This window comes from Moschus berezovskii, chromosome 4, assembly GCF_049115385.1.
Source record: "Moschus berezovskii isolate FMDL1 chromosome 4, NW_MosBer_1.0, whole genome shotgun sequence".
Lineage (NCBI taxonomy): Eukaryota > Metazoa > Chordata > Mammalia > Artiodactyla > Moschidae > Moschus > Moschus berezovskii.
In genome coordinates this window covers 111,662,003-111,715,274 of record NC_142463.1, presented here as the reverse complement: position 1 = coordinate 111,715,274, position 53,272 = coordinate 111,662,003, and the positions used below count along the sequence as shown (strand labels likewise).

At 42.0% G+C, this 53,272-nt stretch overlaps 1 protein-coding gene across 1 annotated transcript; it reads left to right on the top strand.

The window, feature by feature from the left end:
- The first annotated feature begins 31,852 nt into the window (after positions 1-31,852).
- On the top strand, positions 31,853-52,486 carry LOC148778209 (SLAM family member 9-like). The gene is made up of 4 exons (XM_088835905.1): positions 31,853-32,290; positions 37,475-37,855; positions 50,389-50,685; positions 52,323-52,486. The coding sequence occupies exons 1-4, from the start codon at positions 32,218-32,220 to the stop codon at positions 52,436-52,438; spliced, it is 867 nt and encodes a 288-aa protein (XP_088692031.1). The 5' UTR covers positions 31,853-32,217; the 3' UTR covers positions 52,439-52,486.
- Positions 52,487-53,272: the final 786 nt, after the last annotated feature.

The following is a 53,272-nucleotide window of genomic DNA, read 5'->3' as shown; positions in this document are numbered from 1 at the left end:
GAAACCTGTATGCAGGTCAGGAAGCAACAGTTAGAACTGGACATGAAACAACAGACTGGTTCCAAATAGGAAAAGGAGTACGTCAGGGTTGTATATTGTCACCCTGCTTATTTAACTTCTATGTAGAGTACATCATGAGAAACGCTGGGCTGGAAGAAGCACAAGCTGGAATCCAGATTGCTGGGAGAAATATCAATAACCTCAGATATGCAGATGACACCACCTTTATGGCAGAAAGTGGAGAGGAACTCAAAGGCCTCTTGATGAAAGTGAAAGGGGAGAGTAAAAAGGTTGGCTTGAAGCTCAACATTCAGAAAACGAAGATCATGGCATCTGGTCCCATCACTTCATGGGAAATAGATGGGGAAACAGTGGAAACAGTGTCAGACTTTATTTTGGGGGGCTCCAAAATCACTGCGGATGTTGATTGCAACAATGAAATTAAAAGACGCTTACTCCTTGGAAGGAAAGTTATGACCAGCCTAGAGAGTATATTAAAAAGCAGAGACATTACTTTGCCAACCAAGGTCCATCTAGTCAAGGCTATGGTTTTTCCAGTGGTCATGTATGGATGTGAGAGTTGGACTGTGAAGAAAGCTGAGCGCCGAAGAATTGATGCTTTTGAACTGTGGTGCTGGAGTAGACTCTTGGGAGTCCCTTGGACTGCAAGGAGATCCAGAGAGTCCATCCTAATGGAGATCAGTCCTGGGTGTTCATTGAAAGGACTGATGCTAAAGCTGAAACTCCAATACTTTGGCCACCTCATGCGACGAGTTGACTCACTGGAAAAGACTCTGATGCTAGGAGGGATTGGGGGTAGGAGGAGACGGGGACGACAGAGAATGAGATGGCTGGATGGCATCACCGACTCGATGGACATGAGTTTGAGTGAACTCCGGGAGTTGGTGATGGACAGGGAGGCCTGGCGTGCTGTGGTTCATGGGGTCGCAAAGAGTCGGACACGACTAAGTGACTGAACTGAACTGAACTGAGACTTGATTACAGAACTTACACGGTACTGGGGAAACAGACTCTTGGAGGGCACAAACAGAACCTTGTGTGTAACAGGACCCAGGAGAAAGGATCAATGATCCCACAAGAGACTGACCCAGAATTGCCTGTGAGTGTCCAGGAGTTTCCAGTGGAGGCATGGGTTGGCAGTGGCCTGCTGCAGGGTTGGGGGCACTGAGTGCAGCTGTGTGTGCATGGGACGTTTTGAAGGAGTTCACCATTATCTTCATTATCTCCACCATAGTTTGGTCTCTGGTCAAAAAACAGGGAGGGAACACAGCCCCATGCATCAACAGAAAATTGGATTAAAGATTTACTGAGTATGATCCTGACCAGCAGAACAAGATCCAGTTTCCCCCACTGGGGAAAGAGCAGGGGAAAGACTGATGGGAGAGTCAGTCTCTCCCATCAGGAAGCTTCCATAAGCCTCTATCCTTACCCATAAGAGGGCAGACAGGATGAAAACCATAAACACAGGAAACTAATCAAGATGATCACATGGACCACATCCTTGTCTAACTCAATGAAACAATGAGCCATGCCCTGTAGGGCCAACCAAGATGGACAGGTCAAGGTGGAGAGTTCTGATAACATGAGGTTCACTGGAAAAGGGAATGGGAAACCACTTCAGTATTCTTGCCTTGAGAACCCCATGAACGGTGTGAAAAGGCAAAAAGATATTACACTGAAAGATGAACTCCCCAGGTCAGTAGGTGCCCAATATGCTACTGGAGAAGACTGGAGAAACAACTCCAGAAAGAATGAAGAGCTAGAGCCAAAGCAAAAACAACACCCAGTTGTGGATGTGACTGGTGATGGAGTAAAATCCAATGCCACAAAGAACAATACTGCATGGGAAGCTGGACTGTTAGGTCCAAGAATCAAAACAAATAGAAAGTGACCAAACAGGAGATGGCAAGAGTGAACATTGACATTTTAGGAATCAGTGAATTTAAATGGACTGGACTGGGTGAATTTAATTCAGATGACCATTATATCTACTACTGTGGACAAGAATACCTTAGAAAGAATGCAGTAAAATCAATGAAAGAGTCTGAAATGCAGTACTTGGGTGCAATCTCAAAAACGACACAATGATCTCTGATCATTTCCAAGACAAACCATTCAATATTACAGTAATCCAAGTCTATGCCCAAACCAGTAATGCTGAAGAAGCTGAAGTAGAGTGGTTCTATGAAAACCTATAAGAACTTCTAGAACTAACATTAAAAAAAAAAAATGTCCTTTTCATCATAAGGGACTGGAATGCAAAAGTAGGAAGTCAAGAAATACCTGGAGTAACAGGCAAGTTTAGACTTGGGGTACAAAATGAAGCAGGGAAAAGACTAACAATTTGGCAAAAAGAATGCACTGGTTATAAAAAACACCCTCTTGCTACAACACAAGAGATGACTCTACACATGTACGTCACCAGATGGTCAACACCAAGATCAGATTGATTATATTCTTTGCAGCTGAAGATAGAAAAGCTCTATACAGTCAACAAAAACAAGACTAGGAGCTGACTGTGGCTCATCATGAACACCTTATTGTCAAATTCAGACTTAAATTGAAGAAAGTAGGGAAAACCACTAGATCATTCAGGTATGACCTAAACCAAATCCCTTATGATTATACAGTGGAAGTGAGAAATAGATTCAAGGCATCAGATTTGATAGAATGCCTGAAGAACTATGGACAGAGGTTCATGACATTGTACAGGAGGCAGGGATCAAAACCAACCCCAAGAAAAAGAAACGCAGAAAGGCAAAATGGCTGTCTGAGGAGGCCTTAAAAACAACTGAGAAAAGAAGAGAAAATAAAGGCAAAAGAGAAAAGGAAAGATATACCCATTTGAATGCAGAGTTCCATAGAATAGCAAGGAGAGATAAGAAAGCCTTCTTCAGTTATCAATGCAAAGAAATAGAGGAAAACAATGATTGGGAAAGACTAGAGATCTCTTCAAGAAAATGAGATATACCAAAGGAATATTTCATGCAAAGATAGGTACAATAAAGGACAGAAATAGTATGGACCTGATGAACTCTGGACGGAGGTTCGTGACATTGTACAGGAGACAGGGACCAAGACCATCCCCATGGAAAAGAAATGCAAAAGAGCGAAATGGCTGTCTGAGGAGGCCTTACAAATAGCTGTAAAACGCCTTGAGGCGAAAAGCAAAGGAGAAAAGGAAAGATATAAGCATCTGAATGCAGAGTTCCAAAGAATAGCAAGGAGAGATAAGAAAGCCTTCCTCAGTGATCAATGCAAAGAAATAGAGGAAAACAACAGAATAGGAAAAACAAGAGACCTCTTCAAGAAAGTTAGAGATTCCAAGGGAACTTTTCATGCAAAGATGGGCTCGATAAAGGACAGAAATGGTATGGACCTAACAGAAGCAGAAGATATTAAGAAGAGGTGGCAGGAATACACAGAAGAACTGTACAAAAGAGATCTTCACGACCAAGATAGTCACGATAATGTGATCACTGACCTAGAGCCAGACATCTTGGAATGTGAAGTCAAGTGGGCCTTAGAAAGCATCACTAGGAACAAAGCTAGTGGAGGTGATGGAATTCCAGTTGAGCTATTTCAAGTCTTGAAAGATGATGCTGTGAAAGTGCTGCACTCAATATGCCAGCAGATTTGGAAAACTCAGCAGTGGCCACAGGACTGGAAGAGGTCAGTCTTCATTCCAATCCCAAAGAAAGGGAATGCCAAAGAATGCTCAAACTACCGCACAATTGCACTCATCTCACACACTAGTAAAGTCATGCTCAAAATTCTCCAAGCCAGGCTTCAGCAGTATGTAAACCGTGAACTCCCAGATGTTCAAGCAGGTTTTAGAAAAGGCAGAGGCACCAGAGATCAAATTGCCAACATCCGCTGGATCATGGAGAAAGCAAGAGAGTTCCAGAAAAACATCTATTTCTGCTTCATTGACTATGCCAAAGCCTTTGACTGTGTGGATCACAATAAACTGTGGAACATTCTGAAAGAGATGGGAATCCCAGACCACCTGACCTGCCTCTTGAGAAACCTGTATGCAGGTCAGGAAGCAACAGTTAGAACCAGTCATGGAACAACAGACTGGTTCCAAATAGGAAAAGGAGTACGTCAAGGTTGTATATTTTCACCTTGCTTATTTAACTTATATGCAGAGTACATCATGAGGAACGCTGGGCTGGAAGAAGCACAAGCTGGAATCAAGATTGCTGCGAGAAATATCAATAACCTCAGATATGCAGATGACACTACCCTTATGGCAGAAAGTGAAGAGGAACTCAAAAGCCTCTTGATGAAAGTGAAAGAGGAGAGTGAAAAGGTTGGCTTGAAGCTCAACATTCAGAAAACAAAGATCATGGCATCTGGTCCCATCACTTCATGGGAAATAGATGGAAAAACAGTGGAAACAGTGTCAGACTTTGTTTTTTTGGGCTCCAGAATCACTGCAGATGCTGATTGCAGCCATGAAATTAAAAGACGCTTACTCCTTGGAAGGAAAGTTATGACCAACCTTGATAGTATATTAAAAAGCAGAGACATTACTTTGCCGACCAAGGTCCGTCTAGTCAAGGCAATGGTTTTTCCCGTGGTCATGTATGGATGTGAGAGTTGGACTGTGAAGAAAGCTGATCGCCGAAGAATCGATGCTTTTGAACTGTGGTGTTGGAGAAGACTCTTGAGAGTCCCTTATACTGCAAGGAGATCCAACCAGTCCATTCTAAAGGAGATCAATCCTGGATGTTCATTGGAGGGACTGATGCTAAAGCTGAAACTCCAATACTTTGGCCACCTCATGAGACGAGTTGACTCACTGGAAAAGACTCTGATGCTGGGAAAGGTTGGGGGCGGGAGGAGAAGGGGACGACGGAGAATGAGATGGCTGGATGGCATCACCGATTCTGTGGACATGAGTTTGAGTGAACTCCGGAAGTTGGTGATGGACAGGCAGGCCTGGCGTGCTGTGATTCATGGGGTCGCGGAGAGTCGGACACGACTGAGCGACTGAACTGAACTGAACTGAACAGAAGCAGAAGATATTAAGAAGAGGTGGCAAGAATACCCAGAATAACTATATAAAAATATCTTAATGACACAGACAAACATGATGGTGTGATCACTCACCTAGAGCCAGACATCCTGAAATGCAAAATCAAGTGGGTCTTAGGAAGTATCACTATGAACAAAGCTAGTGGAGGTGATGGAATTTCACTTGAGCTATTTCACATCCTAAAAGATGATGCTGTGAAAGTGCTGCACTCAATATGCCAGCAATTTTGGAAAACACAGCAGTGGCCACAGGGTTGGAAAACATCAGTTTTCATTCCAATTCCAGAGAAAAGCAATGCCAAAGAATGTTCAAACTATTGCACAATTGCACTTATCGCATACACTAGCAAAACAATGCTCAAAATTCTCCAAGCCAGGCTTCAACAGCACTTGAACTGTGAACTTCCAAATGTTCAAGCTGGATTTAGAAAAGGCAGAGGAACCAGAGATCAAATTGTTAACATTTGTTGGGTCATAGAAAAACCAAGAGAGTTCCAGAGAAACATCTACTTCTGCTTTATTGACTATGCCAAAACCTTTGACTCTGTGGATCAGAGCATACTGTGGAAAATTCCTAAAGAGATGGGAATACCAGACCACCTTACCTGACTCCTGAGAAATCTGTATGCAGGTCAAGAAGCAACAGTTAGAACCAGATAGGGAAAAACAGGCTGGTTCTAAATTGGGAAAAGAGTATATCAAGGCTGTATATTGTCATCCTGCTTATTTAACTTCTATGCAAAATGCAAATGCATTGTGCAAAATGCTGGGCTGGATGAAGCACAAACTGGAATCAGGATTGCCAGGAGAAATATCAATGACCTCAGATACACAGATGACACCACCCTTTGGCAGAAAGTAAAGAACTAAAGAGCCTCTTGATGAAAGTGAAAGAGGAGAGTGAAAAAGTTGGCTTAAAATGCAACATAAGATCATGGCATATGGTCCCATAACCTCAGGGCAAATAGATTTGGAAACAGGGACAGGCTTTATTTTGGGGGGCTCCAAAATCACTGCAGATGGTGACTGCAGCCATGAAATTAAAAGACACTTCTTCCTTGGAAGCAAAGCTATGACCAACCTAGACAGCATATTAAAATGCAGAGACACTACTTTGCCGAAAAGGTCTATCTAGTCAAAGCTATGGTTTTTCCAGTGGTCATGTATCGATGTAAGAGTTGGACCACAAGGAAAGCTGAGTGCCAAAGAATTGATGCTTTTGAACTGCCAGTATCATTTGCAGGGTACCATGGACTCTGAAGATCAGTAGGGAAGAAAGTATCAACTCCTTGATGGAGCTGGTATCTCAAATGATGGGGAAATTAACAAAACTGTCCTCTCTAAGTAAACTCCCTAGTGATACAGAGGGGTCTCTGCCTCATCCTATCTTTTATCTCTCTTTTAGTTGATGAAGCAACCTAGGAGCCTGCCATACACTCAAAACTTCACTCCAGAGGCTACAAACCTAGGGAGAAGTTATCCAGTTCCCCATCTACTGTACATGTGAAGTAATTACATTTCTTGGTTTCTGACCTGACTTTCCTGATTCTTTGTCCACAAGTATATATTCCTGTCTGCTTATCTATTTGCTTAGGTTTATGACATTTCTTTCTGGTAAGTGAAACATCTACTATGTGTGAGCAGATATGTTATAGAAGCACATTCACATTTTTGTGAATCCTGAAACAGTGGCTCACATTTTAAAATATAGAACTGAGTTGGATGAAGGACTTAGTATGTGCCTATCTTCAGTATTTACCATCCCCAATGACCATTTTACTTTTTAATGAAAGCGTAGTGTCGTGAAAGGGAATCCCTGGAATTCTGGTCTACTAGTACAATCAACCAGAGAAGGCAATGGCACCCCACTCCAGTACTCTTGCCTGGAAAATCCCATGGATGGAGGAGCCTGGTAGGCTGCAATCCACGGGGTCGCTAAGAGTCAGACACGACTGAGCAACTTCACTTTCACTTTTCACTTGCATGCATTGGAGAAGGAAATGGCAACCCACTTCAGTGTTCTTGCCTGGAGAATCCCAGGGACGGGGGAGCCTGGTGGGCTGCCGTCTCTGGGGTCGCACAGAGTCGGACATGACTGAAGCAACTTAGCAGCAGCAGCAGCAGTACAATCAACACATTCATAATGAAACAAATAGCTCATAGACAAGCGATTCAAATTAAAATAGGTAATTTGTTGAACATCTACAAGTGATCTGACTGGTGGCATGAAGAAGGGCCCTACTTACTAAACCCTTCAGAGACTGCTGAAATAGATAAATGTCCCCCCCATCACAGCTGTGAAAAGCTCACAGGCTCAAATAAGTTCACTGATTTCCAGGGTTATTCAGATAAAAAGTGAAGATGAGACTCATACATAATTCTGTCAAGCCCCAAGGCCCTAGTTTTACAGGACAGCAGAGTATGAAACCAGCACATGTAAGCAGTTTATAATATGAAGGGCAATGGTCAGGACAGAAGCAATACAGGTCAGCATGTGTCCCCAGAATAAGGTCACCAGCAACCTGTGTCCCAGAGCAGTGTTTCCAGTCTGGTAGGAAATTCCAAAATGTGGGACACTGAGCCAGCTCAGGGCTTATTGACTGAAGCAGACAGTGACTGGACTGGAAAGGAGATCCCTAGCTGTGCAGAGACACAACTGTGATCAGTAAGTATGTGCTGGGTGAAACGTAGCCCAAGTTGCCACTTGCAGTGTATCTGCAAGATGCTTGCCTTACTCAGGAACATGTGTGACACCGCAGCATTCTCACAGGAGGCCTGGGACAAGAGTGAGATGACAAGACTCCCACTCTCAAGTGTAGACCTTGCACTTGCACCAGCCTGAGAGTGGGATCTCCTTGCCTCCTCTGTGCACAGGGCCAGGGGTCTGCATCAGAAGGGGGAAGGCAAGAGCCAGTGACCTGGTCACGTCACAAATGACAGACAACTTGCTGAAGTGTTGTGGGAGCCCAGCAAAGAGAGCACCTAATTCCATTTGGGGCAGGATGGGGAAGGCTCCTAGGGGACCATTTGAGCTTTATTTGAAAGAGGAGAGAGGGAATGGTCTTACTCCAGGGAGTGGGAGCAGGTATGCAGGCTGGAGACTGATGGGGTTTCTTTACTTAGGGCCATAAGGGGTACTGATCCTTAAAATGGGGAGGTTTTTCCTAGTTAATTGCAGCTTCTCGGGCTCTCCTTCTCCCCCGTCCCCACTGTGATTCTCAAAGATCTTGGGCAAGTTCTCAGGGTCTGTGAGTAGGGATCTGAAAAGCCTGCCCTCTTCCCTTTGGGGTAGAATAGTGTGATTTGAGCCCTTGGTGTGGGTAGAAAGTTGAGTTGGATGTTGTGGTCTGTTCTCCTCACACTGGAGAGAAAAGAGATGCTCAGAACAAGTCCAGTCAAGAGCTAAGAGGGAAGTTTTATGATAAAGGAAGCCCTGCAGAAAGAGGCCTGACCAATGTGCCTGGAGAGAGAGTCACCCACACACTATGGTTGAACAGGAGCCATGCAAGGTGGTATAAGCACAATGTGGGAGCAGTCTCTCTACCATGGGGGGCTTCTCCAGGTTTAAAAGGTGATGTAGTTGGTGAGATTGATTGGATGGTGGTTAGACTATGATAAAAAGGCCCTGTGAAAGTGGGACCACGAGACTGTCTAGAAGGACAGTTCACTGCCCCAGGGAAGATGGTAGGGTCCACTAGCCTTCAACTCACAGTGAGGGTCCCTAGGCCCTGCTGGGAGACCAGCTGAGCTTCTTGGGCTAGCAGTTTTTGCAGGTGTGGGAGAGGCTGGAGATTCTGGCCTATCTGTGACACACTGAGCATAGAGGGAAGTGGCTGTGGTTGGCCAAATGTCGCTTTATTTCTCAGGGGCTACTGAGACACACCACAGGCCTTTGTTCCTCTCCTGGGGTGGTGTGAGGGAGGTGAGAAGCTGTGCTGGGACAGGTCTGGCCTCCTCCCCCTCATGTGACTTCTCGAGGTTTGAAACCATCTTCAGTTCAGTTCAATACAGTTTAGTCGCTTAGTAGTGTCCGACTCTTTGCGACCCCATGAACCACAGCACGCCAGGCCTCCCTGTCCATCACCAACTCCCGGAGTTCACTCAAGCTCATGTCCATCGAGTCGGTGATGCCATCCAGCCATCTCATTCTCTGTCGTCCCCGTCTCCTCCTACCCCCAATCCCTCCCAGCATCAGAGTCTTTTCCAGTGAGTCAACTCGTCGCATGAGGTGGCCAAAGTATTGGAGTTTCAGCTTTAGCATCAGTCCTTTCAATGAACACCCAGGATTGATCTCCTTTAGAATGGACTGGTTGGATCTCCTTGCAGTACAAGGGACTCTCAAGAGTCTTCTCCAGCACCGCAGTTCAAAAGCATCAATTCTTCGGCGCTCAGCTTTCTTCACAGTCCAACTCTCACATCCATACATGACCACTGGAAAAACCATAGCCTTGACTAGATGGACCTTGGTTGGCAAAGTAATGTCTCTGCTTTTAATATGCTATCTAAGCTGGTCATAACTTTCCTTCCAAGGAGTAAGCGTCTTTTAATTTCATGGCTGCAATCAGCATCTGCAGGGATTTTGGAGCCCAAAAAAATAAAGTCTGACACTGTTTCCACTGTTTCCCCATCTATTTCCCATGAAGTGATGGGACCAGATGCCATGATCTTCGTTTTCTGAATGTTGAGCTTCAAGCCAACCTTTTCACTCTCCTCTTTCACTTTCATCAAGAGGCCTTTGAGTTCCTCTCCACTTTCTGCCATAAGGGTGGTGTCATCTGCATATCTGAGGTTATTGATATTTCTCGCAGCAATCTTGATTCCAGCTTGTGCTTCTTCCAGCCCAGCGTTCCTCATGATGTACTCTGCATAGAAGTTAAATAAGCAGGGTGACAATATACAACCTTGACATACTCCTTTTCCTATTTGGAACCAGTCTGTTGTTCCATGACTGGTTCTAACTGTTGCTTCCTGACCTGCATACAGGTTTCTCAAGAGGCAGGTCAGGTGGTCTGGTATTCCCATCTATTTCAGAATGTTCCACAGTTTCTTGTGATCCACAGAGTCAAAGGCTTTGGCATAGTCAATGAAGCAGAAATGGATGTTTTTCTGGAACTCTCTTGCTTTCTCCATGATCCAGCGGATGTTGGCAATTTGATCTCTGGTGCCTCTGCCTTTTCTAAAACCTGCTTGAACATCTGGAAGTTCACGATTCACATATTGCTGAAGCCTGGCTTGGAGAATTTTGAGCATGACTTTACTAGCGTGTGAGATGAGTGCAATTGTGCGGTAGTTTGAGCATTCTTTGGCATTGCCTTTCTTTGGGATTGGAATGAAGACTGACCTTTTCCAGTCCTGTGGCCACTGCTGAGTTTTCCAAATTTGCTGGCATATTGAGTGCAGCACTTTCACAGCATCATCTTTCAGGATTTGAAATAGCTCAATTGGAATTCCATCACCTCCACTAGCTTTGTTCGTCGTGATGCTCTCTAAGGCCCACTTGACTTCACATTCCAAGATGTCTGGTTCCAGGTGAGTGATCATGCCATCGTGATTATCTTCGTCATGAAGATCTTTTTTATACAGTTCTTCTGTGTATTCTTGCCACCTCGTCTTAATATCTTCTGCTTCTGTTAGGTCCATACCATTTCTGTCCTTTATCGAGCCCATCTTTGCATGAAATATTCCCTTGATATCTCTAATTTTCTTGAAAAGATCTCTTGTTTTTCCTGTTCTTTTGTTTTCCTCTATTTCTTTGCATTGATCGCTGAAAAAGGCTTTCTTATCTCTCCTTGCTATTCTTTGGAACTCTGCATTCAAATGCTTATATCTTTCCTTTCCTCCTTTGCTTTTCGCTTCTCGTCTTTTTACAGCTATTTGTAAGGCCTCCTCAGACAACCATTTTGCTTTTTTGCATTTCTTTTCCACGGGGATGGTCTTGGTCCCTGTCTCCTGTACAATGTCACGAACCTCCTTCCAGAGTTCATCAGGCACTCTATCTATCAGTGTGGGAGATTCACTACAATGAAAGAGAACTGGTTTTAGAAAGACCTTTGGTTGGGATAGTGTAGAAATGGTCCTAGTCCTGACTTTCTCATGTATTGACTTTCCAGAACCTGGGCTTATCCATTAATGTCTTTGGATCCTTAGTTTCCACACCTGGAAAATGGGAGGTGATCACAGTTGTACCTATCTGCATCTCATGAGTGAAAGTGTTTCACATACTGAAATGTGCTAGACAAATGATGGGCATTTGTTGCAGCCTGGCGGAGCAGAGACCAGAACCTGCCCCATGACTCGGGGGTGCAGCAAACTGTGCCCTCGCCATTGTCCTAGTAAGCATGCCGTAGGGACATACTTGTGGCAGGCAGTGCTCTCTGCTCTGCTTCACTGCCTGCCCCTGCATCCGTCCCCATGGAAACAAAACAAGATGTTCCTAATCAACAGCAGTCCCTTAAATTTCCCCCCTCTTTATGGTGTGCTGATCAAACGCCCTAGTATAGCTATTCCCTAAAGATCTCATGTGACTTCTACCAATAAAAGTGCAGGCTGAAAGGAGCCATTTTGTCTTCCTGCCATGGAGAGTAGAAGGGCCCCCTGACTCCCCGCTTGCCAAATTATACGTGTCTGTCTTTTCATTATGGGCTTGCCCCCTTTTCAGGTCTTTCTCACCCACCGTGCAGGACGCGGCAGGCTTGGTGATTTAGTTAACTGACCAGAGACCAGAGGAAATGTCCATTATGTTGATTTAGCAGTAGTAGATCAAGCAGTGACCTCATTTATCCACATCAAGCTTCCTCACATCCTTAACCCTTTAGATCTTAGAGCCAACAGTACTCCCATTTCACTGCCATGGACACAGGGGCCCGTTTCGTTAACCTGAACCCAGGACTTCTTATCATCCACCTTTTGGAGCCCAGCATCTCTACAGGAGTTTCTCTTGGACCCAGTCTTACAACATGGAGATAATTTTCAGTTGTCACATGGAACAATATAGATGTTTTTATTTTATATTTGATACTGCATCAAGTAAGTTAAACAAAATATTCAGATCCAAATAGCCTTCAAACCCATCTGGGTGAGATAGAAATTTTATACTCTTTCTTTACATTCTCTCACTATCAACTATCTTTTATATAATTTATTACAGTTTTAAAATTTTAGTTGAGAGTGAAGCACACTCTTGGCTAGTTCTAAGAAAAAATTTTACTAAAAGGAATATTTTATATCAATGATTTTTGGTAGAATCAAAGAAACAAATTCAAGTCAGAGATCCCAGAAACTACATCTGGAACCACACTGTAGAACTGGGTTGCTAGTAGTTACTGCCATGAACAGGAATCTGCAATATCAGGAGATGTTACTCTCTAATCGTGCTATCTCTGCTTGCATTCCATACCAGTCAAACAGAGGTTCAACTCCTTACCTAGGCCCCAATATATCTCAGTCTCAAAAGTCTTGTGTATGTAAAAACAATGGCAGAAACTTAGCCATCAGAAGTCTGAAAATGGGTTTAAAACTTTTCAGAAAAATTAAAATATAATGTGTCAAAATTCATGAACTGAAATTAAAGTAGCACTTAGCAGGAAATTTGTAGAATTAAAGATTTAGATTAGGAAAGAAGAAATAGCTGATTAATACTTCATGCTCTAATGACTTTAGAACAAACAAAAAAAAGGAAACAAGAAATATCAGAGCAGAAACAAACAAAACCGATAGATGTAAAAACAGGTATGTATTTTTTAAACTATAGTTAAAATCACTCTTAATTGTGAAAAACTGAAAGTTTTTACCTAATTTTTAAAAAAAAGATATTCTGATAAACTGCTTCTATTTAACATCATACTGACTGTTCTATCCATCCACTAAAACAATAAAATAAATAAAAAGCATACAGATCTTAAAGGGCAGGGGGTAGGAAAGGAAACATTTTTGTAGACAAAAATGCTTGTCTAAAGAGAAAGCTTTCTAGAACTAATAAGTTTACTAAGATTAAAAGAAAAAAAGCCAATGGGAGGAAAAAACATACTTTTGTGTACTAATGAAACATACCAAGTTTAAAAGTTTTAATTCCATGTTGTGGGGAGCCCATTGAGGTTCTTGAAAAAATCTGTATGGACAGAGATCATCTAGCAAGCTGTGCATAGTGATCAAGAGGGTTCAGCAGGCAATGGGGGAACAGAGCTCCAACAGGATTTGAGGGTTTATCCTGGCCTCAGGTACTCACCTCTAGTCCCCGATTCATCCCCATTACCATTCAGTCTATATTGAAAATATGAATTTTCTTTTTAATTCAAATTGGGGCACTTCTTCCACAGATTGTTTGCAGAGTACTTAATGATATTATCGCTATATACTGTACCTAGTTTGCCTTCTGTCTTATCAAATTCTTCCTTTTTTCCCTGCCACTAGCAGTGCTGAGCTTCTGAAAAACTTAAGGGGAAGAAACCCAGTTCGATATGTTCACTCTACAATTCAAAGAAGCAACTTTGGTCCCTATCCATTGAGAAGATTACAACATTTTCAAGTACATAGAATCCTCCTTTATATTCGTAATCTGAGTTTCAGGGGTGGCTTTAGTAATAAATGACACAGTTGCATGGCTTGGGGGTTGGTGTGTCTGTGTATATATGTGTGTGTATGTGTGTTTGCACACGTGTGTTTGCTTGAAGAGGCTGAGACTGGCATGATAGATTCCCAGGGTTATTTCTGATCTTTGGGAATCTAATTTAGGTGGAGCTTGCAGGCTAAGCTGGGAAGATTGAAGGAAGAGAAGAGACACAATTATTATTTGTTTGCATTTTATTTATTTATTTTTTTACTTACACCAGTTTTTAATATATCCACACAAATAATTACCATCACTCAAGAAATTAAGCAATCATTATATAGCTTTCTATCCACAGACTGGTATCACTGGACTAAATAGGTCCAGTCATTTAAAATAAGCATACACAACTACAAAGTGGGTCGCCTATCAGCAAATCAATTCATGATGATTATCCCATGATTACAAAATACAAATGAAATTATTAAACAAGTCAACAATGATACAATTAAAAATTATTATTATTTTAAAAGTTGAATTTTTCTAAGAGCTAGTACTATTTTGTCTTCAGGTCAGTTCAGTTCATTTCAGTCACTCAGTCATGTCCAACTCTTTGTGACCCCATGGACTGCAGCACACCAGGATTCCCTGTCTGTCACCAGCTTCCGGAGCTTTATCAAACTCATGTTGATCAAATCAGTGATGCCATCTAACCATCTCATCTTCTGTTGTCCCCTTCTCCTCCTTCCTTCAATCTTTCCCAGCATCAGGATCTTTTCCAATGACTCAGTTCTTCACATCAGGTGGCCAAAGTATTGGGGTTTCACCTTCAGTATCAGTCCTTCCGATGAGCATTCAGGACTTATTTCGGTAGGATTGACTGGTTTGACCTCCTTGCAGTCCAAGGGACTCAGTCAAAAACGGTCCAAAGAACTGAACAGACATTTCTCCAAAGAAGACATAAAGATGGCTAACAAACACATGAAAAAATGCTCAACATCCCTCATAATCAGAAATGCAAATCAAAACCACAATGAGATACCTTTTCACACCAGTCAGAATGGCTGCTATCCAAAAGGCTACATGCAATAAATGCCGGAGAGGGTGTGGAGAGAAGGGAACCCTCTTACACTGTTGGTGGGAATGCAAACTAGTACAGCCACTGTGGAGAACAGTGTGGAGATTCCTCAAAAAACTGGAAATAGAACTGCCATACGATCCAGCAATCGCACTCCTGGGCATACACACTGAGGAAACCAGAATTGGAAGAGACACATGTACTTCAATGTTCATTGCAGCACTGTTTATAATAGCCAGGACATGGAAGCAACCTAGATGTCCATGTGCAGACGAATGGATAAGAAAGCTTTGGTACATATACACAATGGAGTATTACTCAGCCATTTAAAAGAATGCATTTGAACCAGTTCTAATGAGGTGGATGAAACTAGAGCCTATTATACAGAGTGAAGTAAGCCAGAAAGAAAAACACCAATACAATATACTAACGCATATATATGGAATTTAGAAAGATGCAAATGATAACCCTGTATACGAGACAGCAAAAGAGACACAGATGTATAGAACAGTCTTTGGGACTCTGTGGGAGAGGGTGAGGGTGGGATGATTTTGGAGAATAGCATTGAAACATGTATATTATCATACGTGAAACGAATCTCCAGTTCAGGGTCGATGCATGTTACAGGATGCTCGGGGCTGGTATGCGGGGATGACCCAGAGGGAGGATAAGGGGAGGAGGGAGGTGGGAGAGGGGTTTGGGATGGGGAACTCATGTACACCCTGGGCGGATTCATGTCAATGTTTGCATTTTAAAATTGAGCAAACAGCAACCTTCTTTATTTGTACTGAGGGGTAATATTGGTGGTGAAAAAAAGAGAGAAAATTTGCTGTGCAAGAGAAGATAGCTTTTCAATGAATTTTTAGACTCAGGTAAACCAGCTTATGCTATTAATACTTTAACCTCCCCCACTAAAGAAAGAATACATGTATTGCTTGAATACACAAGCAGTGATTGTTTCTGCATTTATTTCCTGTGAGAGAAGAATCCTTCCTATTTCTCACTAGGTTCAATATAATACCAAAAAAGGAATGTGGAACATTGCAATACAGTGTGATAAGAAGTTGTGGAGACATAAGAGGAGGATCTCCACTGGTCAGCGGCCAGAAGAAGGGGTGGGGATGGGCAAGTCTATTCCAGGCAACCACAACACCTAGCGGTGGGGGTAAGCTGAGAAACAATGTGATGACTTAATGAAACTCTGCTTAAGTGTCCTCACCAACAAGTACCAACAACACTATTTCTTTCTTCCCTAAGATTCACTATTCCTTTCTTCTCAACAATAAGAAAAAAATAATCGCATGTGAGGTGCTTAGCACAAGACCTGACATGTTGCTTGCACTTGATCAACTGCTCCTCAAGGTGGAAGAGAGAAAGGAGCTGAGGACAAGCTCCAGGTTTCTGAATGCCACTTACTGAAAATTGTTATTGTTCAGTCACCAAGTCATGTCCAACTCTTTGCCACCCCATGGACTGCAACACCCCAGGCCTCCCAGACCCTCATCTTTTCCTGGAGTTTGCCCAAGTTCATGTCCATTGAATAGGTGGTGCCATCCAACCATCTCATCTTCTGTTGCCCTCTTCTCCTTCTGCCTTCAATCTTTCCCAGCATCAGGGTCTTTGCCAATGAGTCAAAACTGAGAATAGGGCCCCAGAAGTAGGTTGGAAGTTGAAGACAATAAATGCAGCATCAGACACATTGAGCCTGAGCCCCAGTGGAGACGTCTAGTAAAGCTGAATGCAGGGTCTGATGCTTAGCAGAGAATGTGTTGGGGAAATAGTTTGGGGCATTAGCAGCATGTGAATGATAATAGGAGCCAATGGAGTAGGTGTCAGTGAGAGAATGAGAACTGAGATGAAAAGGCAACTGTCCCCAAATACTTGAAAGCAGCAACATTTGAGGGAAGGACAGAAGTAAAGGAAGAGGAGCCAGAAAAGGAGCCTGAGCAGGGAAACTGATAGGAAGGGGAGATCCAGGAGAGTGTGATATTAAGGAAATTGAAAGAAGAGAGACTTTACAAAGGAAAGAGGAGTCAATAGTGTCAGGTACTGGAGTGTAAGTGGGTCACCCTGTGATAGCCTAAGGAGTCCTGATGAAGAAAGGCCAAGAAGTGAGTGTCTTGAAGCAAGTGTAGAGATGTGACTGTGATGTGGAAGAGACAGAATTAAGACAGGAGTTGTGGGTACAGGATAAAGGGTGAAGTCAAGAAAGGGGTCACTTCATGGGAAAGAAAAATAGTGGAAACAGTGTCAGACTTTATTTTTGGGGGCTCCAAAATAACTGCAGATGCTGATTGCAGCTATGAAATTAAAAGACGCTTACTCCTTGGAAGGAAAGTTATGACCAACCTAGATAGTATATTAAAAAGCAGACATTACTTTGCCAACAAAGGTCCGTCTAGTCAAGGCTATGGTTTTTTCCCGTGGTCATGTATGGATGTGAGAGTTGGACTGTGAAGAAAGCTGATCGCCGAAGAATCGATGCTTTTGAACTGTGGTGTTGGAGAAGACTCTTGAGAGTCCCTTGGACTGCAAGGAGATCCAACCAGTCCATTCTAAAGGAGATCAATCCTGGGTGTTCATTGGAAGGACTGATGCTAAAGCTGAAACTCCAATACTTTGGCCACCTCATGCGATGAGTTGACTCACTGGAAAAGACTCTGATGCTGGGAAAGGTTGGGGGCGGGAGGAGAAGGGGACGACAGAGAATGAGATGGCTGGATGGCATCACCGACTCTGTGGACATGAGTTTGAGTGAACTCCGGGAGTTGGTGATGGACAGGGAGGCCTGGCATGCTGTGATTCATGGGGTCGCAGAGAGTCGGACAGGACTGAGCGACTGAACTGAACTGAACTGAACTGAACTGAACTGAAGAGCACACAAGGGCTCCAGGAAAGGAGTAAGCAAAGTGGGGTCAGTTGAAAATACCAGAGAAAGAAGAAATATGTAAGACAACAGTTTTCCCAAAAAGATGAAAAGAGATCAGACTTGAAGCACAGGTGAAGGTACTGTTAACCATTGAGAAGTTTACACATTCTCCTGAAATGTACATGGGACATTCTCCAAAATAGGCCATATGTTAGGCCATAAACAACCTTGTTAAACTTAAAAGATGGGAATCATACAAATTATATCCTCTAACTCCAACAGAATGAAAGTAGAAAATGGTAGCAACAGGAAATATGGCAAATATGTGAAATTAAACAACACATTCTTCATCAACCAAAGGGCAAAAGAATAATTCACAAGGAAATTGGAGAGTTTATTGAGATGAAAAAAACTGAAAACACATAACATTCTGAACTTGTGGGATGCAGTAAAAGCAGTACTTGATGAAAGTGTAAGTATAAAAGCCCATGTTAAAGAAGAGAGATCTCAAAACAATAACCGAAACTTCTAACACAAGAAACTATAAAAAAAAAAAAACCAAACCTAAAACAAACAGAAATACAGAAATAATAAAGATTATATATGTCATTGTATAGATTGATATATCATATTTTATTTATTCACTTATCAGTTGATGAGTATCTATGTTATTTCCATTGTGTGACTACTAAGAAAAATGCTGATTATTTTCTGTGAACATGGTATCACTTTTCTTGGATGTTTACTTAGAAGTGACATTGCTGGGTCCTATGGTAGCTCTATGGTTAACATGCTGAGGAACTGCCAAAATATTGTTCAAAGTGGCTAGGCCATTTTATATTCTTAGCGTCAGTGTATGAGGGTTCCAATTTCTCCACATTCTTGCCAACAGTTGTTACTGTTTGACTTTTTGATTCTAGTCATCCCAGTAGGTATGAAATGGTATCTCAATATGGGTTTGATTTTCATTTCCTAATGATTAATGTTGTGTACCATTAATGTTATGTATGTTTTTTTATTGGGCCTTTTTATATCCACTTTGGAGAAATGTATATTCACCTCCTTCATCCATCTTAAAAAATATTTGTCTTTTATTACTGAAGTAGAAGAACTCTTCACATAATAATGACACTAGACTTATCGAATACGTAATTTGCAAATCCTCTGTCCCATTCTCTGGGATGTTGTCTCAGTCTGTTCATGCTGCCACGACAAAAACGTTGTAGACTGGATGACTTTAACAACAAACATTTATTTCTGTCTGTTCTAGACACTAAGATTTCCAAGATCAAGGTACCAGAAGATTCAAGGTCTGATAAACCAGGCCTGCTTCCTAATTTATAGATGGAAATCTTCTCTCTGTGTCCTGAGTGGTGGAAAGGGTGAGAGAGCTTAATACTTGGGCCACCTGATGAAAAGAACCGACTCATTAGAAAAGACCCTGATGCTGGCAAAGACTGAAGGCAAAGGAGTAGGGGGCAGCAGAGGATGAGATGGTTAAACAGCGTCACTTACTCACTGGACACAAATTTGAGCAAACTCCAGGAAATAGTGAAAGACAGGGGAACCTGGCGTGCTGCAGTCCGTGGGGTCACAAAGAGTCAGACACGACTTAACATCTGAACAACAACAACAAGGCAGAGAGAAAAGTCGCAAAGATGAGACTATTTGATTAGTCTTGGACGACAGAGGATGAGATGGCTGGATGGCATCACCGACTCGATGGACATGAGTTTGAGTGAACTCCGGGAGTTGGTGATGGACAGGGAGGCCTGGCGTGCTGTGATTCATGGGGTCGCAAAGAGTCGGACACGACTGAGCGACTGAACTGAACTGAACTGAACTGATAGCTTCTGGTCAGAAGTGGTAGTTGTACTTCTGCTCACATTCTGTTGATCAAAACAAATCATCTAGATAAGTCCAATATGAGTAGTGCAGAGAGGTACCATCTTCACACAGGAAGGGCAGTTATTATTTGGAAATAATAATAAATAAATTTTATTCTTTATGTTACTTATCTGACTAGAATCTACAGCATAATGCTGAATACAAGTGGGGAGAATAGACTCTTTTCTAATCTTGGGTGGAAAACTTTTCAGTCTTTCACTTCTAAGTATGAGGTTAGTCATGAATTTTCATAGATACCCTTTATCAGTTAAGGAATTTCTCCTTGATTCCTACATTATTTAATGAAATGATGCTTTATTTTGTCAAATACTATCTTGTTGTCTACTGAGTTTGACTATTGCGTTTTCTCTTTAACCTACTAGTATAGTATTTTGCATTGATTGATTTTCACATGTTTAATAACCCTTGAATTCCTGTGAAAAATCTCACTTGGTCATGCTATATAATCCTTTTAAAGTGATGGTGGATTTTGTTTTCTTAATTTTTGAAGACTTTTTAACCTTTATTAATGAAAGGTATTGGTCTATAGATTTCCTTTGATATTTTTGTCTGGTTTTGGATCAGAGTAATTCTGACATCATAGAATTAGTTGGGAGTGTCACAGATAAAGTTACTGTCAATTGTTTTAGACTCCAAGGGTTGCCATAACACATTACCAAGACAAGGTGGCTCAAACAACAGCCATTTACTTTCTCACAGTGCTAGATGCTAAAAGTCGAAGTTCAAGATGTTGGCAGGTTTGATTTCTCTTGCGGTCTTGCTCCCCAGCTTGCATAAGGACCCTTCTTACTGTGTCTTCACATGGACTTTCTCTGTGTGTGCACAAACCTCTTCACCTAAGGAGCCCAGCAATACAGATGTAGTGCCCTGCCTTTAGGACTTTTTAACCTAACTGCCTCCTTAAAGACCCCATCTCCAGACACAGTCACATTAAGAGTTAGGACTTCAACATTTGAAAATAAGGGATGAGAGGATGGGTTATAATGCAGCCCACAACTAGAGTGTTTTGAATAATTATTCAATCTTATCGTTTGTTATAGATCTGTCCAAATTTTCTATTTCTTCTTCAGTTCATTTTGACACTTTGTGTGTTTCTTGAAATTTCTCTATTATCTAGGTTATCAAATTCAGTCATACAATTATTCATACTACTTCCTCATAACTTTTTTTATTTCTGGGCATTGTTAATTAACACCCTAATTTATACAAGTTTGTTCAGATTAATACCAACCAAGTTCAATGGGCTTCCCAGGTGGCACTAGTGGTAAAGAACCCACCTGCCAATGCAGGAGACATAGAGATGTAGGTTCAGTCCCTGGGTTGGGAAGATCCCCTGGAGGAGGACATGGCACCACACTCTGGTATTCTTGCCTGGAGAATCCCACGGACAGAGGAGCCTGTGGGGCTGCAGTCCATGGGGTCACAAAGCGCTGGACACAGCAACTTAGCACGCATGCTGTGTACAAAAGCTTTGGTCTTACGCACCTGTTTCTCCTTCATTTGTGCTGCTCCTGCTGTACTAAGTTTATCTTTTATCTAGTGTGCCCATAGCACATTTTTATTTTAATTGCTTTCTGCAAGTTGTCTGTTAAATAAGATAGGAGAAAAAAACACTGTTTTTTAGGATAAACAACAACAAAAAAATCATATTGCTTTTAATATTTACCTTTTTTGTTTTCTCTACTGGTACTCTTCCTTAGTTTATATGGTTTTATTTATTGCACATTGTCTTCTATTTTAGCCTGTTAAAGCAGGTCTGCAAGTAAAAAATTATTTTTGTTTATCTGAGTGTGTCTTGCTGCTGCCGCTAAGTCACTTCAGTCGTGTCCGACTCTGTGTGACCCCACTAACGGCAGCCCACCAGGCTCCCCCGTCCCTGGGATTCTCCAGGCAAGAACACTGGAGTGGGTTGCCATTTCCTTCTCCAATGTGTCAAAGTGAAGTCGCTCAGTCGTGTCCGACCCTTAGCGACCCCAAGGACTGCAGCCTACCAGGCTCCTCCATCCATGGGATTTTCTAGGCAAGAGTACTGGAGTGGCTTGCCATTGCCTTCTCCGGAGTGTGTCTTAACTGATACTTAAAGAATAGCTTGCTGTTATCAAGATTTTCATTGACTTTTTTCTCTCAACACCTGCATTTGTTATCCCTGGGTTTTCTCCCCTCCGTGGTTTCTGAAATAAACTGTTAATCTTATTGGGTAATCCCTTGTAATGTGATGAGTCACTTTTTATTTCTACTTTCAAGATTCTCTGTCTTTTGATAGTTTGGTTATGAAATGCCTATGTGTAGACCTCTTTGAGTTTATTCTATTTGACATATTGAGCTTTTTTTTTAATTGATTTTGGGAAATTTACCACCACTTATTGCTTTGAATATTCTGTGTGGTCCTTTTATTTTCTCTTCTCTTTCTGAGAATCCATTACACGTGTGCTGATATTGACACGGTGTCCCTCAGTTCTCTGATAATCTGTTTATTTTTCATTCTTTTTCCTTTCCATTCTTCAGGCTGGATTATCTAAATTGACATATTTTTTATTTGTTGGGGGTTTTTTCTGCCTGTTCACAAATGTTATTGAGTTCCTCTAGTGATTTTTCTACAAGTTATCATATTTTTCAACTCCAGAATTTCTACTTGGTCCTTTATCTTAATTTCTATATCTTTGCTGACACTATTGATGATACTTTGGTCTTATGTTTTCCTTTTGTTCTTCATATTTGATTTCCTTTAGTTCTTTGAACTTACTTAAACAGCTAACCTAGAGTCTTTGTCAAGTAAGTTCCATATTTGGTTTTCCTCAGGGATATTTTCTGTTGATTGTTTTTTGCTTTGTGTATGGATCATATATTCTTGCTTCCTTGTCTTGTACGTTTTATTAGAAATTATACATTTAAAATGATAAAATATAGCAACTCTGGAGATCAGAATCTCCTCCCTAAAAAGACTTTTTATTTTTTTTAATTTTGACCAACCCATAATTTTGTTTCAGTACAAACAAAAACAAGATCAGTGTACAAACCATAAAATACTATCAGTAAATATCACCCTCTCCCAGGTTATGAGTTCATTACATAGTACAACTTTAGCCCCACTCTAGCCTCTTCTCCTCTCTATAAGGTGGGTTTTTTTTTAGTGCTTTTTATTTTTTATTATTATTTTTTTAATTTTATTTTTTGTTAATTGGAGGCTAATTACTTTACAATATTATATTGGTTGGTTTTGCCATATATTGATTGACATGAATCCACCCCGGGTGTACATGTGTTCCCCTTCTAGAACCCCCCCTTCCACAACTGAGATATAATTGAAGTGCAATACTGTGTAAGTTTAAAATGTACACTATGTTGAGTAAATATATTTAGTGATTGCAATAAAATTACTATGACAGCATTAGCTAACACTTCTATCATGATATGATTCTAATTGCTTTGTTGATACTATTGCTGCTGCTTGTAAATTTTTGTAATTTTTATTTAAAAGTTGACTTTTTATTTTACTTTTCTGAAAATATTCTGAATTTTCTTGTCTGTGTCCAGTGGAGTTTCTGATTGGTTGGCTTAATAGGCAACTAGTGTTAAAGGAAATCTCCTTAAGTGTCTGGAACTAATGCATCTTTTAGTCTTTGGTGAAGATCTCTGTTTGAATTTTGGGCTTTTCTTCAATACTCATTCATACAATTCACAACTCTGCCATAGGCTTCAGTTCCTACTTGTGATAATCTCCAAGATCAGCTGCAAATCAGGGAATAGGACCATCTCAGGCTTTTTCTGAAAATGTACACAGCACATTTTTTTGACTTATAGAGCCCATAGAATATGTCAGAATTTTCAAAGCATCTATAAACATATCATTACCAAGAGTTTCCTTCTAAGATATTAGTTAGTCTCTTGTTTGCATTACCAGTTATCCAACTCCTCAGGATCCACAAAATGGAAAAATTGCTTGTAATTGCTTTGATGAATGCCACTGGGTAAAATCATTTCACAATGGAAGAGCTCTGAGTTAGGTTAAATACAGACTTCCTTGCAAATGAAGTCTTCCAAATTACCAGCAAATACTTGATATCTTGACAATTTATTAGCAATGATTCTTTTCAAAGCTCCTTGTTTGTCTTTGTCATCTTGAGATACCATAGAATGGGTGATTTAACAAGACAGTTATTTCTCACAGCTATGGGGCTGGTTAAAAATCAAGGTGCTGACAGAATCAGTTCCTGGTGAGGGCCCTCCTCTTGGCTTGCAGATGGCCAGTTCTTGCTGTATCTCACAAGGAAAAAGCTCTCTAGTATCCCTTCTTGTAAAGACAATCTCATCATGAGGGCCCCACCTTCTTGACCTCATCCACCTCATTACCTCCCAATTGCCCTGTCTCCAAATAACATCATATTGGAGGTTAGTGATTCAACATAAAAATTTTGGGATAAAAGAAACATTTGGTGCATAATACTATTCTGAATGTGATTCAGTCATTTTTCTTTTTTTGACTAGATGCTCCTCTGGTTGCCACAAACCATTGGATAATTTCTAGCATTTTGAAAAAGATCTCCAAAAGCATGGTTGGTTTGCTCACATTTTTTATGAAGAAGAGAAATTTGTATGATCCTAAATTTTCAACCTTCCACATTTTAATACATATGTTAAATTATTCATTGTTTTCTGATCACATCTAAAGTTTTTCAATGTGTGCTGTGTATATTATGTGTTCAGTCACTAAGTCATGTCTGACTCTTTACAACCCCATGGAATGCATCATGCCAGGCTCCTCTGTCTTTCACTATCTCCCAGACTTTGCTCAAATTCGTGTCTATTGAGTCCGTGATGCTATCTAACCATTTTATCTTCTGTCCATCCTCTTCCCCTTTTGCCTTCAGTCTTTCCTAGCATCAGGATCTTTCCTAAGTCAGCTCTTCACATCAGGTGGCCGAAGTATTAAAGCTTCAGCTTGAGCATCAGTCCTTCCATTGAATATCCAGGATTGATTTCCTGTATGATTGACTGGTTTGATCTCCTTGCAGTCCAAGGAACTCTCAAGAGTCTTCTCAAGTACCACAATTTGAAAGCATTTATTCTTCAATGCACAGCCTTCTTTATGGTGCAACTCTCACATCCATACATGACTAATGGAAAAGCCATCAGTTCAGTTCAGTTCTGTCACTCAGTCGTGTCCGACTCTTTGCGACCCCATGAATCACAGCATGCCAGGCCTCCCTGTCCATCACCAACTCCCAGAGTTCACTCAAACTCATGTCCATCGAGTCAGTGATGCCATCCAGCCATCTCATTCTCTGTCGTCCCCTTCTTCTCCCACCCCCAATCCCTCCTAGCATCAGACTCTTTTCCAGTGAATCAACTCGACGCATGAGGTGGCCAAAGTATTGGAGTTTCAGCTTTAGCATCAGTCCTTCCAGTGAACACCCAGGACTGGTCTCCTTTAGAATGGACTGGTTGGATCTCCTTGCAGTCCAAGGGACTCTCAAGAGTCTTCTCAAGCAACCAGTTCAAAAGCATCAATTCTTCAGCGATCAGTTTTCTTCACAGTCCAACTCTCCCATCCATACATGACCACGGGAAAAACCATAGCTTTGACTAGATGGACCTTGGTTGGCAAAGTAATGTTTCTGCTTTTTAACATGCTATCTAGGCTGGTCATAACTTTCCTTCCAAGGAGTAAGCGTCTTTTAATTTCATGGCTGCAATCAGCATCTGCAGGGATTTTGGAGCCCAAAAAAATAAAGTCTGACACTGTTTCCACTGTTTCCCCATCTATTTCCCATGAAGTGATGGGACCAGATGCCATGATCTTCGTTTTCTGAATGTTGAGCTTCAAGCCAAACTTTTCACTCACCTCTTTCACTTTCATCAGAGACTTTTGAGTTCCTCTTCAATTTCTGCCATAAGGGTGGTGTCATCTGCATATCTGAGGTTATTGATATTTCTCCGGGCAATCTGGATTCCAGCTTGTGCTTCTTCCAGCCCAGCGTTCCTCATGATATACTCTGCATAGAAGTTAAATAAGCAGGGTGACAATATACAACCTTGACGTACTCCTTTTCCTATTTGGAACCAGTCTGTTGTTCCATGTCCGGTTCTAACTGTTGCTTCCTGACCTGCATACAGGTTTCTCAAGAGGCAGGTCAGGTGGTCTGGGATTCCCATCTCTTTCAGAATGTTCCACAGTTTCTTGTGATTCACACAGTCAAAGGCTTTGGCATAGTCAACGAAGCAGAAATAGATGTTTTTCTGGAACTCTCTTGCTTTCTCCATGATCCAGTGGATGTTGGCAATTTGATCTCTGGTGCCTCTGCCTTTTCTAAAACCTGCGTGAACATCTGGGAGTTCACGGTTCACATACTGCCGAAGCCTGGCTTGGAGAATTTTGAGCATGACTTTATTAGCGTGTGAGATGAGTGCCATTGTGCGGTAGTTTGAGCATTCTTTGGCATTCCCTTTCTTTGGGATTGGAATGAAGACTGACCTTTTCCATTCCTGTGGCCACTGCTGATTTTTCCAAGTTTGCTGGCATATCGAGTGCAGCACTTTCACAGCATCATCTTTCAAGATTTGAAATAGCTCAATTGGAATTCCCATCACCTCCACTAGCTTTGTTCGTAGTGGTGCTCTCTAAGGCCCATTTGACTTCACATTCCAAGATGTCTGGTTCCAGGTGAGTAATCACACCATCGTGATTATCTTCGTCGTGAAGATCTTTTTTATACAGTTCTTCTGTGTATTCTTGCCACCTCGTCTTAATATCATCTGCTTCTGTTAGGTCCATACCATTTCTGTCCTTTATCGAGCCCATCTTTGCATGAAATGTTCCCTTGATATCTCTAATTTTCTTGAAAAGATCTCTTGTTTTTCCTGTTCTTTTGTTTTCCTCTATTTCTTTGCACTGATCACTGAGGAAGGCTTTCTTATCTCTCCTTGCTATTCTTTGGAACTCTGAATTCAGATGCTTATATCTTTCCTTTCCTCTTTTGCTTTTCACTTCTCTTCTTTTCACAGCTATTTGTAAGCCCTTCTCAGACAACCATTTTGCTTTTTTGCATTTCTTTTCCATGGGGATGGTCTTGGTCCTGTCTCCTGTACAATGTCATGAACCTCCATCCAGAGTTCATCAGGCACTCTATCTATCAGATCTAGACCCTTAAATCTATTTCTTACTTCCACTGTATAATCATAAGGGATTTGATTTAGGCCATCGTTTTGACTATATGGAACTTGTCAGTAAAGTGATGTCTCTGCTTTTTAATATGCTGTCTAGGTTTGTCATAACATTCCTTCCAAGAAGCAAGCACCTTTTAATTTCATGGTTGCGTCACAGTCCACAGTGATTTTGGGACACAAGAAAATAAAATCTGTCACTGCTTCTACTTTTTATCCATCTATTTGCCATGAAGTCATGGGATCAGATGCCATGATCTTAGTTTTTTGAATGTTCAGTTTCAAGCCAGCTTTTCCACTCTCCTCTTTCACCCTCATCAAGAGACTCCTTTAGTTCCTCTTCACTTTCCACCATAAGGGTGGTGTCATCTGCATATTTGAGGTTATTGATATTTCTTCACCCAGCAATATTAATTCCAGCTTGTGATTCACCTATTCCAGCATTTCTCATAATGTACTCTGCATATAAGTTAAATAAGCAGGGTGACAGTGTACAGCCTTGTCATACTCCTTTCCCAATTTGGAACCAGTCTGTTGTTCCATGTCCAGTTCTAACTACTGATGCTTGACCTGCATACAAGTTTCTCATGAGACAGGTAAGGAAGTTTGGTACTCCCATAAGTTGAAGAATTTTCCAGTTTGTTGTGATCCACACAGTCAAAAAGCTTTAGTGTAGTCAGTGAAACAGAAATAGATGTTTGTCTGGAACCCCCTTGCTTTCTCCATGATCCAATGAATGTTTGGCTCATTGAAACCATCCTTCATCCTGTTTATAATTTTTTATTATAATTTTTATTGATGTATAAGAAGCACAGGTTGGAATCAAGATTTCTGGGAGAAATATCAATAACCTCAGATATGCAGATGACACCACCCTTATGGCAGAAAGTGAAGAGGAACTCAAAAGCTTCTTGATCAAAGTGAAAGAGGAGAGTGAAAAGGTTGGCTTGAAGCTCAACATTCAGAAAACGAAGGTCATGGCATCTGGTCTCATCACTTCATGGGAAATAGATGGGGAAACAGTGGAAAGTGTCAGACTTTATTTTGGGGGGCTCCAAAATCACTGCGGATACTGATTGCAGCCATGAAATTAAAAGACGCTTACTCCTTGGAAGGAAAGTTATGACCAACTTAAATAGAATATTAAAAAGCAGAGACATTACTTTGCCAACCAAGGTCCATCTAGTCAAGGCTATGGTTTTTCCCGTGGTCATGTGTGGATGTGAGAGTTGGACTGTGAAGAAAGCTGATGGCCGAAGAATTGATGCTTTTGAACTGTGGTGTTGGAGAAGACTCTTGAGAGTCCCTTGGACTGCAAGGAGATCCAACCAGTCCATTCTAAAGGAGATCAGTCCTGGGTGTTCATTGGAAGGGCTGATGCTAAAGCTGAAACTCCAATACTTTGGCCACCTCATGCGACGAGTTGACTCACTGGAAAAGACTGATGCTGGGCTGAATTGGGGGCAGGAGGAGAAGGGGACAAAAGAGGATGAGATGGCTGAATGGCATCACCGACACGACGGACGTGAGTTTGAGTGAACTCCAAGAGTTGATGATGGACAGGGAGGCTTGGCGTGCTGTGATTCATGGGTTCACAAAGAGTTAGACACGACTGAGCGACTGAACTGAACTGAACTGAACTGATAGTTGATATACAATGTTATGCTCGTTTCAGGTGTACAGCATAGTGATTCAGTATGTTGATAACTTATACATCATTAAAAGTTATTACAGGGCTTCCCTGTTAATCCAGTGGTTAGGAATCTGCCTGCCAGTGCAGGGATCATGGGTTCCATTCCTGGTCCAGTAAGATTCCACATGCTGCAGGACAACTAAGCCATTGTGCAACAAACTACAGAAGCCTGCACACTCTAGAACCCATGCTCTGCAACAAGAGAATTGAGAAGCCTCCACACCACAAGTAAACAGTAGGCCCCACTCACCACAACTAGAGAGAAAGCCCATGCACAGCCAAAAAAAAAATGTTATTGCAAAATAAAGGCTATAATTTCCTATGTTGTGCAATATATCCTTGCCGCTTATCTATTTTATATAGTAGTTTGTATCTCTTACTCCAATTCCCCCATTTTGCCCTTCCCCCTACCCCCTCCCCACTGGTAACCAATAATATGTTTTCTATATCTGTGAGTCTGTTTCTGCTTTGCTATATATTTTCATTGGTTTTATCTGATAAATTTTAACACCAAAGAGATAACCTGATTATAGAGCAGGAGGTAAGGAGGAGAAAATGGACAATGAAGGCAAGCTGCCACCCTGCAACTGCTGCCATCTGCTCTCCTCCCCAACCCAGCTCTGAAATGCCCTGCTGCTCTGCTGCAAATACTACCGGCTAGAATGGTGACTTTTCTCTCTCAAGCCAGGCAGAATGGTCAGGGAAAAGATTATAACTCAGATCCTCTCTACCAACATCTTTTATCTAAGTAACTAGCCATCCTTAATCCTGGGGCTTAAGTTTCCTTCTACATCAGGCAGCAATCATCCTTTCCATACTGAGGTCCTTTCTCTCTCAGTTAAAACTTGAGATTCTCAAAATCTACAGTCTTCTCTCCCTCCTGGTCAAATCCATGGCTCAACTGATGTCAACAGCTGTAAACACCTTGCTGCTTACTTAAAATATAACCTTGGACAAGTTATTTAATCTCTTTAGACATTTTGGACACTCTTCTATAGAAGTGAAGTGAAGTGAAGTCGCTCAGTCATGTCTGACTCTTCATAACCCCATGGACTGTAGCCTACCAGGCTCCTCCACCCCTGGGATTCTCCAGGCAGGAATACTGGAGTGGGTTGCCATTTCCTTCTCCAGGAGATCTTCTTAACCCAGGGATTGAATCCAGGCCTCCCGTATTGCAGGCAGACGCTTTACCCTCTGAGCCACCAGGGAATGTATGTAATGATGAGATAATAGAGTTGTTTTGAGGATTTGATTCAGCAAATAATGTCGATTAGCTGAAAAGACATGTATATATCTTCTGGTAGAGTGTAGATATTGAATCAAAATTCTGGCCACGTGATGTGAAGAGCTGACTCATTAGAAAAGACCCTGATGCTGGGAAAGATTGAGGGCAGGAGGAGAAGGGGACAACAAAGGATGAGATGGCATCACTGACTCAAAGGACATCACTGACTCATGTCCATGAGTTTGAGCAAACTCTGGGAGATACTGAAGGTCAGGGAAGCCTGGTGTGCTGCCGTCCATGGGGTCATAAAGAGTTGGATATGACCTAGTGACTGAACAACCACAAATTCTTCATGTAATTCAGTCCTTAAGTGGAGTGTCCTGTCCTGTGCAATTCAAATAAGATAGACATCATCACTCATGATGTTTTCTAGAAGTCCAGAGCCTTCCTATAATTTCTGACATTTCCTAGGAATTTTGACTCTCATTGTCATTTCTCTGACTGGTTTTCCTGGGCTCCCCATCTCATTCAGCTCTACATTTCTTTCTTATCCTATACCCCATACATACACATCTATATACTTGGCTGCAGCAGATTCAAGCATGCCTTCCTTTAATTCCCCAAAACATTACCAGTACCAGGTAGTTCCATGCAGTAAGCTCTTACCAAAGTTTCTGTCAGGGAATGCGTGCATGTGTATGTGCTATGCCTTAGCACAGGAAGGCTGGGATGCAGAAAATGAGATCAGACCTCTGGATATTTTTAAAGTCCCTGACATTTTACCAGCATGGATTAACTGTTGCCTGACTCTTCTCCCAGTGCCCCTGGTCTAGTGACATTGCTGGTTTCCCCTTTCCAGGGTCCTCCTTCCCACTGCCCATCACCCACATGGTTTTTGTAACTAAAATGTTCCCACACTAGGACTTCTCTCATGACAGTTGTAAGGACCAATTGGAGAAGGGGATTGTGACATGCTCTCCATTGCCCTAACAGCAACCAGTGAACGAGCAGCCAGTATTTTAATTCAGTATAAATAGTTTCTGACCACAGGATGCATGAACCACATTTATGCTGATTTGTCTGCTATTCAGTGGAGTAGGGAGAAAATAAAACTAGTTTGAATACTCTCTGGTCTGGGATACTGCAGAGAAGATTTTGGAAGGAGTCCAGACTAGGTTTCAGAAGACTTGGTTGAAGCCACTAAGATGGACAGAGAAAGGGGTTGTGATTCGGGGGATGTGTCTTCAGCTTGTTGTCAAGAGTCCAGGTCTTGCCCTTTGATTAGCTCTGTGACTTTTTACAGGTAAAAAATCCCTCTTGGAGGAGGGTTTTACATCCATAAAGGATTTAATATTCTGTACCTGACTACCTTAAGTGCACAGTCATGGAGCCAGTCCTGTGGACCCAGCTTTGGGGCTTTCTGCCTGAGCAACTGAGGGAGAAGCCTCAATGGGAAGGAAAAGGAGGTACATTAGGAGAATGGTGCTGCTCCTCCAGAACATGGGAGGTGAGAGTCTCAAATAATGTGGGGTATCAAGCATGGGGAGAAGAAGCCAGGGCCTGACCCTCAGCCAGTTGTGTGCAGGCTGACACAGCTAAGGCTGTGGCCAGGAGGAGTGTGTAGATGTCTATCTCTTCCCCTCTGTGAGAGCAGGAACTGAGCTGGCAGAGACTAAAGGGAAATGCTTGGCTGTTGTACAATTTCTGTACAGGGTCTGGCTTTGCCTTGGGTATATAGGGAGCCCTGGTGACAGCTGGGAAGACCATACAGATGCAAGCAACAGGTAAATGCCAATATTTGTGTTAGGATGTGGGAAGTTCACACTTCCCCGAAAGAACTTTGTTCCTTGCCCACAGCTTATTATATAGGCAACTGAGATTTGAAGTTTCTGAAAAACCAGAAAATTTGACTCATTAAATAGAAAAGAGACAGAGCAGCCACCAAGCCAAGATGGGGCTTTGTTGTAGTTTAGTCTCTAAATCGTGTCTAACTCTTTTGTGACCCCATGAACTATAACCTGCCAGTCTCCTCTATCTATAGAATTTTCCAGGCGAGAATACTGAGTGGCCTGCCATTTGCTTCTCCAGGGGATCTTCTTAACCCGACACTGAACTTGCATCTCCTACATCTCCTGCGTTGGTAGGCAGATTCTTTACCCCTGGGCACCTGGGAAGACCAAGGTGGGGCTTAGCCTAGCCTTTTTGCAGTGCATGACTTCTGCACCTGACCACAGCCTGGCACTGGTGAGCTGGGCTGCCCGGGGCAGAGCAGCTACCCCAGGGAATCATGGAAGAGTATGTGAGAACTCCAAGCTGGCTGTGACTTCACTGAGTGGGGTCTGTCCAACAGTATGCCAGGCACATCACAGAGTGAGATGATTTATACATTCATTTTTAAATTACTTATTGAGTGTGTAGTGTATATGCTGGGGATGAGATTAAAGGGGTATCTCTACACTGACAGAGCTCGGGCTTCCCAGGTGGTGCTAGTGGTAAAGAACCCGCCTGCCCATGCAGGAGACATAGACTGAACTAACATGCTGGCCAGTGGTCAACTAGAAACAAATTTGTTAGCTCCACCCTGAGGGTGGGAGGCTGGGGCCCAAGCTTTTCTCTTGCAGCTACCTTCATCAATATTTCCTCTGCAACTGAACGGGCTGGCAGGCAACCTGCAATGAGGCCCTGCTCAGAAAACGCCCACCTCTGCTGGGCCTCCTGGCTCCTGGGATTCATCAGTCTCCTTCTCGGTGAGTGGCCTGGGCTCCTGGGGAGGGAGGGATGTCGGATAAAGCCAGCAAATCAGGACCCTACCACTTGGAGGGCTCTTTAGGTTTTGATGTCTTTGTTGAACAAAAAGGGAAAACAACTCTGTTATAAGTTTTGAAATGCAGTGTACTTGGTTTAGAGCCCCAGAGTGCAAGGAAAAAATAATATGGCCTTTTGATTTTGTGGCAAGTCTGGGACCCCTGAGCAGCCTTGTCTGCATTAAGAGGACCATTTCCAGGGAGGTGAGGTTGCTTCTGCTGCAGTAACAGGGAAGACAAGAGAGCCTGCCCAGGGTCCTGGGGAGAGGGAGGGAGACAAAGAACATGGTTACTTGGGGCAGAGGACAAGGGAATGAAGTACTCCTGGTCTAGACTCAGAGGGGCCCTGGAAGCTTATACAAGACATTGTGGAGGAGGAGGCCGACTAGAGCCCCAGGTCTGAGCCAGAGGAAGCAACTCTAGTTAGGCTCCTTGGGCTTCTCTACTAGAAAGGGATAGTGAACACACACTCTCCATCAGGGTTTGGGGTGCAGATCCTAGCAGATCTTCACAAAGAGAGGATCCCTGCAGTTTCCAGTTTATCTCACAAGAGTTTATAAATTTTGCATTCCACCTCAGTGTTAGCTTTCACTTCAAAAAGTTGAAAAATTACCTACCAGTAAAACAAATTCTCTGGGAGGATGCCCTTTATAATGCAAAGCACTGTTTTAGGACAAAATGCTAGAAACAATGAATCTTTACCTCTATTTGGAAATGAATGAACAAGATGGGAAGTTTCTGTACAGTGGAGTATTATGAAGCCTCAAAAAAAAAGTCTACCAATTGGCTGGGAGGTATTTCTAATTTTTGATAGTGTCAGATGCATGGATTTCCATCAGTAAGATGCAGATAACTATATATAATAAAATCCTAATCTTGTAAATGAAACAGTAATCTTTGATATTTAAAATCATCTATATACCCACATATTTATGAGAGTAGGAGAAAATGCAGAAGAAAATGTACTAGATGACTAATAGGGGATTAAAATGGGGAAAAAGCATGGAGGTGGGAGAAGAAAAAGTGGAGAGAATAAGGAGTTGAGCAAAAAGAGGAACAGAAAGAAAAAGAGAATGTCCTAAAGAAGGTTGTGTACCAAGCAATTATCCTCCAATTAAAAATAAATAAATTTGGAAAATTCACAGGAAAGGTGTTAATACATCTTTATGAAAGATTAGACATTTGTACATAAAAAATTAAATACAAATGAATGAAGAAAATATAGTAGATTGTGAATTCTGGATAAAATTAAACAAATTAGAGAGCATTTGTAAAAACAGGCCAAGTTATATTGTTAAAGGGCATTGAATTAAGGACTATATCCCATTTAACTAGATTGCTTCTGTCTACAGTAAAATGTAGACTTTCTTCACTTTTCCAGTGTTATTTAACTGCAAAAATATGTTCAGAATTAGTCTTATCCAAAGTCTGGGACGAGAAATTCACAAATAAAAGAGATGGAGACAAAGTGAGATAAAGGGAGAAAAAAAGAGAGAGAAATGGTTTGAATTTCTCTTGTTAGAGATCAGACGATTGGCACACAGAGAAGGAAAATGACTTTCTCAGGGTCACCCGGGATCTGGGAAGGAGTGGAATTTGTTGCCGCCTTAGCCCTAACCTCCACGGTACTGAATGAGATGGACACTTCCCAGTGGAGGTTGGGCATCCTAAGTGAACTGGAAGAGGCATCTTTGGAAGGAACATTAAACTGCTCTACACATTTGGAGGGGTGGGTGGTGAGAAGTGATGCTTTGGGTGAAGTATCTTTGTCTTTATCATTCTTAACATCTTTAACCCTTTTCTGGACATGAGTTTGGAAGTAGTGGGAAAGGAAGCTTGAAGATGAGTTCATTTCACGCTGTAATTTCCCAGAGACGCAGAAGCTGCTGGTGAGGTCCTGCAGAGATGCGCTCACCTTAGCAATAGTCTCCTTCATGCCCTCAGTGTGTCCCTGTGTCTACTGGCAGAACACAAATAAGCAAGGTCCCTACCATCACTGGCATCTAGAGAGCGTCATGGACACAGAGGAGACAGTGCAAAGGTGCAGGTGGGTTTGGTTCTGAGTTGAGAGAAAACGGCTATTGATTTCCTGGTGCAAAGACAAAGGGTCAGAAACGGGAAGAAAATTTTATGCTGATTTTTAAATTTTATATCATTTAAATAAACTTTATCTCTTGTATATAACCACACCTTTTCTGGCTTAATTTTCTTCCTCAGGATTAGACCTTTTGTAGCTCACAGTGCTCTTACTGTCTGCCTTCTTTTTCTATGTCTTCTTTCATCTTCCTCACAGCTGGTGCTCACCACCAGCTTCTGAGTCCATCCTCCCTGCAGCATGAGGGCTGAGCCTCCTCTCTCCCTGATTCCCTCATTTCCAGCAAGTGTAGGGTCTGGTGGGTCTGCTGTTTCTCTGCTGGCCAAAAGTCCCTGCTCTGCTGTGTCTGCATGCTAAGTCACTTCAGTCGTGTCTGACTCTGCAACTCCATGGACTGTAAACTGCCAGGCTCCCTTGTCCATGAGATTCTTCAGGCAAGAACACTAGAGTGGATTGCCATGCCCTCCTCCAGGGAATCTTCCCAATCATGGGATCAAACCTGCATCTTTTATGTCTCCTGCATTGAAAGGCAGGTTCTTTCCAGTGCCACCTGGAAAGCTACCCCCTGTAATTACTTGCTTCCCATTTCCCAGGAGAGAAAGTTGGAGGATTAGCCTCCAGAAGCTGCTCAGATCCTGGTGATAAGACAGCAGTGCTGGGAGAGAAGCCCCTGGGGAGGACAGGGACAGGGTGGGGAGCTGGTAGGAGCTCCTGCAAGGGAGAAGCTCTGGGCTGGGAGAGGGGAGCCCTGGTGCCAGGTGTGGCTCTGCCGTGTGTGACCCAGGACAAGTTCACCCCTTGGGAGCCTTCTCCTCTGTGACAGGAGAGGCCTGGGCAGACACCTCCCTAAGGCCCTTTCCAACCTGACGTTCTGTCCCCAGAGAGGACTCTCCTGTGTGTATGTCAAGGCTCTGCTCTGCCTCTTCATCCCATGTTGTCCTAGTCCTGTGTCATGACAGGGACTACAGCAGTGAACCTGCTCAGAGTTCCTTCAAAGAGGAGAATCAGACCATTACTGTGGTCACTCTCGGCCCTGCGTGGAATGAGGGATGCTCTTCTTCAAAACATCCCCTTTGGAATTCAGTCTGGCCCTCTGTTTCCTCTGTTTCTGCTCCTGAGAGGGGTGTTTAGACCACCTCCTGAAGACATCATCTTTCACAGTCTATGGAACTTTGTTTGCACACCATGCTCTGAAAGTATAGTAAAGCACTATTAAGCCTAATGTAAGGCTCCAGGCCTGTGAGGGGAGCTGAAGGGACTGGGATGGAGGCCTGACCCCAAGGAGATACCTAATTCAGTGAATAAGTGATTAAATAAACACAAAGAAATATCTGAAATACACACACACACATATATATATATATATATATAAATACTGGCCTGAGTCATTCTCTGCTTCTAATGAGAGCCAGGAATGGGTATAAGTACAATAGAGGAAGGCAGGCTTAATATGAGGAGAACTTACTCATTTGGAGAGAGAACTTTTTTCCCTGGCAGGCAGAGGCCAATCCAGGTGGATCCTGACCTTGTAGAAAAAGAAAATTATTGTTCCCTTCAGGATAAGGCTGTTCTGCATTACTTTCTCTGGTCCTGTTCTGTCCTAGCCTGTATCCAAAAAGGACAGAGGGAATCTGGTCCCTGGGGCCTGTGTCTAAAGAGGGAGGGTGGGCTCTGGATGGGGTGGCCCTGAGGGGAATGTGCCCACTGGTCTCAGTTCTGCAGGAAAGTGATCGAGAAAGGCCCACTGCAACCTCTCAGGGTCTGGCTAGGGAAGTGCTGACTCGGTGGCAGGGACAGCAGAGCTCACTGAATGATCACTTGCTCACTCTCATATTCTAGTCCCTGGCAGTTAGCCAGGGCCTTGTGACCAGTGCTGGCCAAAATGCAGAGCTGAGAACATGCTACTTCTGGACAAAAGTGTGATTCTCCTGCTTCCCCTCCCTGCTGTGAGGCTGGGAGCCTGTGAGGACGCTGTGAGCTCCATGGAAGTGGTGGAGCTTCCACTCTACGTGACAGGATCCTTCCCTCACTCTCTCATGGGGACCTGTGGTGGGGGGTATAAACTCCTCTTGTTCTAAGACCTTGAGGTATTTTAACTGCTAGTTACACAGCACAGCCTAGCCTCTCTGACTACCACACTGCCTAGAAGCAAGAAGGAGAACAGCATTCATATTTGTACTAGGTATTTACTGTTGTATAACCTGTCACCCCAAAAGTTAATGTCTTAAAACCATCAGCTAGAGTGTCACATTTTCTCTAGGCCAGGCCCCAACTTGGCCCTCTGGCTCAGGGTCTCAAACTGAAATCAAGGTCTTAACTAAGGCTAGGTTAGAACCTGATGTTCAGGGTCATCTGGGAAAGATCTGTTAGCAGGCAACTCCTGTGGCTGTTGGACTGAGGGCCTCAGCTCCTCCCTGGATGTTGACCAGAGGCTCCCTCGGGTGCTTGTTACATGGGTCTCATCAGTAGGGCAGCCGACAGCACGGCAGCTGGATTCCTCAGAGCAAACAGGGAGAGAGTGAAAGAGAGAGAGTGTGCGAGTGTAAGCAAGAGGGGAGTCACAGTCTGGTCTACTCTAACATCACGGAGTGACATCCATCGTGTCTGCTGCGGTCCATTCCTGACAGCAAGTCACTAGGTGAGGTCCACACTCCAGGGAAAGGGGCTAAACAAATGTGCGAGCACAAGGAGGCAGGGATGGAAGGAGACATTTTAAGCACCTTCTACAGTTGTCCACCTAATTTGTGCCTGAAAATGTGCTGGGTGCTTTTCACTTGTGATGTCATTTAACTTATACTGACCTTATGAGGTCGGTAAGGAAATGTCACATCAGCAAATTTATGTTACCTATTCAACGTTAAACTTCATTAGAAAGAGGACTTGATCCCAAAAGTTGTTTCAATTAATTGTACTTGGCTGTCTTACTAGAATCAAGGAATTATCCTGGGTGGATTTCTTTACAAAGAGGTTTGTGTGTGTTCTTTCCTTTATTATTGATGAAATAATCATATGTCCAGTTTCCAATCCTTTAGGCATCTGCTGCAATGGGGCCAAGAGTTCTGGTGCACGTGGTTCTGGAGTTCAGGATTCTGGAGCCCATGTTCCCCTGCAGGGGATCCAAGGAGCTTCTGTGTTGTTTCATGTGATCAAGAAGGAAGAAACTGAACCAGAGGAGATCTCATGGGGCTTTGGCCCTGAGTCAAACTATGATATCCTGCTGCGAGTCCGCCATGGGGAAAATACTCCAACCTGGGTCAGCCTCCAGGACAAGTATCAGCAGAGGGTCCATGTGCCCAACATCTTGTCCCTGAAAATTGAGAACCTGACCTGTGAGGACAGTGGACAGTACCGGGCTCGAGTCAGCTTCCCTGGAGGATTAGAACTTACCCAGATTTTCCACCTCACTGTCTATGGTAAGTGACACCTCCTCACCATGGCTTCCCTCCTGCTTTTGTCCTAAGAGGGTCACATAGACCCCCATTTTGTAAGATTTTATTTAGACCCTAACCATCAGATTCTGTTTTCTCACCCAACAATAAGGTGTGCGTGTTAGCCACAGAAGGAGAGAAGACTTGAGATTCTGCTCTCAAGGGAGAAAATCACTTCAGTATTTTGAGGGAGGAAAATGGGAATTTATACGGTAACATTAATTGTTCTTTCTAAAACTTAGTTGCTTAATTTCTCTATTTGTTTCCTGTTACCACAGTAACAAACTACCAGAAAAACTTATGGCCTTAAAACTTCTCAAATTGATTATCTTACCATTTTGTAGGTCATAAGTCAGACTTGGGTCTCATGGGGCAAAATCAAGGTGTTGGCAGACCTGTATTCCTACCTGGTGACTCAGGGGAGAATCCATTTCTTGTCTTTCCCACCTTCAAGTAGATATCTGATTTCCTTGGCTGGTATCCCCCCTTCATTTATCTTCAAATCATCAAATTCATCTCATATTGCATCCATCTGATCTGTCCTTTTGCCTGTCTTTTTCACTTTATTTCTGATGAGAAGTATTTGTTTTTACAGTATGCCTTTTACTGTGATCTGTGACAAATAAACTAGATTCAACATTGTAGATAATATGACAGCAACAACAGGTTGATAGCAACAAGCAAATTTTTTATAAAAATTTAAGAAGTCTTTGAACATCTGCAGTTGCCAAAATACATAGATACAAAATACATAGATATATCAGATGGGCTCTTACATTATAATAATGTTTATATTAACTATATAGTATCATTTTTCAAAAGAACTGTAGGTAATTTTCATATATATGTATGTGTTTGTGTGTGTATGGACTTCCCCAGAGGCTTAGCAGTAAAAAAGTCCACCTGCAGTGCAGGAGCCACAGAAGACATGGGTTCTATCCATGGTTTGGAAAGATCCCCTGGAGAAGGGCATGGTAACACACTTCAATATTCTTACCTGGAGAATCCCATGGACAGAGGAGCTTAGCAGGCTGTGGTCCATAGGGTTGCAAGGAGTTAGACATGACTGAAGTGACAGAGCAAGCACATATACTAGTGAAACCGTCACCAAACTTATGCCAAAAAAATCAGATTCATCCCTTCCAAAGCTTCCTCCTGCCTTCTTTATTTGATTGTTGTTGTTGTTGCTTATGTAACAGCACAAAATTTAAGTGTAGTCTACAGTGTTATTAATTATAGGCGTTAAAATTACTTTTATGTATATTATATAGTATCGTTCAGTTCAGTTCAGTCGCTCAGTCGTGTCCGACTCTCTGCGACCCCATGAATCACAGCACGCCAGGCCTCCCTGTCCATCACCAACTCCCAGAGTTCACTCAAACTCATGTCCATCGAGTTGATGATGTCATCTAGCCATCTTATTCTCTGTCGTCCCCTTCTCCTGCCCCCAATCCCTCCCAGCATCAGAGTCTTTTCCAGTGAGTCAACTCTTCACATGAGGTGGCCAAAGTATTGGAGTTTCAGTCCTTCCAATGAACACCCAGGACTGATCTCCTTTAGAATGGACTGGTTAACTTTAGGCAATATGCCATAAAGTAGGTCTCTAGGATTTATTCATCTTGTGTAACTGAACCCTTGTACATTTTGACTAATACCTACCCATTTCACCCTCCTCCCAGATCTGTGCCAGAACCCTTCCACTCTCTGCTTCTATAAGACTGATAATATTAGGCTCATCATATAAGTGGTTTCATGTAGTATTTGTTCTTCTCTCTCTGGCTTATTTTTCTTAGTGTAATATCCTACTGTTTCATCTATGTTTGTCACAAAAGGCAAAATTTCCTTCCTCTTTAAGTTTGAATAATATTCTTCTAGATGAAAGTGAAAAAGGAGACTGAAAAAGCTGGCTTAAAACTCTATATTCAAAAAACTAAGCTCATGGCATCTGGTTCCATCACTTTATTGCAAGTGGATGGGGAAAAAGTGCAAATAGTGACAGACTTTATTTTTTTGGGTTCCCAAATCACTGCAGACAATGACTGCAGCCATGAAATTAAAAGATGCTTGCTCCTTGGAAGAAAAACTATGACAAACCTAGACAGCGTATTAAATAAAGCAGAGGCATCACTTTACAAACAAATATCCATCTAGTCAAAGTTATTGTTTTTACAGTAGTCATGTACAGATGTGAGAGTTGGACCATAAAGAATGCTGAACGTTGAAGAACTGATGCTTTCAAATAATGCTGGAGAAAAGTCTTGAAAGTCCTTTGGACAGCTAGGAGATCAAACCAGTGAATCCTAAAGGAAATCAACACCAAATAGTCATTTGGAAGGACTGATATTGAAGCTGAAGCTGAAGCTCCAATACTTTGGCCACCTGATGCAAAGAGCCAGTTCTTCAGAAATGACCTGATGCTGGGAAAGATTGAGGGCAGGAGGAGAAGGGGAAGACAGAGGATGAGATTCTTGGATAGCATCACCAACTCAATGAACGTGAGTTTGAGCAAACTCCAGGAAACAGTGAAGACAGGGAAGGCTGGCATGCTGCAAATCCAGGGGTTTCAAAGAGTTGGACATGATTTAGTGACTGACCAACAACGATATTCCTTTGTATGTGGCTCAGAAGGTAAAGCGTCTGCCTACAGTGTGGGACACCCGGGTTCAATCCCTGGGTCAGGAAGATCTCCTGGAGAAGGAAATGGCAACCCACTCCAGTATTCTTGCCTGGAAAATCCCATGGAAGGAGGAGCCCGGTAGGCTACAGTCCATGGGGTCGCAAAAATTCAGACATGACTGAACGACTTCACTTTCACTTTCACCACATGTTTATCATCTCACCTGGCAACAGATATTTAGGTTGCTTCCATGTCTTGTATATTGTAAAAATGTTCCAGTGAACATGAAAGTGCAGATATATTTCTGATATCCTGATTTCAAGTCCTTTAAATATATACCCAAAGTATAATTGCTGAATCCTAGAGTAGTTATAAGTCATAGTCAAAGTTACGGTTTTTCCAGTAGTCAGGTATGGATGTTGGGCATGGAATAGTAGTCAGGTATGGCAAGTCCAATACTTTGGCCTCCTCGTGCGAAGAGTTGACTCACTGGAAAAGACTCTGATGCTGGGAGGGATTGGGGGCAGGAGAAGGGGACGACAGAGAATGAGATGGCTCGATGGCATCACCGACTCGATGGAGGTGAGTTGGAGTGAACTCCGGGAGTTGGTGATGGACAGGGAGGCCTGGCGTGCTGTGATTCATGGGGTCGCAGAGAGTCGGACACAACTGAGTGACTAAACTAAACTAAACTGAACTGATGGTGAGTCGGACCATAAAGAAGGCTGAGCATTGAAGAACTGATGCTTTTGAGCTATGGTGTTGGAGAAGACTCTTGAGAGTCCCTTAGTCTGCAAGGAGATCAAACCAGTCAATCCTAAAGGAAATCAATGCTGAAAATTCATTGGAAGGACTGATGCTGAAGCTGGAACTCCAATACTTTGGGACCTGATGCGAAGCACTGACTCTTTGAAAAAGACTCTGATGCTGGGAAAGGCTGAAGGCAGAGGAGAAGAGGACGACAGAGGATGAGACGGTTGGATGGCATCACTGACTTGATGGACATGAGCTTGAGCAAGCTTGGGGAGTTGGTGATGGACAGGGAAGCCTGGTGTGCTGCAATCCATGGGGTCACAAAGAGTCAGACTCAACTGAGCGATTGAAAAACAACCAGTTATATTTTTAATTTTTGAGAAACTCTTTACTATTTTCCAAAATGGCTGCACCAATTTACAATCCCACCAACAGTGTATAAATATCCCTTTTTCTCTACCCCATCATCAACACATCTTTTTTTTCTTTTTGATAGTAGCCATTGCAACTTGTATACTCACTGTGGTTTTAGGCTTCCCCTGTGGCTCAGCAGCAAAGAATCTGCCTGCAATGAAGGAGACACAGGAGATGCGGGTTTGATACCTGAGTCAGGAATATCCCCTGGAGGAGGAAATGACACCCTGCTCCAGTATTCTTGCACACACTGTAGTTTTGATTTTCACTTTCCTGGTGATTAATAATGTTGAGTGATTTTTCATATACCTGTTGGCCATTTTTATGTCTTCTGTTGACAAATGACTATTCAATTCATTTCCCCATTTTTAACCAGATTATTTAGGTTTTTTCCTATTGAGTTGTATGAGTTCCCTTAAAAAATTGAGTATTGAGTAAAATAAAATCATGTAAAGTAAAAATAAAATTATGTATTGAGTTCCCTTATAAAATTTGAATACTAACCATTTATCAGATATATAGTTTGCAGCTATTTTCTTCCATTTTTTAGGTTTCCTTTTCACTCTATTGATGTTTCCCATGCTGTGCAAAAACTTTTCAGTTTAATATAATCCCATTTGCTATTTTTGCTTTATTGTCTGTGCTGTTGTTGTCATATTCAAGCAATTATTGTCAAGGCCAGTGTCAGGAAGATTTTTCCCTTTGCTTTCTTCTAAGAGTTTTACAATCTCCAGTATTGCTTTTAGGTCATTAATCCATTTTCAGTTTATTTTGTGTATGGTGTAAGGGCTTAATTTCATGCTTTTTCATGTGGATATCCTGTTTCCCCAGCACTATTTACTGAGAAGACTTCCCTTTCCACATTGTGTTTTCCTGGTTTCCTTGTCAAAGGTCAGTTGACCCATATATGCATGGGTTTATTTCTGGGGTTTTTATTCTGTGCCATTGGTTCTGTTTTTATGTCTGTACCATACTGCTTTAAAAGCATTGTGATTTAATTTGAAATAAGGAAATGTGATGCCTCCAGTTCAGTACCTCATAATCTAAGTTGCTTCTGCTATTTGGGATCTTTTGTGGTTCCATATGAATTTTAAGATTTTTTTCTCTTTTTGTAAAATCTCCCTAATTATATTCACACAGTTTGGATAGAACCTATGTTGCCTTGGTACTGTGAGCATTTCAACAATATTAATTCCTCAGATTCATGAACATGTAATGTCTTTCTCTATATTTGTGTGTTTGCAAATTTCTATCATCAGTATTCATAGTTTCTATTGCACTGATCTTTCAGTCCTCGGTTAAGATTATTCCTAGGTATTTTATTCTTTTTGATTGTAATGTAAGTGAGATTGTTTTCCTGTTTTCCTTTTCAGATAGTTCATTGTAAGTGTATAGAAGTGCAAAAGATTTTCATATGTTTATTTTGCGTTCTGCAATTTTGCTGAAATCACTTATTAGTTCTAAAAGGATTTTTCTGTGGAATCTTTAGATTTCTCTACATACAAGAGCATGTCATTTGCAATAAAAATAATTTTACTTCTTCCTTTCCAATTTGCCTTTTATTTCTTTTGCTTGCCTGATTGCTGTTGCTAGACTTCCAGTCCTAAGTTGAATAGAAATAGCAAACAGACACACTTGTCTTGTTCCTAATGTTAGAGGAAAAGCTTTTAATCCTTCACCATTGAGTCTGATGTTAGCTGTGGACTTTATATATGACTTTTATTGTGTTAAAATAACTTCCTTCAATTCTTAATTTGAGAGTTTAATCATGAAAGAATATTGGTTTTTTGTCATATGATTTTTCCACATCCATTGAATTATTGTGTGATTTTTATCCTTCATTGTTTTAACATAGTATATCACATTATTGATTTGCATATGCTGAAACATCCTTGCATCTTTAGATTAAACCCCAGTTGGTCATGGTGTTTGATCCTTTTAGTATTTTGTTGAATACCATTTTCTAGTATTTTGGTGGAGATTTTGCATTTTTGTTCATCAGGGTTATTGGCCTATAAGTTTTTGTGTGGTGTGTTAGTTTGGCTTAGGATATGACAACATCTTTAAATGTGTTCCCTATACTACTATTTTTTTTGAAAGAGTTTTAGAGGGATTAGATTAATTCTTTGGTATGTGATTTGATAAAATTCACCTGTGACTCCATTCAGTCTTGGAATTTTCTTGTTGGAAAGTTTTTGATTGCTGATTAAAACTAATTATTTGTTATTATTAATCTTTTCGAGTTGTGTATTTCTGCTTTTTTTTTTTTTTAAGAGGAAAAGAGACAAGATTATTGAGGGACCTGTGCCCCTCCCCTACCATTGCTGGAGAGAACAAACCAGCATGTGCGATTCTTCCTGATGACCATCTCTGGGGCTGGCAGGCCAGGCAGCCCCCTAGGTCCCTCCTGTGTCCCTCAGTCTTCAGTGACAGCCCAAGCACCTGTGTGGAGCAGCTTGCTCAGCTGCAGCCAACTAGCGCTCCTGCTTTGGGCCTGGGAGAAAGAAGGTAGCGGGGTGCTGGCTGGACCCTCTGTTCCACACCCCTCTCCTGGGCCCCAAGGCCCTCTCAGCTGTGAAAGGTGAAAGTGAAGTTGCTCAGTTGTGTCCGACTCTTTGCAACCCCATGGACTATAGCCTACCAGGCTCCTCCATCTGTGGGATTCTCCAGGCAGGAGTACTGGAGTGGGTTGCCATTTCCTTCTCCATGTGTATTTCTTCTTAATTCAAGCTTTATAGCATGTATGTTTCTCAGAATTTATCCACTTTTTTCAGGATTGTCCAATTTGATGGTATATAATTGTTCATAAGAGTTTCTTGTGATCTCTTTATTTCTGTGCACCAATAATCTCATTTTCTGATATTAATTGATTTTTCCTTATTTTTTTCTTGTCTTGCTAAGGGCTAGCCAATATTGCTTATCTTTCTGACACACTCTTAGGTTCACTGAGTTTTTTATTGTCTTTCTAGTCTCTATTTCATTCATTTCTGCTGTAATCCTTATCACTTCCTTACTTCCACTAACTTCTGGCTTAGGTTTTTCTTTGTTGTCTAGTTCCTTGAGATGTAAGCTTAAGTAGCTTGAAACCTTTCTTATTTTTTATTGTGTTTATCACTATAACATTTTTTCTTAGTACTACTTTTAAAATTTATTTTTTAATTGAAAGTTAATTGCTTTACAATGTTGTGTTGGTTTCTGCCATACAACAACGTGAATCAGTCATAAGTATAAATATGTTCCCTCCTTGATCCTCCCTCCCACTCCAGCTAGCCCACCTCTCTAGGTCATCACAGAATACTGGGCTGAGCCTGCTGTGTTAACTTCCCACCAGCTACCTATTTTGCACATAATAATGTATATATCGCAAAACTACTCTCTCAATTCATCCCACCCTCTTCTTCCCCGACTGTGTCCACAAGTTTATACTCTACTTCTGCATCTCTATTCCTCCCTGCAATTAGGTTCACCAGTATCATTTTTCTAGATTCCATATATGTGTGTTAATATGCAATATTTGTTTTTCTCCTTCTGACTTACTTCATTCTGTATAAGAGGATCTAGGTTCATCCACTTCACTACAACTGACTCAAATTTGTTCCTTTTTATGATTGAGTAATATTCCATTGTACATGTAACAATTTACCCAATCATCTGCTGATAGATATCCAGGTTGCTTCCATGTCCTGGATATTATAAATTGTGCTCCAGGGAACACTGGAGCACATGTGCCTTTTGGGGGTTTTTTGTTTTGTTTTCTCTTTTTGGAGGCTAATTACTTTATAATATTGTATTGGTTTTGCCATACATTGACATGAATCTGCCCCGGGTGTACATGTGTTCCCCATCTTGAAACCCCCCCCGCCTCCCTCCCCATCCCATCCCTCTGGTTCATCCCAGTACACCAGCCCCGAGCATCCTGTATCATGCATTGAACCTGGACTGGCTTTTCATTTCACGTATGATAATATACATGTTTCAATGCCATTCTCCCAAATCATCTCACCCTCACCCTCTCCCACAGAGTCCAAAAGACTGCTCTATACATCTGTGTCTCTTTTGCTGTCTCATATACAGGGTTATCATTACCATCTTTCTAAATTCCATATATATGCATTAGTATACTGTATTGGTATTTTTCTTTCTGGCTTACTTCACTCTGTATAATAGGCTCCAGTTTCATCCACCTCATTAGAACTGATTCAAATGTGTTCTTTTTAATTGCTTGTATATTTTGAAGATTAATCTGTTATTGCTTCACTTGCAAATATTTTCTCCCGTTCTGAGGGTTGTCTTTTCATCTTGTTTATGGCTTCCTTTGCTGTGCAAAAGTTTTTAAGTTTAATTAGGTCACATTTGTTTATTTATAAATGTCATCTTGTTTAATTGTTTTCTGTTTTGTAGTTCTTTTGCTCCTTTCTTTCTCCCTTACTCTCTTCCCTTGTGACTTGATGAATTTTCTGTATTAAGGTGCTTTGGTTCTCCCTCTTTTTCTTTCATGTATCTTTTTTGGGTGTACTCTTTGTGGTTACCATGCAGCTTAGAAAAAACATACTTACAACAGCCTGTTTTGAACAACTAATTTAATTTCAGTCACATACAAAAACTCTACACTTTTACTTCCACTCAAACACACATTTTATGTTATTGTATCACAATTTAAATTTCTATATTTTGTACTAATTAGCATATGTTTCTATTACAGTTAGTCTGAATACTTTTGTCTTTAACTGTCATATCAGAGTTAAAAGTGGTTTATGCACCACAATTATAGTATTATTGCAATATTGCATATTATAATTATCTATGAGTGAGATTTATATTTTCATATGATTTTGCATATTTTCAGCAACTTTTTATTTCAACTTTAAGAGCTCCCTTTGGCATAGCTTATAAGGCAGTTTTAATGAGGAAAATCTCTCTCAGTTTTTGCTTGTCATGGCAAGTTTTTATCTCTTCTTCTTTTTTAAAGAACATTCTTACCAGGTATAATAATCTTGGTTACCAGTGGGGTTTTTACAGTACTTTGAATACATCATTCCATTCTCTCTTGGTCTATAATGTTTCTGCTGAAAAATCTGATGATATTCTTATGGAGATTCCCTTGTATATGATGCTCTTCTCTTGTTATTTTCAAAAGTCTGTGTTTGTCTTTGAGTTTTGAATATTCAGTTACTATGTGTCTTGATTTATACTTCTTTGATTCTACCACCATGGGACCTTTGGGCTTCATAAATCTGAATGTCCATTTACTTGCTCAGACTTGGGAATTTTTCAGCCATAATTTCTTTAAATAAATTTTCAACATTTTTTATCAGTATTCTCTTTGGCACTCCCATAATGTGTGTACTGATTTTCCTATAGTATCCCATAGACTTTTTTCATTTTTTTTCCTTTTCCTACTCTAACTGGATAATTTCAAATACTCTATCTTTGAGTTTGTTGTTTCTTCTGTTTGATCAAATCTGCTGATGAGACAGAATGATTCAATTTTTAATGCAGTTGTTGTATTTTTAGAACCAGAATTTCTGTTTGGTTCTTCTGAATGTTTTCTTTCTCTGTGTTGAACTTCTCATTTTGGTCACAAATTGTTTTCCAAATTTTGCTTAGTGGTCTGTCTGTGTTCTTTGGTAGTTTGCTGAGCTTATTTAATATGACTATATTGAATTCTTTGTTAGGCAGTTCATAGATCGCTATTTATTTCTGATTGGTTACTGGAGTTAGTTTTGATCCTTTGGTATTGTCATGTTTCCCTGATTCTCCATTCTTGTAGCCTTGCATTGGTGTCTGTGTATTGGAGTAAGCAGTCTCTTCTTCCAGTCTTTTAGGGCTGGCTCTAAGGGGGAAAAAGACAGTCACTGTAAAGCTCAACAAAGTTTGAGGCTTCAGCTGTAGAGACATGTGGGATGCTGGCTACAGGAGTATGTGAGGTTCTGGGTATAGGGTTGCATAGACCACCGTTTGTGGGTATATATGAGAAATGGTTTTCAGGGCCATGTTTCCCCGATGCTGCGATCTCCTTCCACTTATATTTGTTTGGAAAAGAACCCACCTGCCAATGCAGGAGACATAAGAGATGCAGATTTGACACCTGGGTTAGGAAGATCCCCTGGAGAAGGGCATGGCAATCCAGTCCAGTATTCTTGCCTGGAGAATCCCATCAACAGAGGATCCTGGTGGGCTACAGTCCATAGGTTTGCACAAAGTTGGACACGACTCAAGTGACTTAGCACACGTGCACGCACCCTCAAATAATGTCCTCACTGTTCTGGGTGCAGTGAGACAGAAGTCAGCTTCCCAGGCAGTGTCTCAGAAATTATGGGGAAGCTAGACTATCACTTCATTCCCTCTTTCTCCTGTGGGAAAAGTCACAGTCTAGAGGTATCTCTCTCAGCACTGAGTCATTCTGGCATGGGATCAAGGTGATGAGGTAAAACAAAACTGTTCCTACCCTTTCCCTGTGGCTGACCTAGGATTTTTAGTTCATCAAAGCGCTGGAATCCCCCGACTAAACTCTGGAGATCTCATAAAGGTATTTCTGACCATGGACAGTTGTTAAAATCATATATCCTGGTGTCTTGCTGGCATCAGTGACTTCTTTCTCTTTTAAGGAACCTTATGATTGCATTTTGCCAGGGTAATCCAGAATAATCTCATTATTGTAAGGTCAATTTATTAGCAGCTTTCATTCTATCTGCTACTGAATTCACCTTTTCATGTAATGTAACATATCCACAGATTCCAAGGATTAAGACATGGATATCTTTGAGGGTCCATTATTCTACCATGATTTGGAAATCTAGGTGTAGTTAGTACCCAGTGAACACTGTCTTCTCACTCAGAGCTAATCTGTTAATGGCCTCACTCAGAAAAGACACCACAATTTAGCTCTTAAACGCTACATGAGCATAAGGGAAAGTTTACACTGCAATGCTTACTAAGGAAGCCATTTAGCGAATACTATCTTTCCCTAAAGACCCTCCCTGCATGGGAAATATCCTTCTATGGAGAAGATGACTCATAAATCCCCATGGATTTCAAGGCAGCTTGTAAATCTGTCACTTTTCTTCCTGTTTATACCACAATTTCATTGGCATGTTCTAACCACACTTGGAATTGTCAAACCTAGTCGCTACCACTGCATCTCCCACAAATGTCTCTACTTTAGGAAGCTAGTGCCTTTCTCTGGTCTTCCAGAACTAACCAGATGTCCTTCCCCATAAGAGTTGTGCTGTCCCATGGTTCAACTCAGCTGGAGACACAGGCCATGAACCAGACAAGCCCTTCTGTCCCAAGCTTCTTTCTCTTCTGGGAAAAATACAAATTTTTAAAAAAATAATAGGTCCTAAGAAGAAGCACAAGCTGGAATCAAGATTGCGGGGAGAAATATCAATAACCTCAGATATGCAGATGGAGAAGGAAATGGCAACCCACTCCAGTGTTCTTGCCTGGAGAGTCCCAGGGACGGGGGAGCCTGGTGGGCTGCCGTCTATGGGGTCACACATAGTCAGACACGACTGAAGTGACTTAGCAGCAGCAGCAGCAGCAGATATGCAGATGACACTACCCTTATGGCAGAAAGTGAAGAGGAACTCAAAAGCCTCTTGATAAAAGTGAAAGAGGAGAGTGAAAAGTTTGACTTGAAGCTCAACATTCAGAAAACAAAGATCATGGCATCTGGTCCCATCACTTCATGGGAAAGAGATGGAAAAACAGTGGAAACAGTGTCAGACTTTATTTTTTTGGGCTCCAAAATCACTGCAGATGCTGATTGCAGCCAGGAAATTAAAAGATGCTTACTCCTTGGAAGGAAAGTTATGACCAAACTTGATAGTATATTAAAAAGCAGAGATATTACTTTGCCAACCAAGGTCAGTCTAGTCAAGGCTATGATTTTTCCCGTGGTCATGTATGGATGTGAGAGTTGGACTGTGAAGAAAGCTGATTGCCGAAGAATTGATGCTTTTGAACTGTGGTGTTGGAGAAGACTCTTGAGAGTCCCTTGGACTGCAAGGAGATCCAACCAGTCCATTCTAAAGGAGATCAATCCTGGGTGTTCATTGGAAGGGCTGATGCTAAAGCTGAAACTCCAATACTTTGGCCACCTCATGTGATGAGTTGACTCACTGGAAAAGACTCTGATGCTAGGAAAGGTTGGGGGCGGGAGGAGACGGGGACGACAGAGAATGAGATGGCTGGATGGCATCACCGACTCTGTGGACATGAGTTTGAGTGAACTCCGGGAGTTGGTGATGGACAGGGAGGCCTGGCGTGCTGTGATTAATGGGGTCGCAGAGAGTCGGACACGACTGAACTGAACTGAAGAAAATGAAATCTAAATTTTATTCCCTTGTGGATGATTTTTAAGGCTTGTGAAATCTAGTGATGTTGCATTGGGCCTAACACAATGGCCCCTTTCCTAGACTCTTGCTGAATATTTAGCTTTAGGAAAATTATGTTGTAAGTATGAAATGCACCTACTTTCTTTATAGGAGAAGGAAATGGCAACCCACTCCAATGTTCTTGCCTGGAAAATTCCATGGACAGAGGTGACTGGCAGGCTATAGTCCATAGAATTGCAGAGAGTCAGACATGACTGAGCAACTATCACTCACTCACTTTCTTTATAAGGTTTCCATATACACCTTGGCTTCAATGAGTTTATAGATATTAAACTGTGGAATGTAATGTTTTCCACATATGTGAAGTTTAATTCTTTTGTTGCCTCCGACCCCAGAGCCTGTGCCCTTTCCCGAGATTCTGATGGGGTCAGCATCCATCACACCAGACTGGTGCAACATCACCCTGGAGTGCAGAGCCTCTGGGGCCACAGAAGACCTGGATGTGACCTGGGAGAACAAGGGCCTCCCCAAAGAATGGGAGCAGAGAAGGACATTAGAACCAGCCTCTAACTCACGCATCCTGGCTGTGAGCTTGCCTAGAGGCCAGACCCACGCCAGCCTCGTCTGTGTGGTCAGCAACCCAGTGGGAAATAAAACTGCCTCCTTTGACCTTGGGGGAGTCTGCGTCCATGGTGAGTGCAATCTGCCAGAGGGAAGGAGCACTTTCAGAACTCAGACAGCACTGAGGTCTGGGGGTTCAGAGCTTTTCTTCCCACCATTTTGTTAGCACTGCTTTCTATCTGGCCACTTCATACAGGAGTCTAGGAAAAACATCAACTTATTTTTGCTTTTGAGTCTGTCTCACATCCATGACCTACTCTAAACTGCTTGCCGCTGCTAGTCCAGGTAGTCGTTTTTCAGTACCTCTCTCCACCACTATTCAACATTCATTGTGCATTCATCATGATCTTTAGGAAAGTAATCATACTGGGTCATTTGTGGCTTTTCTTCAAGTCTGACCTCCATGGCTCCCTGTGGGATGTCATGGAGGGGCTCAGACGCTCCTCTGTCCACATTTCTGATCTTATTTATACATTTACCATTGAATTCCTTGTTGTTGTTCCAGAATGTGCCCTGTTTTTGCAAGTTTTTGCACTTCTGGACCTGTTGTTTCCTTAACCATCAGCTCTTCTTCACCCTGTGTCCTCGACTTCCTCTCTAATTCTTCATGGAGGATTCTCCACAGCCAGTGCAGATATGTGGGCATGTGAAAATGCATTCACACATGGCCCTGACCTAAGATAGGCCCCATGATTAGTCTAAAAATCTGCTAATTTGTCTAAAAATCTACTGATGTTTGGATATTTTCATAATTTTTTAACAAGGAGTCTGCCTTTTCATTTTGCACAGAGCCCTGCAATGATGCAGCCATCCTGCCTTCAGGTATCAACTCCCTCAGGGTGTCTGTGGCCACCCCATACTGAGTGGTGATTATCTGTTTATGGATTTGTCTCCTCCATGGACAGGAACACTATGAAGGCAGGAGCCATGTTTTGTTCTCCTTTGAATCCCTGTGCAAGCACAAGCTTCTGGCCAAAGTTTATGTAATCAAAGTTACATTGAATGAATGAATAACCTTACCCTGCGTGCGGTCTCACCTTCTGCAAACCATCCTCCATGAGCTGGTGCAGAGGTCTGAAATGTCAGGATCACTTAAAATATCTGTTAATTGGACCTCTACAGAACTGAACTGAACTGAACCCCAAGGCTAGAGTGTCGGGTAATTTTCAATACTCAGCATTACTCACAAACCCTTACTAATCCCTCTCGCTTACATCTCATTCCCTGCCCAGTCCTGCCTGCTGCAATAAGGTGCTGACGCCTCCCAGAGGCTGGCTTTAGATACTGCCATTTCCCAAATGTGGTATCCCTCCTTTCTGGAATGCTGTGCCCACCCTGAATATCTGGGAAACTGGTGTTCCTCCTTCAAGCTGAGTTTATGCATCACCTCCTCTGGGAGACCCTCCCTGAGGACCTCTGTGCAAGGGGTAAAGCTCTGTTTTACTGCAAGCACTCTACTTAGCAGCCTTTGATATTTCCTGAGTCCTCTCCACTGGGTGACTCCATCTTACTCATCTCAGTTCCCCTGGCACCAAGCAAGAGTTCAGGACCTGGTTGAATGAATGATACTACCAGGCTCCTCCCTCATCAGCTTCTGGACCAGGACTCTTTAGACTTCTCCACATACTGTCTATCTTCCTTTAGCAGTGGGTATCTCAAGTTCTCGCTTGACTTTAACTTATTTGCCTTCTCTGTTTGAGGAAAACAGATTCAGCCAGCCAGGCCAGTGCTGACCTCATGCCAGGCATCCTTAGAGCAGTCGCAGCTGTGTTATTGATCCTCGGAGGCGGACTGTGCCTTGGAAGATACATGGGAAGAAGATAGAGACTGGAAGAGGCAGCCTGCCCTTCTCCTTCCGTGACCACATACCTCTCTTTCTTCACTGGATTCTTGACATCTTTTCTCCTACAATTTGTTGCCTCGAAATGTCCCTGCAGAGGGGTTAGTGGGTGTGGCCATGGTTGTGTCCATAGCAGTGGAAGAAGGTACAGATTTCCAAGGCTCAGATTCAAGCTCCACTCTGCCTGTCTCTCAGGTGCAAATCACAAGAGGATGATGATGACAGCACTCAGTGTGCAGCCTACAGGAATCTCTAGAGAGCATGAACAAGGTGAGACTTGGGCACTGGCTTTTCCAGATCTCTCACTGCCTGGCCTGGGTCTGTCAAATCTAGTCACTGATGTTTCTTTCCCTACTTCCTCTTTAACAATTTCTAGACAATCAACAGTGTTAACTAAGAAAATTTACGTTTGGGACGAATATACCTCTGGGCACTTAGGGGATGTCAATAGCATTGATTCTTTTCTGGTCCTTCTAGGGCTTCTCTATCCCTCAGCTGTTTCTGGAACCCTTTGTCTTACATTTCCAGGTTGTCAGGGAACTGCATCTGAAAGAAAAGGGACCTCTCACTACTATCTACAGTGAGGTCTGTAAGCCAGGTCATGCCATGAAGATAATTTCATTGGAGGAAACAGAAGAATTGTCACTCCTAGGATACCTCCACCAGGAACTTGATCCCTGAAGAAACCCGCCTGTTCCACCTGGGGTCCAGTTCCAAATGCCTTTTGTCTGTTACCTGGGCCTCTGTGGCCTTATTACTTCTTCTGACACCTCTCCAAACTGCCCTCCTATTCAGGATCCTCACAGTTGCAGGGTGAG

Coding starts and splice junctions, on each gene's coding strand:
- LOC148778209 (XM_088835905.1), top strand. CDS start 32,218: ATGAGGCCCTGCTCAGAAAACGCCCACCTCTGCTGGGCCTCCTGGCTC. Junction 32,291..37,474: donor ATTCATCAGTCTCCTTCTCG/GTGAGTGGCCTG, acceptor CCAATCCTTTAG/GCATCTGCTGCAATGGGGCC. Junction 50,686..52,322: donor TGGGGGAGTCTGCGTCCATG/GTGAGTGCAATC, acceptor TGAGGAAAACAG/ATTCAGCCAGCCAGGCCAGT.